Source organism: Zeus faber (genome assembly GCF_960531495.2).
Source record: "Zeus faber genome assembly, chromosome: 16".
NCBI lineage: Eukaryota > Metazoa > Chordata > Actinopteri > Zeiformes > Zeidae > Zeus > Zeus faber.
The window spans coordinates 11544299-11604880 of record NC_137202.1 but is presented as its reverse complement, the minus strand read 5'-3'; the positions used below and the strand labels follow the sequence as shown (position 1 = coordinate 11604880).

Below are 60582 nucleotides of genomic sequence, written 5' to 3'. Positions count from 1 at the left end.
GTGCCATCACAGTGCTGTGACATCCCAATCCGCTTTGTGACGTAATGCTGTGACATCAGCCAGTCGGCTTAAAACTACAGTGGTACCTCGACTTACGACTGCGTCTACTTACGACTAATCCAAGATACGAGTAGCGATAGTCGCGAAAATCGACTTGTGACCGACTGCTCCAAGATACGACCATGTAAATTTGCAGTTGGCGCGTCAGCAGCCGGTCAGCAGTCAGTCAGCAGCCAGTCAGCAGTCAGTCAGCAGCCAGTCAGCGGGCGACCTACATCATGTGTGCACGTAGTTCGTGGCTTATCGAATTTTTTTCATATTTACTGTGTTCGTGCTGTGTATTTTGTTTATTTTCACCCTTCATGATTTCATAATTTATATGGGAAAAATTGCTTGTTTTAACATACGACCGTTCTTATAAAACAAATTAGAGTTGTAAGTAGAGGTACCACTGTACTAAGGTTCGGGGAAAACAGCATTGTAGCGTCTCCTTCCAGCCGCCTCGTTATTGCCTTGAGGGAGCAGAATCTGTGAGTATATAAGAGTTTGTAAGAGTTATGACAACTTAGAAACAAGTTATTTGCATTGACATAGATTGATTGTTAATCTGCATACCTTTGTGCTGCTTTACGCTCAAACTCTCTCTTGCCTTAGACTCAGGCTCTCTTGACTTAAGACTCAGACTCTCTGTTGCTTGGATTCTGACGCTCTCTTGCCTTGGGCTCTGGGCTGTGGAGCCAGCTCTGCCCTGTATTTAAGAACCTGAAAGCAACCTGGAATACCAGGGAGGCTTTGATTCAGGTCCTGCAGACTTCAAAGTAAACACAACTGGGTTAGATTCCATGCCAAGATTCATACATACATAATATACGCTGTATGATCGTCTTTGTTGCTTGAGACTTTCTCTGCTGCGACGCTAGATCGCATGATCATGACATCACCACCAAACAATTGTTCCATTGTTTCAGCACAAGTCAGAAAAATGCATTTAAATCAGCTTGGCAATTGTGGGGATAGATGGATAGATAGATAGATATAGATAGATAGATAGATCGAGAGATAGATAGATAGATAGAGAAGACACTCACACACATACATATATACATACATACATACATACATACATACATACATACATACATACATACATACATACATATTGTGACATATACAGAATGTTTATTGCATATTAGTATGTTATTTTTATTTTTATAACTATTATTTGACTTATCATACATTTCCTTTTTCCTACTTTTATTACTATGATCTATATCTACTTATTTAAATATCTCAATATATTTATCCATCCATCTATTTATTTAAATATATCTTTATCTCTCTTAACTGTCTCATAGTATTGACAGTCATTGGATCTCCAGCCCTTGATGTTTTTTCATGATCTCATAATTGTAAGCGTTGGTAGATTATTATTCAAACGTTGATTAGAATTGAACATTTCGAAGAAGGTGCAGCTGTCACGGGAATTTGCCAGCGCGAATTTATTTGTTGCCACATACTTCCACCCTGCGGCGAAAAACCGGCCTGCGCCGGAGAGAAGTCATTTGTGTGCAGAGGTGTACTGCGTTCCTCTCAAGCACCCGCGCACATGCACACTAGGTTGATTCTGCCGTTGCGCGCATGCGAGGATCTTTTGGAAAGAGATGGCGATCGATGGCGATCACTGTGTAATCATTCTGCTGTGTCTTTGCGTGTCCCATGAACGAACACGTCGTTTCGCGAAAGAAAAAAAAATATATATATATAAAATCAACAGTCATTGTATTTGAAATTCTACCGACAAAAAGTGTACGGAATGCTTATATTTGTTATACGCTCTGCTTCTATTATTTTTTTTTTTACATATTTAAAGGAAGGAAGGCCTTTGGAACACGGTGTGTGCGTGTGTGTGTGTGTGTGTGTATAAACGTGTGGCCGTTGGTTCGGGGAGTCGCGCCTGGAAAAAAGCTCAAGCGGCGACAGGACAAAGCCGACGCCTCGTCTTCGGCGGCGATCAACGGCGTCCTTTTAAATCGCCTTCCGGTTTGATGCTGCGTTCGCGTCAAACTCCGACAATCGGCAATTCCGACTCTCGTGCGCCCCACCTCCCGAGCTGAACGTGTTCAACTGGCTCTACCCGGTGAAGCGCGGAGGCCCGCGCTGCGAGAGTGGCAGCCACGGAGGAAAACCTCTGTTCGTGCGACGCTGACTTGTGTGCCCGTCATGCGGTTGTGGCGCCGTATCTGTTGACGGGGGGGCATCGCGTCGGGAAGGATCTTGCCGAAATTCCGACATGGAATTCCGACTTCCTTTGCGCTTTCCCAAATAGGAGAACGGGTTTTCCCGACTGACGACGTTGCAGGAATGCGTCGTAGAGTCTTTCTGGCAGTTCGCGGGAAATCTTGGGGAGGATGTTCGAAACACATCGGCGCCTGGGTGTCCCGCGCGATTTCGTCGTGGCCGAGCCTTTACTCCCGTTCGTTTAAAGCACTCCCTGCGCGCATATCATACTATAAATACCGTTTAAAATAATACGTCTCTATTTCTCCGCGAGTCAATCCCCACTGCTTACCGAGTCTCGACGTGCAATTGTTGGATACGCCCCTATTTCTATGCGAATGGTTTCTTCCAAACGCCGCGCGAAACTGTGACCCTCCCACCCGCGCTGTGTGTGTTGCACTGCGAGCCGGGAAGCCGCAGCTTCATGTCGCTCGGGCTGCTTTTGTCGGCAATATTTCCATTTTACAGACCTAATAAACATTAATAGCAATAGTTTAATTCATAAAAGTTTGCTAGCTCCAATACGCTGTACGGGTTTTTTTTTTTCAAATGCTAAGTGAGGGGTGCTGAATTAGCCTTTGTCGCTTACTAGTTTTGTATTTTTCCTGAAGAGAACTGTACAACGGCCTAGTGCCCGAAGAGAATCTCCTTCAAGTGTTGATCTGGTTGACTGACTGTACACGCCAACATAGAAGATGAGCAGGTACTTTCGTTAGCCTCTATTTTCGTTGTATTTTTGCAATATCTCTTGCCATGTGTTTTGCTTATGTTCTTTGCTTTACATTTTGCTTATGTTTTGCGTTTTATTTTGCTTATAGTTTTGCTATGGTTAGCTTATCTTTTCTCCATTGTTGCACTAACCTAGTCATCAAGACGTGCCAAGCGAATTGTCTGATCTGTTTCCATCTAACTTGGATGATTGTGGCTTAATAAAAAAACAAAACCGTGTGTGTGTGTGTGTGTGTGTGTGTGTGTGTGTGTGTGTTTTAATTTTAGCATGAAAGAAGCCTCTCGCAGTGCCTCCCCTCACTGCCCCAAACCAGATGAGCCAGAGCAGCCTCTGGGAACCAGCATGGAGACGGAGAACGCCTCCACCAGCGGTCTGTACTCAGCAACATCTGGAACTGTTACTCAACTTGGTTACTTTCCAGCATATCTATCGACCAAGTACAAGTACTTGGTTATTCTACTTGAGGATATTTTTTTGAGTACTTAATGCAACACTCATGAAACTTTAATTTTTTTTTACCTTAAAAAAAACAGCCTCAGAATCATTTTGATGGTACGCTGCTTGTAATATGAATGGCACCTCTTTCATTTCCACCCACCCCCCTGAACGCCTGTTATTGCACTATGTGGCTTCTCTGTTCGGGGTCGAAACCACAGGAAGAGTGTTAGGCTCAGGGTTTCCGTTAGCCGGTTATTACTGTTTTTCTGCCTGTCAAAATTTATATAGAAAAATCCAATAAATTATGAATTTGCAGGTCAAAATGTCCGGTAATAATGCTCATGCAAAACATAGCTGTTCCTCTTCCACGACAGCGTGGTTGAGACGAGCCAGTGGTGCACCCTTCACTCACTTTCATTGCGCCACGGGGTTTGTTTCATGAGTCGCACGTGCGAGCCGATCTGCCAGGCCGAGCACATCTGGTACCTACACTGGTAGAGGGGGCTCCATCCCTTCCTGCGTGCTCTCACCGCGGCTCCCCCAGAGCAACAAACGCTCAGTCCACGGCCCCGGGAAGCGGCGAGGTCCGTGCAAGTGGCGATGTTACCAAGCTGTAAATTATATAATTGTGTTTATAACATAGACTGTAATTGAAACGTGAGTGATAAAGTTCAGATTTGTTTGCTGAAATAAATTATTTTTGGACCCCGGACCGAGTTTTATGACAGTGGCGGGAGAGTGCAATTGCACTCAGAAACTGTGGGGGCCTCAAATACCAAAAGTTACATAGTGCTACTTTAAGTCTCGTTATTTGCTGAACTGAAGTACATTTAAGTGCAAGTACTTGTATACTTTTACCTATGTGGCACTTATTTGTGCTTTACTCAAGTAAAAGCTCTTGAGTACTTCTTCCACTTCTTATTTTACTGCACCAATTAGGAAAAAACATGTGAAATTGGTATAGGTCACACGTTGATGGTATAAATGCTGAAGTTTTGCTGTTATTTCTATTACAATGGATGTATTTTACTTATGCTGTAAAGTATTATTACATTGCATATAGTTTAATGTTATTATGGTACTGATCATTAACTAGCGTTGATCGTTGTTATATCACTGTTGCAGGTGGTGTTGGAGTCATCATCACAAAAGAAATGGAGGAAGAGGAGATGCAACTGATGGAGGAAGGGGAGAAAAAAGAAAAGGAGATGATAGAGAAGGTTGGTTATTGGTTTGTTTTTTTTATATTTTGGGACATATTTTCCACAGGTCCTTAAAGAAACACTATAACTTTTTTACCTTTTTAAAATAACATTTTCAAAATCATTTTGATGGTACACTGACTTGTAATATGAAGAATGGCACCTCTTTCATTCCCACTGAACGCCTTTTCTTGCACTATGTAACTTCTGTCTTCGGGCCAATCTTCCAGGCCAAGCACATCTGGTGCATACACCGGTAGCAGGGGGGCTGATTTCCGCGCCCTCTCTTCCCGTGGCTCCCCCGGAGCCACGGGCTGAGCATTGGGCCCACGGCTCCTGGAATCGGCGAGATCCGTGCAAGGGTGCTGTAACCTAGGCGTACATTATATTTGCGGTTCTAACATAGACTCTTATTGAAACTCGAAAGATAAGGTTCAAATTCGTCCGGTAAAAACAATTATTTTCAGACACCGGACCGAATTTTACGACCGTGGTGTAAAAGTGCAATTGCACTCAAACTGTAGGGGCGGCAAGTACCAAAAGTAAGATAGTGCTGCTTGATTGTCTTTAAACTCAATGAAAAAAAACATTAAGCCTTAAAAGTAATGAAATAGTATTACATTTACATTTCTGATGTCATCTTTTCAACATTTTTGTAAAGTTTTATTCATCCATATGTTTGTCCAAAAAACAGTGTTTAAAACTGTCCCTGAAAAGTATTAATTTTAACTACGATACTCTTATTTGGGATTCTCATTTAATTTCACTCACTCACTTCACTCACGCTGTATGATATAATCATGTCAACGCTGTTATACATTTCTATTTGCTATTAACATTTTGGGATGATCCCCGTCCAGGCCCGGGAGTCTCTGGACAGGGATTCCCATGAGATGCGCTTCAAGAGGCTGCAGCACCTGCTGGATAAAAGCAACATCTACTCCAAGTTCCTGCTTACCAAGATGGAGCAGCAGCAACTCGAGGTCTGGGACATTTACACTTAATAATTATAATAACTCTGTTAGATAGAGTATAAAATGTGTTATCTGCTCCCATTAAATCATCATCCCATTAAATCCTCCCTGGAGGGAAATGTAGGTGTCACAGCAGCGCACGTCAAAATAATAATAATAATAATAATAATAATAATAATAATAATAATAAAGAAATAAGAATTAAAAACAGAAACAAATTGGCAATATGCAGTAAACCTAAAAATAAGAATATAAAAATATCCAATAAATCAAAAAATTTACCTTTACCCTAGAAATAGACATTTAAACTAAAAATTAACGAAATAAAAAATAAAATAGGGAAAAAATGACTATACAATAAATCAAAAATTCCACAATTTAAAAAATGTAGTTGAAATAGAAAATATACCTTAAAATTGACATTGAAAAATGATAAACCTGAATCATATCAACATATTGTTAAAAAAATGTGTTCTGATTCCTTACAGCTATCTTGCTCTTATATCTGGTTGTATTTAGAAACAGAAGCTCATGCACTTAAATGTGAGGTTGCTCCAATGGTCGACGTATGCTTAGATTGTTTCTAGCCTCGCTTTGGACAAAAGTGTCAGCTCAATGAATAAATTAAAAAAACAAGAAACCTGAAGAAATACTGAAAATGAGAATTGCAATACACAATGAACCCGAAATAGATAAAAATGCCAATACATCCAAAAAATTGCTATTTAAAATAAATAAATAAAAGCTGGGAGGTCATCAATTGTTACTGCCTCAGAAAAGAAACTCCAAAAAGTAATTAGCGTTTATATTAACAAATTCAATTCCAGGCAAGGTGTGTGTATATTCCTCCTGGCAGCCTTTAAGTTCTTTAAAAATATTAAGTAGACACGGTTGTTTTTCCTTTTGTTGACTCTTAAGTATTTTTACATTGTATAATATTTGTTTTACTTTGCACTTGGTTGATTTCTCCTGTTGAAGCTTCTTTCTGCTCTCACATCAAAGCTCTTCCAGCAGAGGATTAGGATCGTGAATGACGGGCACGTGAATTGGAATTAACTCAAGAATTTAAAGTCCTTGACCTTTTGAGCACGTGGGTCAGATGATAATTGGGCAGTCATTTCTTCCGTCCCCTCATGGTGTCTCCGGTTTCACGCTCAAAAAGATATGGAGGGAATCACAACCGCACATTTAATTGTGTCGTTTAACTTCTTATCGCATTTATTTGTATTTCAGGAGAAAGTCAGGAAGGAGAAACTTCAAAAGAAGGCTGGGAAGGTGTGTGTCTCTCTCTCTCTCTCTCTCTCTCTCTCTCTCTGTGTCTCTCTGTGTGTGTGTGTGTGTGTGTGTGTGTGTGTGTGTGTGTGTGTCTCTCTGTGACTATACATTGTTATTTCTTTCTTAGACGTCGAAGACTGATGACTCACCTGTTGACAAAGGTGAGAATGGCTGGTTTTTAATTGTTCAGACTTTTTAATGTCAATCTTCTAATTTCTAGAATTGAATTGCTAAGACTACATTGGTTTCAACATCTGGTTACAGATTACATACCCAATAATCTGGCATTTAACTGGCGTTATAAAGGAACATTTACAGCTATTCCATTAATATTTTTTCAATTTTGAAAAATTTGTTAATTGGGAATAACAATCTGTGTTTTATTTATTTTTTTAAGCGGCGGGATCGGGCAAAAGGAAGCGAAGAAGGGAGGACGATTACAAAATTGCAGATGTCATGTCTAAAGAGGTGCCCTCTCCCTAAAAGCTTTGCAAAATGTACCATATCTGAAAATACAATTTTATTGATGTACTTACTTGTTTTTTTTATTGTTTTTTTTTTTTTTTGTTTTTTTTTTAAGGAAATCATGTCAAAGGTCAAGAAAGTTAAAGTGGAGGAAGAGGTGGGTTTTCATGTTGAAAATATTCATGCCTTACAGAATGTTATACGGTACCGTATGTAATTAAATCAGGCACACCTTTATTTGCTTTTATCATTTTGTATACCTGTACCTTAAGATGTATTTTATACATTCTACATTGCAAGGGGATATTGATTGGAAATGGTTTTATAACTGGTATACATGATTAAAGAGCTTCACCTAAGGAAGATGATTCACAACAATGTAGCTACATCTGCCACATGGTAGCGGCCTTGGACATATCCACATGAATCTTTCCAGGTCTTAGATTGTAGTTTCTACGTAGTGCCACAAGATGGCACCACAAGTGAGTATTAGCATTAGCATTAGCATGTAGAGGGAGTGATACGAGTAACCTAAAATCAGACCATAACCGTATTGAGTAATAATCCACAAGCGCTGCTTTTGCGGTTTAAAGGTGCAGTGTGTAGAATTTACGGAACGGACTTGGCAAAAATTGAATATTTAATGAAAAAATATTTTAAAAATGGATAAGTGTTTTAATTAGTGTATAATCCCATGAAAATAAGAGTCGTCCTGTTTTTGTTACCTTTAGAATGAGATGTTTTAATCTACATGGGCACGGATACGCTTCACGGAGGCTGCCATGTTGCCCTGCCTCACCCCTAGATGCCACACGGTTCTATACACCTGTAAAAGAGACCTATTGTGAGATGAAGTTCATTTATTCTTCTTCTTCTTCTTCAAAAAAAAAACAATTCCAGGAGCAGGGTCCTGCCCACAGAAAGCTGGAGGCAGAGGACATCGAGAAGATCAGCGACTCCAACACGGACATCAAGGGCCGGCTGTCGGAGGCGGTGCGGGACAGCGCCAAGCAGCTGCTGGACCCCGATCGCACGGTGGAGGGCCAGGCCGTGCCCGCCCAGCAGCCCAGCCTCTTCACTGGGGGCGTCATGAGGTGGTACCAGATAGAGGGCATCGAGTGGCTCCGGGTGAGGATCCTAAGGATTATTTTTGAGAGTTCTCTGTGTACGACCTTTTATTATGGGTAATTTTATTAAAATATTTTTTTAATACAACCTTTTATTGAGTAATTATTTTTGATTAGTAATTTCATACATATTTTTCCAAAGTGCAACAATTTATAGACAGTAATTATTATATTTGTGGGTCATTTTATTAAATGTTCTTAAAATATATTTTTCAAGTGTAGCCATTGATTTCAGGAAATCATTTTTTTATAGGCTCAAGGTTTTAGGTGCACTTTTTATTGTGATAATCTTTTTTGTTTTTAGGTACGTTTCATTGCGGATTTATTAATATTTTCAGGTTTTGTTTTTTTTAAGTAAGCTTTTAAGTATAGCTTCTTGAAAAAGATGAGTGGCTTATGTCCCCAAGCATTGTCAGTATTGCATCTTCTGTACAAAGTGTATTGACGGTGCTACACTAAGGAAATGAACTATGAAAATAGAAAAGAACAGTATTTTTGTCTCTTGTTCTAAATGAATATTTTTGCTGTGATCTTGTCCCTTTGCTGTCTCACCAGCTGCTAGATGTCAATTCCTTTTTGTTTTTTTCTTTGCGCCTCCAGATGCTGTGGGAGAACGGCATCAACGGCATCCTGGCAGATGAGATGGGTTTGGGGAAGACAATCCAGTGCATCGCCCACATTGCCATGATGATCGAGCGCAAGGTGAAGGGCCCCTTCCTGGTGGTGGCCCCGCTCTCCACACTGCCCAACTGGATCAACGAATTCAGGCGCTTCGCTCCACAGGTACCAGAGTATTAATATTATTGTGAGGGGTCCATCCTGCATTGTTATTGTTGTTTGGATTTTTAATATTATTATTCTCCTTGGCATTTTTTCGCGCTAAAAGTGTCTCAAAACACAACAACCGCTGGACTGGGTTGTGGTCTCGTAAGAACCGGGAGGCCTTAGACATCCATATCGATATACATTCTGAGCAGGTATCAATGGAAAGACTGATGAAAGAATTATGAAATTTGACCGAAGTAGCCCAACGTTCATGCATCGCCGACACCCCAAGGTTCTCTGTGAGGTCTGGTGGGGGTGGGAGATGAGTTTGAGTCGGACGCTTTGTGGCATCATCATCCAATTTGTTATATATGTGCAGGTTTCGGCTCCCAATGTCCATTTGCGTCGTGCGTATTGTCTCCATCACTCTGTACTGGTTACAAGCCGCTGTGTGTGTTTTTCCATTGATATTTTATCTCTTTTGCTCTTTTTGTAAATGAGGGCGTTCTGTTTTCATCTAACCCCGTGTTAGATGCGGCGTTGTGTCCCACCTTACTTTGCGGGATTCAGCAAAGTTGTAAGATGAAAACTGTTGGAGTCCATTCAGTCAGCATTCCGTCACTATGTCATCACTGCCTGACACTAGGGCTGAATGATTCACATGACAATCTAACCAATAGGGCTGACCAGGGCCGGCTCTTCCTTAAGGCAAGACAGGCGACTGCCCTAGCCTGCCATCCCAGGAGGGGTAGTTAATTTTTTGTCTCCTAATGGAATGAAACCGTGCGTACTGGGGACGCTGCCCCTCCGCCTATAGCAATTGTTTTAACCCTCTGCGCTGCCCCCTCCCCGGTGAGACCCGAGGCCAGGGTGCGCTGTGCACGGCATGTGCTGCTTGCAGAGCTCGGAACATCTGTAGAGTCCGGACGGAGCCTCTTCCAGAATAATGCGTCCTTTTTGTTGCTCATTTTAATGAGTTGCAGTTAAAGCTGTCCCTGAGCACACATTTGGCCCTCCGTGTATGTGGACTGTGCCTGCAAAACTTTTATTAAATATCTGCTGAAACACTGAATATTTTTCGAATGTTCATTTTCAGATTTGAACAATTACAAGGCTTGAAGTTAAATCAACAAGTCGCTATTCTACTGTGATAGGTTTTTCTTTTTACAATTCAAAAGTTAAGTAAAGATATGTTATTCATATCAATTCATGCATCAACTTATCCCATTTCATTATAACAAGTAGGCCTGGCCTACAGGAAATAACAGTTTATATGTTGACTGTATCCAATGTTGTGTTGGTCATACTAGAGAAAGATTTATTGATTGTGTCTGGTGAATAATGCAGAAGATAGGGAACTTAAAAAAAAAAAAATTATATCCATTTTCACAGACAACACAGTGATTATAACAATGAGAAGTTTTGGTTTACAGACAAACATGGACGGTTGTTTTAAAGACATGAGGGTTGTGCTGTGTATACCGCATAGTGGTTGCTCCACGAGACTAGCAACCAGGAGACAACAGACCGGGGGAGCCCATGCTGCGTTCAATGTAAACTCTGAAAATTGTGCTGCGTTTGAGAGAACCTGGGAAACTGTAAAACATACCAATCCTAACTAAACTGGACCCGTCTATTGCTGCCTACAACTGTATTTGTTATTATTGTTTTTATTTCATTCTTTATATCCTGATAATGTCTTTGTGTATGTAGTCCACCTTGAGTCAAAAACACTGGCAACCAGTGATAAATGCAACTAAATTAATAAGTGGTGGTTTTGGATAATTGTAAACAACTTTTTCCATGTACTGTTTTTAACGATGTATTATAGCAGGGAGTGCCATTGACTTACATTAAAGAACCCAATAATTCAGTAAAATGAGTCCAATTTATTTTTGTTTTTTTAATTTCACATAAATTATTTAAAAAATATTAATAACAGTAATATTTTTATTATTTTCATTCATGATATTAATATTACACTATTACAATTATTTGAGAAACAATGAGTTCACATAATCAAAAACACTTTTATTAAGAAATTCCTGGTATTTTATATGAATATTTCTGTTGCAGTGAAAAATAAAACAAGAAAACAACTATCTGGGCCATTTTCGACCCATCATATACATTCTAAGTTTAAAAAGTTACCCAAAGAGCCTGTTGACTGACTTTTTTCCCCCCATTTTTTCAGGTGACTGTTCAGCTGTACCACGGGCCCAAGCCGGAGAGGGCCAAAGTGCTGAAGACCATTAAGAGGCCCCAGGGCCCACTCAGCATGTGTCCAGTCATCGTCACCTCCTTCGAGATCGCCATGATTGATAGGAAAGCCCTGCAGGTAGGAGAGAAGCTTTTTTTTTTTTTAATCCATCCATATTCGTATTCTGCATCCATATGTATATTATCTATCTATATTTATGCTTTATACCCACAGCCATATTTTCAACCATACTCACTTCCTTTTCATTTAATTCATCCTGAGCATGGAATTGCATTTTTAAAAATTCTTTATGTATTTTGCGATTTGCGTCCTTTTTTATGAAGTACGCGCCAGATTCCTTGTATATGAAAATGTACTTGGCGGAATAAACTGAATAAAATATTCATGTATTTAAGAAGGCTTTAAAAAAAGACTGTGTGTGTGTGTGTGTGTGTGTGTGTGTGTGTGTGTGTGTGTGTGTGTGTGTGTGTGTGTGTGTGTGTGTGTGTGTGTGTGTGTGTGTGTGTGTGTGTGTGTGTGTGTGTGTGTGTGTGTGTGTGTGTGTGGTTTCTGTAAAACAAGTTTAATTAAAAGGAATTTTTCAATGAATAGAAAAATAAAAAGTCTGTCCCTCCAGCGGTTCCAGTGGCGGTATCTCATCGTGGACGAGGGCCACAGGATAAAGAACTTGAACTGCCGCCTGGTACGGGAGCTCAAGGTGCTTCCCACCGACAACAAGCTGCTGCTGACGGGGACGCCGCTGCAGAACAACCTGGCGGAGCTGTGGTCACTGCTCAACTTTCTGCTGCCCGAGGTCTTTGATGACCTCAAGAGGTATGTCGGGGACTAACATGGATTTTTAAAAATATGTTCGTATTAAAAATGTGTGTTTCCCAACCTTTCCCATGGCACCACCACTAAGCTGTTAACCATTTAAGTGTCACAAAAATGTATACCTGTCTTCTTTTTTTTTTTTTTTCCCCTCCTCCTTCAAGGGCCCGTAGGACCCTATTTTTTTAATTTTATTTTTTTTGTGCTAAAGGTATCTGAAACATGACAACCGCAGGACGCACAGACATGGTTGAGGTCTCGTTAGAACAGGGATGATTCAGACGTCTATATATATATATGTAAACGTATTTTATGTGGAACTTGGACGATTTTCACGTGCTGCAGCGGTTGAAAATCGCTGAATATTTTTATTTAATCCTAATGTGTTCTCACGATTTCCGCCAAACAGCTTTGAGTCGTGGTTTGACGTGGACACGATTCACTCCGAGGGCGAAAATGTCGTGGCCAATGAGCGAGAGCAGAACGTCCTGAGCATGCTGCACCAGGTAGGTCCAAAGTGCTTTATTATTATTTTACATTTACATTACATTTAGTCATTTAGCAGACGCTTTTATCCAAAGCGACTTACAATTGTTCAAACACCGACGGACGCAGCCATCAGGAGCAATTAGGGGTTAAGTGTCTTGCTCAAGGACACTACAGCATGCTAGCAGGAGGAGCCTGGGATCGAACCAGCAACCTTTAGATCACTAGACCACCAGCTCTACCGCCTGAGCTACCATCCCCATTTTAATATATTATTAAATATCCAACTATAATGTAACATTTTATACCCAGTCTATACTGTCACTTACCGTACACACACACACCAGAATCCGATTTCATCACTTGCGATCGCTCAATCCCTAAAGAGCTGTCACTCTACACTCACATCAGAAGAGATCGCTGTCGCTTGTGAGCGTTCCTGTTCAACTCGTGGCTGAGTAGTTGCCATAGCAGCGTATGAACAGATTAATGTGCACATAGCTGCAATCATTTATTTAGATGTTGTTTGCAAATGTTTTTATTTTTAAGTGATCGTTGTTTGCGGTTATTTTTACATTTATTTTAAAAATAAATATTACATGTAATATATTAATATATAAAACATTACTCCACAAATCAAGTGCCTTCCCACCCCATTATGCACCACTCCTGCTCCTCTCTTTTTTTTTTCTCTTCTGTATGTGTCCCTCAGGCTTTTCCATTTTCTCTTACCGTCTTCAACTAATGATGAACCTTCTGTCTTTGCATATGTTAATGCCCATGTATTACTTTTTTTTTTTTTTCTGTTTTGTTTTTAAGATTCTGACTCCGTTCTTGCTGAGGAGGCTGAAGACTGATGTGTTGCTAGAGGTTCCTCCCAAAAAGGAGATTGTGGTCTACGCTCCGTTGACGGCCAAGCAGGAGATGTTATACACGGCGGTGGTCAACAAGACCATCGCCAAAGTGCTGGGCCAGGAAAAGGTAGCGCCTCGTTTGGGATGTTTTTAGGAGAAATTTTAACTTTATACAAGTTGATAACATTAATACTTGTGTGGTGAGATCATGGAAGGATGGCGATGCACTTGACCTCTTTTAACCTATACGCTGATGACTAGCTATTTCACATAGAGAAGACAATGGTGGGACATGGATTAACAAACAACAAATGAATGGTTAATGTAACGATTTACAAGCTTTCCTATTTTAAATGTACTTTGTGTTCTTTATCTATTTATTTATTTTCAGGCAGAGCCTCCAGTGGATCTGACGGCGAGCGGGAGGCCGGTCCGTCACAGGAAGGTGGTGAACTACAAAGAGACTGACCTGGAGAACCTGGAGAAATACCTGGAGATGGTCAGCAAGGAGCAGGAACAGGGGTCAGCAATACTTATATATACAACAGAGTATTTGTATGCCATTGCATCTAGGACAGAGTTCATCTGCAAGTGGAGTTCAACTTCTTAACCTGCAATGGAACTCTTTAGTCTTGAATCATCAAGAACTGCTGTAAAAACTGTCCTGTGGACGACCTGTAGGATGACAAGAGCACAGCTTTTTGTTGTACAGAACCACCACCAGCCCCCCTCTTGGGAGAATGATCTTACCATGTTTTGGTCTATAAACAACTAATCACTACTCCAAGAGGGGGAGAATCACCACGGGTGAGACGTGGAGAGAAATAAACAGTGAACCAAACAACATGTACATGGAAAAACATAAACATAGAAACATCAGAGAACAACATGTATCAAAAAACCTGAGTTAATTAAGTCCAGGAAAACTGCAACAGCAACTCGGCACGTGGCCTCTTCCTGTCATAGTTATGGCAGTAAATGAGGGAGAAAAGGAGAGTGATGTAACCAGGAGGGTGTTTGGGGTATGTTCAAAGCAGGAGCTGGTGGTCTGTGTCTGTGCCTGTGATGAGCGCCACGACACAGCCCTGACTTAGGAAGACTCAAGTAGTCACTGCATATATATATGACCAAATATATGTGACAAATAATCTTAAGTAGTATTAATGGATGGAGTTATGTCGGTGATAAAAGTAGCCCATATTTCATTAAATGAATCAACCTTGTTTTTGGATATTGCCAATAGTTTTTCCATGGAGATTTATTCTATCAATCAATGTAACCATTGGGATGTAGTGAGATTATCTCTGTTTTTTCCAATTGAGTAATATTATTTTCTTGGCAATTGTGAAGGCGATCAAAATGGGTTGGTGGTGTTTGAGTGGTTAGTCAACCAAGGAGAGGTTACCAAGGAGACATACAGACGCTGAGACTGGAATGCTGGGACCCAGAAGGGTTGATAGCGTCTTGATGATTGTTGGTCCAGAATGTTTGGATAGGTGGGCAGAGCCAGATGGCATGAAAGTAGTCATCTCTGGTATTAAGGGAACACTGAGCGCAAACGTCTTGTTTTGGGTGATATGAGCTCTGTGCAGAATCTTATATTGGATGTGTTGCATTATGGAATTGCGGGTCTTAGAAAAGGTGTTGTTGCAAATAAGTTTCCAAAGGTTGATATCTGTGGAAACGGCAAGCTTTCTTTCCCATTCCATGGTAGGTAAAGATTAAGTGTCATCTGTTTTTAATAAAAGTTTGTATATTTTGGAAAAGGGATTTTTTTTTATTTTTTTTTTTATTTTTTTAAATGACCTGGATGGGTATGATATTCAATCATTGGAGGTGGTTGTGGGATGTTGTTTGTTTAATTTAATTTAGATCAATATATTAAATATATAAAAATATTCCTATTATATTCATCAGTTTTACCTATTTAGTGTGAAAATTAGTATAGTGTGAAAATAACGAGTTATGGTCAAAATGCCATCAAATACATTTGACAATGTTTATTTTGTCTTTATTTTCTCAATAATCAAATCATAGTATGAACATAACTATGCACTGCTTTTTAAATAAAAAAGGCTGTTTTTGGGACCATATTTGAGTACATTTGAAAATGATGATTAACTGCACCAATATCATGTGATTAATCGCGATTTGTTTGCAAACTGAATACAAAATATACCTTTTCAAATGCCAAAAAAAACAATCTTTGGATTTGGTATATCTACCACAGGTCTGTTGCTCCAGTGGTGGATTTCCACAGCCCACTGGACGTGCAGATCAACCTCAAGATGCAGAACATCCTCATGCTGCTCAAGAGGTGCTGCAACCACCCCTACCTGGTGGAGTACCCCCTGGACCCTGCCACGCAGGAGTTCAAGGTAACCAGCAGGGCCGATGAACTGGACATTTGACATTAAAAAATAAGTGTGGGGGTCAAATCTGGACAAAGACACCAAAATAACTCATCCTATTACTTTTTGTATATTCTCAATATTTTTGTATAGTTTTTTTATTTCGCTATTTCTTTGTGTATTTGGATTTCTTTGTATAGTTGGCTTTATATCAGACTGTTTCGCTTTTTCTTTTTCTTTATTTTTTTTTTTATTCTTTTTTTTTTTTCCAAGTTTTTTTTTTTATTTTTAGCTAATTGTTTTGCTATTTTAGCAATCCCCACCCTGACAAATCGCTGGTATATGTAAATGCGCTTGGCAGAATAAGCAGATTATGATCATTTCCTCCGTGCAGATTGACGAGCAGCTGGTGCAGAGCTCGGGGAAGTTCTTGATCCTCGACCGGCTGCTGCCCGCGCTCAAGGAGAAGGGCCACAAGGTAAAACGGGCTCAAATGTTCGTAGTGTGATGCTCAGATTGTGAATTTGTTTATGTAGAAGTGTATATTTACAGTCAAACCTTTGGTTTATTGGCTTATTGCCAACATTTGGTTTACTGTTTACGAGTTATATTTGATGTCAGGTTTATTGTACATCACCATTTTTATCTTAAGTTCATCTTCCTTTGTCTCTGTTTATTTATAGATACCGTAGGTAGGTAGGTAGGTAGGTAGGTAGGTAGGTAGGTAGGTAGGTAGGTAGGTAGGTAGGTAGATATGGATTATGCATAAAGGGCAGTCTGATGTTGTTTTATTTATTTTTGTCCAGGTCCTGATCTTCAGCCAGATGACGTCCATCCTGGACATCCTGATGGATTACTGCTTCCTGCGTGGCTTCCTGTTCAGCCGCCTGGATGGCACCATGTCTTATGCCGACAGGGACGACAATGTGAGTTTGATGGGATGTCGAAAGCGTCTAGCTTGGCCATCGCATACACAAGTCGTGCTCTCAGAATAATAATAAGAATTTACATAAATTGACCCTCCCTACAAGTGTACGAGGCTGACACTCGTGTCCACTTGGAACATATTTACCTTTAGATTCACTTGAGTGAGAGTCAGCAATGTGTCAGGACAAATGGAGAACACTGACCTTATATTTCATGATTAATTTGATTTAGTGATCATTTTACCTCTGCATATGGGACGCTTGCATTTCAGTGCCTGATTAAAATGGAAGGTGAATATAGAGAAATGTATTGCAATTTAAGGTTTTTTTCTCAATGTGAATGAGTGTATTTTTATTCATACAGTATATCATCTATATTTATATTTTGTACAGCCTTTTATACTTGTATTTATATTTATTCTGCCACTCAGCCCCAGATATTACATTACATTACATTTAGTCATTTAGCAGACGCTTTTATCCAAAGCGACTTACAATTGTTCAAACACCGACGGACGCAGCCATCAGGAGCAATTAGGGGTTAATTGTCTTGCTCAAGGACACTACAGCATGCTTGCAGGAGGAGCCTGGGATCAAACCAGCAACCTTTAGATCACTAGACCACCAGCTCTACCTCCTGAGCTACCATCCCCATTTTAATATATTATTAAATATCCAACAGATATTGCATTTGAACTTCATTTGTTTTATTTTAATTCGCTATTTTCCCACTTTTTCAGTGGGATTAATAATGAGCCCTGAGTGAATTACACATTCCTTTCCTTTTCTCCTCCCAGATGACCAAATTCTCCAACGATCCGGAAGTGTTCTTGTTCCTCCTGAGCACCCGAGCAGGAGGCCTGGGCATCAACCTGACGGCCGCCGACACCGTCATAATTTTCGACAGTGACTGGGTATGACAACAATAAGAAACATTATGAAATTATTTTGATTTATTTTAAGATTCATTTATTCTGTAAACAAAATGATTCTCACACATTTGATCCCACATATAACACTATTATGGCGTTAAGAAAAGAGGGGGGGGGGGGGGTAACAAATTATAATGAAAAAAAAAATCATAACAATTTAAAAAAATGAAGAAAAACATATCCCAAATTCTTTGAAGAAAGAAATGTGTACATTTTATTTTTTGTAGGCCTGTACATGATGTATCTATCTGAAAAGGAGCAGGGATGAACACATCTTTTTCCTGTTCCTTATACTCTTAATCTATCTATTAACCTAAATCACATGGATTCAGTCTACAAGAGATCCACAAAATGTATTTTTCAAACCACCTGTCTGAAACCTTTCTTGACTTTAAACTCAAGATGGATGCTATAGAGTTCAGAGGTTTTACAATAAAATCCACTGAATCCACTTCTTCTGACTGCGTTTCCCTGGTTCCAGAATCCGCAAGCGGACCTCCAGGCCCAGGACCGCTGCCACCGCATCGGTCAGACCAAACCGGTGGTGGTGTACCGCCTGGTGACGGCCAACACCATCGACCAGAAGATCCTGGAGAGGGCGTCGGCCAAGAGGAAGCTGGAGATGATGGTCATCCACAAGAGTGGGTGGAGGGGTTTTCTTTGTTTTTATTTTACTTTTCTAAAATTTCCCTCGGGAGATGAATAAAGTATCTTGTTTATCTAGTCACAACGTTGTGTCTTAGTTGAACTTTTTTTTTTTTTTGTTTTTTCATTGAGTAAATAACAATTTACTTACCAAGCCATTTTTTGGTTTGTTTGTTTTTAGATAAATTCAAAGGAGCGCAGGCGGAACTGAACCAGAGTAAGAGCTGTGTGGATCTGGAAGAGCTGATGGAGCTGCTGAAATCCAGAGACACAGAGAAGTAAGAAACCATCCGGCAGCACTTTTGTTGGTGAATGCAGGGGAATCTTTTTATTCTGTTTATTTTATTTTTCCTCTGTAACATACCATCTTGTGTGTCCGCTGTGGTAGGCAGGTGAAGGGCTCCAAGGGAAAGGTGATCAGTGACAAGGACCTGGAAACCCTGCTGGACCGCAGTGACCTGCTGGGGGGTGGGTGTACATTTACACCGCAGAAAATACACAATGGAACACTGACCTTCTTTACACAAAATATGACATATCCCATCAACCAATATCCCATAAAAATGTATTTGGGGCGGGACCCCTACATACCCCCTATTGTTTTTGTTCTGATTTTTAGGGGTCCAGTCCAAAGGGCGGGAACCCTATTGTTGGTGTTTTTTTTTTTTTTTTTTTTTTTTTTTTTTTTGTTTGTTTTTTGGATTATTGTTATTCACTAGCCGTTCTCTAGCCGAAAGTGCCTGGCGTAATGGTAATCATAATTCAATACATTTTATAAAAATGTGCAATTAATTTACATATTTAAATAATAAAATAAATTCCAGTTAAACTAGAGGGCGGGCGAGATAGCATTAGGTTTGGCGTGGGTTTCTTGTTGTACGCTACGAGCTAGAACTAACCAAGGTAGCAATGGAGCCGGGGAACAAGTTACGGAACAGGAAAACAACTTTGCCGCGCCATAAACCCACACTTCGCGGCGGAGGCCCACACATCCCCACAGTGTACTGTGAGTGAGAGGAGGCGGGGCTACGTGGGCGCTGCGGCGGGGGTGTGTCAACTGGCTGTTGGATAGAAGAGAGAACGCAGCTGGTACCGGCATATCAATAGTGCGTAAAATTAGTATTGAAACCATTTCAGAAATGGTTAGAAATTAGAAATATTCAGAATCGATATGTATAGAGAAATAAATATTAACACTAACCCTGCTTTAGATCTGTGTGGGCTCTACCGGTCAGCATGGTATAGTCAAATCCATACTGTAAGGCAAATTCATACCGGTGTTCTTTCTATTACTTTCTCTTGCCTACACTTCAACTGTCAAGAAAGTGCTGCCAAGTTTTATTGGGTCGAGACGAGAGACAGCAGGAAGTGATGCTGCCTTCCATGGGAACTCGGAAAACTCTGATTTGTGTTGGTAGGAAGTGACACCACGGGAACTTGGAAAACTGTGTCGATATTCCCAGGTCTGATTTTCTGGGTAAATATTTTAGACTTCTCAAAAAAATTCCCGCCCACCTTCTCATGGCTTGGTGGTTGGAAATCTCTGTGATAGGGTACATAAAACTTGGGCTGGGGGGAGCAGAAAATACAACTGAGGGGGCAAAGCCACCACACCAGCCCTCGTGGTGCCAGGCCTTTTTTAGCCGCAATACTTGATTGAATAAGAGCAGGGTGGTTTTTAAAATGTATTACATTTGACTCTTGAGGCTCTGAATAAAATGAGCTATCAATGATGCTTTCACACCACTTTCACCTTATTCAACCGTAGGCTAACAAGTGCTTTTATTCAATTATTTTGTTTTATCTTTTGTTTTATTTTAGACAAGGGGAAGAGGAGCTCCAAGCAGGAGAAGGTGGGAGTTTTCAGAGTCATCGAAGCCGAAGAGTCATCTGAGATCAGCCTGGCCTGAGGCGGAGTGTTTGAGGATCACATAGCTGCTGTTTCTACTGGGAGTCCAAAATCTGACTTGTTTTGTTTCCAGAAACTACTGAGTTGTTGTTGTTTTTTTTGTTTGTTTGTTCGTTTTTAAGGAGAACTAAAAACTCTTGTGCCTGTAAACAGCCTTTATTTGTCATTGTTTGTTTCAACCTTTTGGGCTGAAACCACTAGGAGGTGCTGGAGTTCAAACTTAAAAGTATTCTGCGTTCCATGTTAGCCTACATCGTCCTCCTTTGGGGTTTTTTTGTTTTGTTTTGTTTTTATTGTTATTGGAGGAATTCCCCCTCCAGAAGCCCAGAAAATCAGAAAAAGAGACAAAAAAAAAAAGTAACTTATGACTTCCAAGAGTCTGAATATTTCCATTGATCAAAGCACTTTCACACGAGAAAAGCAGAGTTGAAACAGATGTTTTGCCCTTTTCTTTTTTTTTTTTTTTTTTTTAAATCAATAAACCTTATAACCTGATGACTTGTGGTTTATCGGTTGGGTGTGTTCCTTGATCAATGTGATAAAAAGCCCTGGATGTGTATTGAATCTTTCCTCAACCTAATTTTACCAAGTTGCGTAACACGCCCTTCTTTCTCTTCAAAAGCCCTTCCTGTGAGCTGCCTGGGCTCAGCCTAAGTGCTGGATCAGGGTGTGTCTAATGCTGCCTGCCTCTCCCGATACAACACAAAGTGCATTTATATTTGTTTGGAAAAGTACTGGTCGCGCAACTGGATTTGACAAGTATTTTGGATTACTTCCATTTTGTGGTAGGGAGTACATTTGCAATTAATAACCACTTTACATTTTTCTACATAGATGTGTCAATCACAATGTTTATTGGGCCAAGTGTATTTTCATGTAAAATACATTTTGCTTGGTGATGTGCATTGTAGTGCATAAAAATGGACAGTATCATAGAAAAAAGTGTGTGTGTGTGTGTGTATATATATATATATATATATATATATATATATATATATATATATATATATGTGTGTGTATATATATGTGTGTATATATATATATATATGTGTGTATATATACATACACACACAGTGTACAAAATGCACTATATACCAGATAATAAAAAAAACAACCCAAAATATCTATTGGGGGCTCAGTGGCACTAAGAATGCAAGTACTGACAGTGTAAATATGCTTGGATATTTATGTAAATAATAAAATATGTACACAACAGTATAGACATTCAATAACCAGTACATACACTACTCACAAAAAGTTAGGGATATTCGGCTTTCGGGTGAAGTTTCGGGATGAACCTAAAATGCACTATAATATTTACAGGTGAACCTAATTTCACCTTCTCTAAACTGTTAAATGTTTCAGTACTTTTTGCACAACTTGCTGTTCTCTAACAAGGAGCTGAACGGCAAAATTCACCACAGGTGTTTGATCCATGAATCGACCAATACATTTCCTGGTTCAATTAGAATTGGTATTTAAACAGTCCTCTTCATCATGCTGTTCACATTTTGACATGAGACCGAGACGACACCTAACAATTGATCAACTGTACCTCGCCTTTGTGATGCTTCAAACAGGATGTTCTCAGAGGGAAGTGACCACTGAGGTTAGAGTGTCACAGAGTGTCATCAGCAGGTTGCAACAGAGATACAGAGAGACTGGAAGAGTCACAGAAAGGCATAGAAGTGGACGTCCTTTGGCCACATCCCACACTGATGAGCGCTTCATTGTGAACAGTGCCCTGCGGAGCCGGATGATGAATGCCACTCAACTCCAGGCACATTTAAGGGAGGTGAGAGGCACCCAAGTGTCACGTCAGACCATTCGAAACCATTGACATCAGCGTGGTCTGCGTGCGAGACGACCTGCAAGGGTACCTGACCACACCACCAGGCACAGGCATCATCGTCTTGCATGGGCCAGGGAGCATTTACGCTGGACGAGGGACCAGTGGCCTCAGTGCTGTTCTCTGATGAAAGTCGATTCACGTTAAGCAGAAACGATGGCCGCCAACGATGTTGGAGACGTCAAGGAGAGCGCTATGCATCAGCCACTGTTGTCACCGGATGAGCCTTTGGTGGTGGTGGTGGTGTTACAGTGTGGGCAGGTGTGTCTAGTCAATACAGAACTGCCCTAGACTATGTGAATGGTACAGTGGCAAGCCCATACTACCCGAATAACATTAATTCAGTCATTGTGCCCCTGCGTGAACAACACAGGCCTCATTTCATCTTCATGGACGACAATGCTCCAGCTCATGGAGGTGGCATCATTAGGGAACGGCTGCTGGAGACTGGGGCACCTCAAATGGAGTTGCCTGCACTTTCTCCAGACCTGAATCCCATAGAAAACCTATGGGATCAGCTGAGTCGCCGTATAGAGGCTCGCCCCAGAACCTCAATGACCTGAGAGCCGCCATTCATAGAAGAGTGGGGTGCCATGCCTCAGCAGACAAAAAGTCGACTTGTAAAGGGCATGAGACGTCGTTGTCAAGCTGTAAATGCTCAAGGGCACATGACAAGTTATTGAGACATTGACATTTTTTGTTGTGGTAAACCCACCACTGTTGTTGGCTTTTGTGCTTCTACTTAAATGCTCTACTTTCATGATAAAATATCACTGTAGCATGAACTTTTTACATTTTCCATAAATTTCACCCGAAAGTCAAATATCCCTAACTTTTTGTGAGTAGTGTATAAGCAGTACACAGGATGTGGGCAATACACTTCAAAAATTGACGGGAAACATACCTCCGAACCAATAAATTGACATTCTGGAAGATGTGCAATTTGTGGAAAAACGAAGTATTTTTTGTACGTGATACATTCGCACCCCCAGCAGCTCCACAATCTGAGCTATGGAGCGCCTGAAGCTGGTGCTGCAGTACTTCCAGTCCAACTCCCAGTCCATCTCCAATGGGATCTGCATCGCGCTGGCTCTGGTCAGCGTCAAGCTCTACACCAGCTTCGACTTCACCTGCCCCTGCCTGCCGCAGTACAACCAGCTGTACTCGCTGGGAGTCATGGTGGTGCCCCCCATCATCCTCTTCCTCCTGGGCGTGCTGGTCAACAGGCACACGGGCGTCATGATGGACGAGTGGATGAGGCCCGTCGGCAGGAGGTCCAAGAACCCTGATGTGGTCAAGTAGGTCCTCTCCAAACACGCCTCTCTCTCTTTTAATAATAATAACAATAGCCAAAAATGAACCCCGGTCCTTACTTATAGGTACCTCTTCTCCGCCATGGTCCAGAGGGCCCTGTTGGCACCGCTGGTGTGGATCTTGGTCACTTTGCTGGACGGAAAGATCTTCATTTGTTTCTTCAGTATGAGCGTAGATCCCAAACGTTTCTCAGGTACCTGGAAACACACTCCTGGACATGCACACACACACTGATGGACTTATATATATATATACACACCAAAGAACCCCCCCCCAAAAAAAAAAAAAAAAAAAAGGTATTTTCCTTTCTCCAGGAATGCCCATCAACACAGGCATGGATGTGGTGAAGCTCATGGCCAAGGTGCCCTGCAAGGGAGACGTTATCTTCAGGAACACATCTTTCCAGAAAGCAGTGTCCCGCTACGTGCGCTGCTATTCCCAGGTAGGCGCAATAAAACCCCAACACACACAAATCATCTTGCATATTATACGATTTTAGGAGCTATGAGTTCAGTCTGCTTTGCCTGAGTTCAATGTTAAAGATGCAGTCCTGCTCGTCAGCTTCGTAAGTCGCTCTTGCTCCCAAAGTCGTCTCGTGAACTTGTGCGTGTTAAGGACAATCGGCTCAGTGACGGATTCCCTCTTCAAAGGCCTTTGACTCGGTCAGTGGGCTGGTACATGAGGCTTTGTGTAAATAGGGCTTGGCAATAAAGAAGGGTTTACACCATCACAATAAAATTCCCATTTTGAACAATCTTTCATGTATTCATCACATTCAATCGACAGCAACTTTATAAATGCGGTAATTATATTTTCTTTCGAATAATAGTCACTCTTATTCTGGACTTAAGGTAATCATTTAGACAAAAAAAAATTCCAGAATTATACAATGACATTTAAAAGGATAGGTTTTGCCAGTTTTTCAATCCAGGCCTTAATATAAGGTTTCCATCATATAACTGTTATAGCAACAATCTCTCTGAACCGTTTATCAGTAAGAAACTTACTATTAAATGCTGCAGCTTCTCACTGTGCTTAAATGCAGTTCAGTGGGGCAAAGGTTTAAGCCTTGGAAAAAAACCCAAAACATTTAATCTAATCTAAGCAAGTTTTTATTGTTTTATTGGGCTCTTTTGGCTACATCCATGCTATGGTAGAGACTAGAAACAGGAAGTCGCTTCCTACGACCAACCTTTTGTAGCCAACATTGTGCTCAAAGTAGTTTTAAATCAAATTGGATATTATTTTTATTCATGTTCAAATAATATGCTACAGTAAGGCAAGTGGTGTGACTCGTAAGTGTGAGTTTCCTGTTTTTGAAAAGTAGATGTAATGATTTTTTTAAGGCTTAAACATTTTGCCCCATTGGACTGCATTGAATCTGCAGCAGAGTGGTAAGTGTTCAGCGAGAGATTGTGCTGTGAACAATTGTAAAAGATGAACGATATTGTTGAATTATCCCCCCGACCCCTGACCTCCAGGCCATGGGCTGGTCCATCCTGCTCCTCCTGATCCTGCTGGGGGCGCTGGGACGCCTCATCAAGCCGTGCTTGGACGACCACGCCACCTCCCTGCAGACGCGCTACTGGAGCAACTACCTGGACGTGGAGCAGAAGCTGTTCGACGAGACCTGCGTGCTGCACGCCCGTGACTTCGCCCGCCGCTGCGTTGTGCAGTTTTTCGAGGGCGTGCGGGACGACGAGGTGATCCACCTGCCCCACCCGCCCTACGCCCGCCACTGCCGGCGGGAGGGCGGCGAGGACAGAGAGGAGGAGGAGGAGGAGGAAGAGAGGCTGCACGGGATCACCAGGCAGGAGCAGGTGGACCAGCTGCTCGACAAGTGGTTCCACTGCAAGCCCGAGCTGGACGTCACCCGGACGGCACACAAGCCCAGGGTGTTCTTCACCTGGGAGGATCACCACGGGAAGACCCTCTACTCCGACGTCTAGTGGGGTTCAGGGGATCGGGGGCGTCGGGGGGCCTCACACACAGCCCACTTTGAAAGAAACACACCCAGTCCGCTCAAAGCCGACCAAAAATTGTGGACCAGGACCCAGATCCCTTCCTGGTTCCTTCTTGGTTCACTTCCCACTCACACCCGTTCCGTTCGGACTGAAGACCACTGCTTTGTTTTGTGGAGCAAAGATGGCTCCACCTTCTACGAAACTTGTGAATTTCCGATTGAATATCCTTATAGAGAAGAGTGAGGGGTGGGGTGGGGGGATATATAGAACAAAGAAAAAACGTAGATAACTTTTTTAATTCTATTTGTTCACACCTGGCTCTAATCCCGGAGAAAGACATTGAGCCGGTGTTTGCAACATTTACGAAAGTGATTTGAGATCTAAAGTCTATGGGTGGAAACCTTTAGGATACACCGTAGTGTGTGTTGTCGGGGAAATGTCCCAAATTTCAAAGACCCCTATAGACAGATGGAAGAGTCTTCATGTGACTTGTTTAAAGGATTACAGTAAATATAAGAATAAGGTCCTGCATTCTTCATTATCTCAGACAGACAAAATCATGACTGTGATTTCCCCGGCAAACAATATATTATATTTTGACCTGTCGGAGGTAATATCAACAAAGATTATTGAAGAGTTTGCATTAAAAAAAGATATTAGTAAAAAAAAAAAAATAGCTTTAAAGAAAATGACTCATAACTCTAGCATCAAAGATCGCAGATTCAATTCATTTGTGTTGTATTTTAAACATGTTTAAATTTCAACAAGTTGGGGGAGGACAATACATTTCTGCAATTTCTCAAGATCCGCAATTTGCCTATGGGGATGAATAAGTCAAATATAAAAGAATATTCTATGAGTATTCCATCGATATCAATAAAATTTCAGCATTCATTTAAAGTTGACTCTATTCGAGCTGCCCCTGTTCATGGAGGCCCTGCTGTGTTGTTGTAAACATATGGAAATATGAGCAAATGAGGCGGCTATTTGTTTTTGCCACGGCACAGTTCCCGACTCCACCCCCGCGCCGCGCTTTACATTTACATGCAGCTGGAAGAGAGCTGTGCTGCCTACATCGGAGGAGCACGACTCGTTCATTGTTCCTCAGTTCAATCCACTCTGAGCTGACTCCACGGCGCTGTGGACGCCCCAGCTCCAATGTCAAGCACATGTTTCCATTTAAAGGTTTTTTTTTTGTTTTTTTCCCCACAGCAGAGGGAAACCAGGGGGCAGTTCCTAAATATGACTCACTGTTACCCAGACACAGAACACCACACACACACACACACTCACACATAAAGGAAGAGCTCGCGCTTTCAAACTCTCTCTTTTTTTTTTTTTACTATATTCTTGTGGAAACGTGACTTTAAAAGTCCTTCTTGGATCTTCATGTTTTCTTTGGGGTTTTTTTGAGAATCACTCCCGGCTCATTCACATTCCAGCTCCAAACTCAGCTAAGTTTGCATGCATTTTGAATGACTTCACTTTTTTCTGCAGTGATTCCCCTTCTTTCTCTTTGGACGGCATGTTTTCATTTCGAAGGACATTTTGAAACAAACATCTTTGAACATCGAATGCTTTCTCTTCTGTTTGGAGCTTCCCTAACAGTAAAGTGCACCTTATGTTCTGCTGGTTTCACTGAATGCCTCCATTCATAAGGCAACCGTTCACCACCGGTGCGGCAGCAACAAGGCAAATATTATCTTTCTTCCTTTTCATTTCCTCACTGATTTAAGGAATTTTGGGACATCATCCCCCGCCTTCAGCCCTTCTCTGTTGCCCGAATTCTCCCCCCGGTGGCTTCTGAAATTTGACATTTTCCTCTTAAAGTGGAGTGATCCCTTGAGGTATAAAGATCCAAGATGGCTGCCAGCGCCCTGGTCACGGAGAACTTTAAGTTCGTCTCGTTGTTTTTCAAGAGCAAGGACGTGATGATCTTCAATGGGCTGATCGCACTGGGCACCGTGGCCAGCCAGACCATGTACAACGTGTTCGCCTTCCACTGCCCCTGCTCCCCAGGCAGGAACTACCGCTACGGCCTGGCGGCCATCGGGGTCCCGGCTCTGGCTTTCTTCCTGGTGGGCGTGGCAATGAACCGGGGCACCTGGGACCTGGTTTCGGAGTGCCGTCTCCGACGGTGCCGCAAGCTGTCCAGCCCAGCGGCCTTCACGCTGGTGGGGTCCGTGGTGGGCCGGGCGACGGTGGCCCCGGCCACCTGGGTTATCATCTCGCTGCTGCGGGGCCAGGCCTACACCTGTGCCCTCAGCGAGTTCGTCACACCGGAGTCCCTGGACGGGTTCCCGTCGGGTCACGGATCAAAGCTCATGGCCAAGTTCCCCTGCACAGACAGCGTTCCCCTGGAGCTCCGGGGATTCTGGGAGCCGATAGAGAACAGGCTGCAGTACGAGTCACAGGTACAGTGAAGGGATTTGGATCGAAAACTGCACACATTTTTATGTAAATTGCTATATTTATCTATCTCCCTCTCTATCCATCCCTCTCTCTCAGCTACTAGGCTGGCTGCTGGTGGCAGGGATGGTCCTGACCGTCTTCCTGATGATGTGCGCCCATCGCTGCTTCTCCCCACTGGGCTACCGCCAGGAGAGCTACTGGTCCCAGTTCGGCACCAGTGAAAAGGAGCTGTTCCAGCGCACGGCGATGGCCCACGCCCGCCTCCAGGCCGCCCGCAACGTCAAGAGCTTCTTCGGCTTCGTTGCCTTGGAGGAGGAGGAGGAGGAGCAGCAGCGGCGGTGGCTGGCGGCGGCGGAGAATCCCAGCGCCCCAGCTTTGATCTCCAGCACCGACTGGAACAGGGTGACCGGCATCTACCTCTACCGGGAGAACCAAGGCCTGCCGCTGTACAGCAGGCTGCAGAAGTGGGCCCAGTACAACACGGAGAACAACATGGACGACATGGAGAAGGAGATGGACATGCTCAGCTGACTGAGGCTGAGGGGACCTGGGGTTGGGTCAATGTCGTTTGAATCTGTCTGTTCTTGACTTCTATGACCATGGAGTCCTCAATAGCAGAGGACTGAACTACACTGTTCTGTTGTACTTCCATGCAGCAGCCAGCAGGCGCACGGCAGCTCAGTGTTTCACACCCTGTGGCTGTTCCTGCCCATTAAGGGTTACAAATTGTACTGACAGCAGGGCCAATTGATGACCTATGTCTCAATAAAATACTTGAACAGACATGTCATTTAGTCATGTTTATTTATAGATGCCAAGATTTTGTTACTCTTCAAAAATAAAAAGGTACAGCTTTGGACTTTAGGGGTGCAATGGCTTGTCACAGTGGTTGCCAAATTTACCAAATTTGTCACTGTGGCAAAGGTACAAAATTACAAACAAGTACCAATGCCAAGGGTTCAAAGTATCTTGAAGGTACTGTCGGTGTGAAAAAGCCGTTGTACGTCACAAGCCATTAGCTATGACTACCTTCACGTCATCTGTCATCCTCCATAACTGTCTTTGTTCATTCGTTCGTTATAGGGACACTTCATATCTGAGGACAGAGAAACAAAATACTATAAATACTGCAATTTGGGAACACTTTTTTTGGAGTCTCAAAAGGAAGGTTTTTCTCGTGGAAGACCAGCAGGGGGCCACACCTTCACTCTGACTGGTCGTTGCTGCACAACATCCCTGTTTATTTGTATCAATTTACATGGGGTGGAGCTGTGCTCCAATCACTTTCTGCAGCTGCTCCTCATGCAGAATGACACTCAATTCCTATTTCCATACTTTGCTTGGGCCATGTGAAGGTCAAGCAAATAGCTCCATGTCATACCAAACCAAGTGCTCTTGAAATAATATTACCTTCTGTCACTCTTCTTTTTAGCATGCAACCGAGTTTGATCAATGCGTTTTCTTCCGACCTGTTATTATTGTTAGGCATTACTATTGGAAACGTATGCATCAGATAATCTGACCCGATCTCTGGTGACCCCCCCCCCCCCCCCCCCAACCATTCCAAGCTGTATGTATTTGTTGCTCTTTACTGTCTGATAAATAAAGACTTAATTTCCTGACATTTTCATACACTAACCCAGCGATTCTCAGCCTTTCCAAGTCAAGGAGCCTTCATTTGATATGCGTTCGACCAACGACCACATCGGACCAGTCATGGCACCCGATCGGAGAAGTTGTTGTTTTTTGTTTTTTTATTAGATATAGTTTTGGTCCAAACCCCCAAACCTGTCTATACTCCGGTTAGGGAGAGAACGCTTTCATTCACGTCGTCCTGCCTTTCTGCATGACGTCATATGTCGTGCAGCCAACTCATAAGGGGGTGTAAGCAGAGCTGTGGTGCAGACAGCGACTCACACGAGCAGGGATCTGACCCAGACACATAAAACCCAGAGAGCTAGCGCAGTACCTTTAGCCGGGAGAGAGCGCTCGCCTCCCCGTGTTGTTGTTGTTGTTGTTGTTGTTGTTTTGGGGGCAGAGCAGACGATGGGGAGGGCGGCCGGAGGAGAGGAGGACGGACGACAGCGGTGAGGAGGAGGTGAGGAGAAGAAGACCCGAGCCTGGTCGACTGCACCGCTGGAGGGGTGAGAGAGAGAGGGGGGGGTCCACCCGTGTCTTCCGTCTGTTGTCTCCCGGCAGAAGAGAAGGACTACGGGATAACGGGAGGAAAGAGGGGGGGAGTGCGAGCGCCATGACCGTGTTTTGAAGAGGGACAGAGCCGCGAGGGACGAGTTCGTGGACATCCCACCCGCAGCGCTGGACCTGGGACCCGCGGGAACCTCCACGTTTTGAGACTGTCTGGACCACGATGAGCCGAGGCCAGACCGAGGAGGGGACACGTTAGACCGACCGAAACATGATCCCAAAGTCACAACAGCATCATCTGGATAAGTCGGCCATGATGGAACAGTCAACCGAACGAGAGAGAAGGTGAAGGTTTCAAACGGGGGGAAAAAAACCCCAAAACAAAACATCCGGACTGTGTCGGGCTACGGGAAGGTAAACTGCAGCGACGGTTTTCCAGAGAAAGGAACCGCCAAGAGATTGGGCTGCACCAGGTTTCCTGACATCAGAGCTCACCACCGCTACTGGTCCGTCACCAGGTCCGTCACCTGGTCCTTTCTGCCAGCTGAGTTTGATGACCAAGTGGCGCAACGGTAAAGGCGCGCGCACACACACACACACACACACACACACACACACACACACACACTTACACTACATGTAAGTGTGTGTGTGTGTGTGTACATGTAATTAAATTCATATTTTATCTACATTTTGCAGTAGCTTGCTGGTAGATCAACTACATTCATATTTGCATAGTGATTCAAGTTGTTAAATTATTATTATTATTATTATTATTATTATTTTGCAATTTTTTTTGTGTAGTTAACTACTAAAACTTCAAACCCATTTGGACCATTAAAGGAAAGGAATGACTTTATTTTTATTTTTATTAATTTTTTTTTTTGTATTTCACCATTGCTTCTCCCCTTTGACCAGCCCCGCCCCCCTTTTTCTTCCCTCCCGACCGTGTGAAGGCCGGGGCAGTGCCTTCGTCGGGCGGCCGCCACCGCACTCTTGACCGCGTGTGCGAAAGGGCGGGCGTCGCTCGGCGCCCAACACATGGAATCCCCCGAGTCTCAGCCCGCATCCCCATCCCCATCCCCATCCCCATCCCCATCCCCACCCCCATCCCCATCCCCATTCCCATGGCCATGCAAGACACTGACGCTCCACCGACACGATTTGACTTTGTGAGCTATGCAAGCCGATCATAAACACACTCTCTACTGCAAAGACGTCAAACACAAATCTAAGAACACAGACTGTATAATGATACAGCCAAGTGATTCAATTCAGTGAACCTTAACCTTCGGGTTAGGGCACTTTTTTGCATTAAACTCAATCGAGTGTCTTTTTTTTGCTGGCATGTGACTTTTTTTTCTATTATATTTTGCTATAATTTCGTATGACATGTACATTGTCGATTTGATCTTTTTATTATTTTTTTTTATTTTATTTTAATTTTATTTTTTTAACAAAGTAGTTTGAACTTTTTATTTCTAAGTAACTTAAGTCGAGCAAACTGGATCTCTAAATGGTGGCTTTGCTGTAGTTTGACTTCTTTCAGTGTGAAGGAATTGGTCGCTTGCAACGCTTGGTTTTCAAAGTAGCTTCCCCAACACTGCTTATGCGCGAAAAGACACACACACACACACACACACACACAAACACACACTGCCATAACCCCTTTGCTGAGGGTTTGCGAATTTGACCTTTGAAACGAAAGTAGTTCACCAAACAGAAATATGTGAGTGGTGGCACTTGATCTCAGAGAGAACGGGTTTGATGTTTGACATTCCGACGCATTTACTTGTTTTTCACCTAAGTACTGACACTTGGAATGAAAATGGCTCCTTTCAGGGAAAAAAATAAAACCCAGATGGCTTAAACAGTTTGGCTCCAAGAAGCACAACCTTTGGCAGGCTGTGGGGCCGGGGCCTTGGGGCCACTGCAGCAAACTCCTGGATGGTTGTAAAAGTTCATATGAAAGTCTTTAAAAAATGTGAGAGTGGGGTCCCTATTCTTACTTGTGGCAAATGTGAAAGTCGATCAAAATAAGTTGAAATACTTATATACTGGTTGAGGAATACTTAGTCGACTGAGTAATACTTAGGGGTTAGGTGTGCTAGGGAGGGAGAATGTGGCAAAAGAGGGGATTCATCGTCCTCCGACTCTTTCTTCTACACACTAACCCGCCGAGAAACTCTCAGAGCGACGCACATTTTGTCCTACTTTTAGGCGGAGGAGCGGAAGCGATTCAGCAACCGTCCCAACCCGGGAGACTTTTCCTATGTCCACAACCAGGGGGAGGTTATGCTGTTCCCGACAGCGTCTAGAAAAAAAAGAATGCCAGCCAGGTTACCGTGGCAACGAGATCAATCAAAAAGATTCTAACATTCCAGACTATCTCTTACTCCTTCCCCTTGATCAATGTACCGGTTTAACAATGTACAATAAGAGTTGATTCCACAGTACTTTTACTCTATAGCTTCTACAGTACTTCCTAATCTGTGTAATGCTAGTTGTCCACAGCTTTGAAAACACACATCGACACCGGCCCGTCCCCTTTGATTTTCACACGCAGCGAGTTGCAAAGCCAAAGTATTTGGATTGAATGTCATTTTATTTGATGTTATTGCGATCCGCAATCTTCCTGACCCCCGGCGTCCTCTCTCCCTCTGCTTTTGCAGAACCCTTACACTCGCTGCGCAATGACGTCCGAGAAGATCTACCACCTGCCCCTCAACATCTACGTCATGATTCTGGGCATCGGCCTCTTCGTCTTCATCCTGAGCCTGCTCTTCTGCTGCTACCTGTTCAGGTAATACCACAGCTTCTAACTCCCTCTGGTATTTGAAATATCATTTGTGATATTAATTCAATTCATTTCCAGAGGATAAAGCCATGATGAAACTTTGTAGGCCATGTGTGTCATTACTTGATAAATACTATACCAAGTTACAAGTACAGTATTATGATATGTATTACTCAATGGGAGAGAAACTAGAGTACTCTACTATACGCAAAACTACTCACTGGTATTGGTTACTCTAAAGAAACTGATATTCCATGCCTCTATTTAATGGCATTTAAAAAAGAGACCATAGCCTAGATATTAGACACTGGATTATCAAAGGCGGACATTCAAATAAAACAAATGATCAAGGTAATCCTGAAGGATGTTATCCATAAGTTTCAGACCTTGACTTGGTCTGTGGTAGCAGATTTAGAACATGCATTGGTGTTTAATGGGGAGTGTTTTTAGTTAATCCAGCTGTTTGTTTTGGTTTAAATGCAGACTGGTACTTGAATCTTGAATCTTGAACAGAGCACCGGAATGCATTCCAGGCTTAAGGCCGACGCCTTCAGCGTGACAAGGCCTGTCCTGAAAGACCGATGCTAAAACCAAAACAATGGCATCCCAGGAAATAAACATATTTTTTTCAATGTAATAAATGTGTTTTTCTACCCCCTCCCCAGATTAAGAGGACAAGGTACAAGAGAACAATACAGCTACAACGAGGTAATATTCTTCTGCACCCTTGCCAAATTTAGAACAGCATGAAAGTTGCTTTAATCACTATCACTCCTTGTTAAGAACATTTTTCAGAATCACACGACCGCGTTTATTGCGCGTGCGTATTCTGACAGTGGCTTTTTTCGTCTCGCCAGGTCGTTTTGAAAGGAGCGGGAAAGAAACACAGTTTGCTTGGTGTAAGTGAAATATCTGACATTGACTAGAATGCCGCGTGATGTGACTACTACCTATATGTTAGCCTATAAGGGACAATTTAGATTTGGCTGCCATATTTGTCCCAGAATATTGTAAGTATTGTATGGAAAAGGTTCAATCATCCAAATTCAAGAAATGACATTGAACATGACGACGTTTCCAAAACACTTTCACAGGGTAATGGTGTCTTCCTGGGATGGAATGACTTAATATGCAAAGAGCTGGTTTGTTGTTAAGTTTGATTTGGGACTGAATTTGAGTCTAGATATATCTTAAGTATATATGAAGTGTAAGTATATTTAGATTCATATTTAATATCTGCCAGATATTGCCATTTAACTTAACTCATCCTTTGCATATAATTGCTATTTGTATATTCTGTATATTTTAATATATTAGACGATTAAATTTTTTTTATTTGGCTAATTTCTTTGGTGTTAGGCTATTTTTGCTATTTTTCAGTCTTTGTGTTTCACCGTTTCCTTCCTTTTCCCCCCTGGCAGCAAACCTGCGCCGTGTGTCTGGAGGAATTCCGCAGCCGAGATGAACTGGCCGTGTGTCCGTGCTCCCACGCCTTCCACAAGAAGTAAGAAACACCGGGAACGCAACGAGAGGTGTCCTCCTGGTGAAACACGTGTTTTTAAAGAACTACGACTCGAGTGTGACAGCCGGGTGGGGTCTGTTTGCCTTTGTGCGTTATCTAACCGTGTTTATTCAGGTCGTCAAGTAGCACTTCCTTCCTTAACTTAGAGGAATCGCACAATTTTGCAATATTTCTTTCCAAATCAAACTCTGGATATTTTTTTTTTTTGGTGTCACGTACAAAAATCTGGACTAGCCCGTTGGATCACATGGCAAAAATTCCGCTTGCTGCTTAAGCAAGGAATCTTTTTAGCCGAAACCACCTACTCCGACATAACTCTTTTTAACTCTTGCTAATTTTGGAAAATAGCGCCCCAGGGAAGTAGCAAGCAAATACTTGACAAGCCGATATGTTATAAATTTTAATGTCATCACGAGTTTCCCCTCAGCGTCCTGCTCTTCCCCTGCAGCTTGGGCGTGGGAGTTTAAAGTGGCAAAAAAAACGCCAAGTGACACTTCTCTCTGCTTCCATCATGAGTATCCGTATCCTAGACCAGCAAATTTAACGAAGAGACTAACTTTTCATTGGTACTGATAGTCCTCACTTTGAGCGTGAAACTTGTTGTCTTGGAATTAATGAAGATGCATTAGTACAGCCCTGCAATTATGAACTTGCAACACAAGAGCTCATTTCCGTTCATTGTTTGTTTAAGTGGAATTTGAATATTTCTTCCAGCGCATTAGTGTTCAGCGAAAGAAAGTTATTGTCCTAGATTCTCATAGATATCTCATATTTCCCATTGTCAGTTTCACTGTGTAAACTCAAGTTTTGTCACAAATGAAAGTCACCTACCTGTTACTGCCTCATACGGCTGTACTTCTACAGCTCCTAAAAGTCTACCTGCTCTCCTCAGGTGTCTGTCCAAGTGGTTGGAGATCCGCAGCGTCTGTCCCATGTGCAACAAACCCATCAGCCGCCAGCAGCCCGAGCCCCCGCAGGGGCCTGAGGAGCCGCCGGACTCCCTGGAGGTCTAAGATTGAGACATGTGGACCCCCCTGGAGGTCTGAGGTGAAGGTCCCCAGGAGGTCTGAGATGGAGAACCCTCACCTTAGGCTCTCCAGTTGGACCTCCAGCCAAGGGGAAGTGCACAGGGCCCTTGTTTCCGCTTGTTCTCCTCTCGGGTTCACCCCCCCCTATAAACACATAGAGCCAAAAGAGGAGGTGAAACATGGTTTGGGGTTTGGACCCATCAGCACAACTCAAAGAACCCTTTAACTTTCTATTGACACGAATGTGAAGGCAAGTATGTTTGCAGAGACTAACGCGAGAAGATGTGCAATAAGGGATGAACGGACCACATGCAATCGAAATTAAACAGGTGAATGAAAATGAAAACGTCGGAATGGTGAACGAAGGATAACGGGAGAATTGAATTATGTCATATTATGACGTGTGAATTCAATTTGATGGGCTGCAGGGTTGAGTGGCACAAAGTCTGGAAAGGAAAGGGGGGAAAAAAGAGAGACGAGTCACGTGTCACTCCCTCGGTCGCCATCACACCTCTGCACAAGGCGATTTAGCCAAAAACCAAGGATCCTGGGTAGACAAAATACACAAATATAATAAAATACAGTGTAACCACATAGCGTTTAAGTTATTTCTACAATCTTTTTTTTGTATCATAACTGGCTTTCCAATAAAGTTAAAGTGTTTTGGTGATGCGGGTACAGCTTGGACTATCATTTGATCCTAACTACCTACTAACCTAGTTTGACTGTACTGATCTGATGCTTTTTTTTGTAACTGGGGTGGATGATAATGCCACGTTTCCTGTGAATACTGTGAACATTGAAAGTATAAAACTTTTGGGGTAATAGTGATGAGGTCATTTAGTTCTTAGACCTAATTTATCTCCAAATTACCTTGAAACGTCGCCAAGATGTCGGCTTGAGAGATTATAGTCCTACAGGGTGAACAGTAAGTAAAAATAAACAAAAAAACAATTTTGCTTTGTTATGTCTTCTTAATTTCACTATCAGCGGCAGTGGTATGTTTTTTTTGTTTTTTGTCAAACGGGAACAACACACTTTTCTTTAAATAGAATTTGATAAAGTGCGTGATTGAACTCTCGGTAATATCAAGGGTCTAAGTGTAAACGTCTAAGGACTGTGGCACTCTTCCTTTATAAATCTAATTTAAGGATTTGGATTCTTCACATTCATTTCCATGTCTTAAACTGGACATGGATGTCAACAGTCGTCTCGTGGCATACATGCTGGACTTTGGTTATAAAATGACGACTCAACATCTCTCACCTACACAAACCTAATTCACATGAGGTAATTCTGTGATTTATAACATGGTTAGCGCTGTGTGAATCATAAATAGGTATCTGTTGAGGTGGGAATGCCTGCGCTGCTCAGGCATGCTGCTGCGATGAGTTGTAATGGGATCTCCTGACCGCAGCAGACATGTCCCAGCAACATGCAACACCCAATCTGGCGTTTTAAATCTCCTGTACGCCTCACATGTCACCAAAAGTAAACAAGGGGGAATTTTTCCATGATAGGATGATAGGATTTTGCCTTATTTTTGAGTTAAGGTCATGGTGTGTTCCAAAGAATATCCTCCATCTCTAGATATTTAACCAACAGTTTATCCAACCAACTGTATCTGTAGATATGTGTTTTGTCTGCAGGATGTGGGATGTCTGCTGCACATAACTGGAATGGTTAAAGTTAAAGAGGATAGGTTTCTGTGTTAACTGCTCTATTGTGCTCCCTGTAGATTATAATAAGAAGCCTATATTGCATTTTAAACACCATTTCTGATTTATGAAACCTTTGTTAAATTATTATTTTACTGGGTTTTTCCACACTGACCACATAAGACCAGGTATATTTCAAAAACTACTGTACTTATAGTTGTCGAACCTGGACGAGATTATAATAAGAAGCCTATATTGCATTTCAAACACCATTTCTGATTTGTGAAACCCTTATTTTATCTGTGAAAACAGGAAAAGGTGGTTTTCACAATTCTCTCTCCACATTGACCATTTAAGTGTGTACATGTACAAATACAATGAAGAAATGCAGAGAAAAGTACTTTCATTTTTAGTACTTTAAGTATTTTTATTTTCAAAAGTAAGTTTTATCCCCCCGTAACCCATGCATGGCAGTAGGCCTTGTAACCTTGTCCATAATTTATTCACAGAAAGTGTTTGATATGCTTCCTGCTCACCTTCTTCCACTATATACAGTAGGAAGGTCAGATGACCACAGACACAGATGTTTTTCTCGAGCTGCAGCCACCACTCCTTGCGCCATGGTTATAATTTCAGCTCGAAATCAAATACCTGTGGATTTTTTTTAACACTCTCACTCGCCAGTTTAAATTAACCAGGGTGAAGGAGTCCGGAGGGATTCAAATATATGTGAAGATGATTGAAAATTGTGCACATTTGAGAATTTAAAATGCAATTTTCATTCAAACCTGTGCTCCTCATCCTGTGATGCAAATGAAATGAAATGCAATGTCTGGCTGTGTGTGAGCGTGCCCTGTGCCGAGTGTACTTGGTTGCATGGGTGCATGCTCGGTGCTTGTAGCTGGATGGGGCATCCATCAGTTGCAGAATGGTTGGCCTCACGTTTGCTTGGGGTGTGGGTGGCAATGGGGGTCCTGCCCACTTGCCTGCTGGGCGGGCGGTTCTTGCATGGCCCGTGGATTGTGCTTAGCACCTGTAGCCATGTAGGTGCGTCTTATGCCTGTGCATGGGGGTGGATTGTATGTGTGTGCTTCAGGGGTGTAGGGTCATTTTGTGGTTTTTGGGGTTGGATTGTGCACCTCGGCGTCGGTGCTGCTCCGTGGGTTCCCAGCTTCTCTGCAGGTTCAAGGTACTTCTATGGCTGCAGTGCATTGGGCTCGGAGTGTTCTTGCATCGTGCGGTGTCTTTGCTGCTCATGGGTGACTGCAAAGCTTTCTGCTGCTTGGAGGTACTACAATATATTTCTGACCTAATATACCAGAACTAAAACATAGTAATATTGTTCTCCAAAGAGGTGGATTGGTGCCAGTCATAAATGTAGAAACAGAAATGCTGTGCTTTTGTCATCCCACAGGTCATCCAAAGGACGGAGTTGTTGTAAGCAGTACTTGCATTGCAGGTTGAGAATTTGAACTGCAATTGCAGATTAACTCTGTCTTGGATGCAATGGCATACAGTATAAATACTTTATATTGTATGCCCAACCTGCTGACAGCACAGGTAAAAAAAAGAAAAGAGAAAGGGAATCCCTCATCCTGGCTCCATAGGTATTTAATTTGCCGGTCGTGGCTTCCTGAAATCTTGGGGGAAGTGGCTGCAGCTCTAGAGAAATATATGTGGTCATCTGGCCCTCCTGTTTAGTGGAGGCAGATGTGCAGGAAGCATGCCTGATTCCATTCAAGTTCATTAAAAATGTAAAAGATATGAATACTTTCTGTGAAGAAATAATGGACAGACAGTGTTAAAAGGCCTACTGTCATGCAATGGTCTGTGCTCAGCACACCAAGGCAAACATGGACAGCTATTTTAAAGACAGGAGGGCTACTCTGTGGGGTAAGTTAAGGTAAGTTTCATTTAGGAGGATTTAAATGTATTTTTAATACAACACAGACAATTCATTATATTATATAATTATGGAACCCAGAATCGCGATTCTGACACCACCCCTCGATTACGCACATTTTGGTTATTTAGCATTTTTAGAGCTTATAGAGAGTAATTACCGGGTGTCGTGACATTTCACTGCATATATGTATGACCGTATGTGTACAGGTACATCTCATAAAATTTGATTATCATGAAAAAGTTCAATATTTTTTGTCACTCATTTCAGAAAGTGAAACTCATAATTATATAGATTCATTACACGTAGAGTGAAATATTTCAAACCTTTATTTCTTGAAATTTTTACGATTGTGGCTATAGATAATGAAAACCCAAAATTCAGTATCTCAGAAAATTAGAATATTGTGAAAAAGTACAATATTGGAAAGTCATGGTGTCACACCCTAATCAGCCAACGAACTCAAAACTGAGCCTTGAAATGGTCTCTTAGTCTGAGCCAGTAGGCTACACAATCATGGGGAAGCCTGCTGACTTGACAGATGTCCAGAAGACAGTCATTGACACTCTCCACAAGGAGGGAGGAAGAAGCCACAAAGGTAATTGCTAAAGAAGCTTGGTTGTTCACAGAGTGCTGTATCCAAGCATGTTCATAGAAAGTTGAGTGGAAGGAAACAGTGTGGTAGGAAAAGGTGCACCAGCGAAAGGGATAACCGCAGCCTTGAGAGGATGGTCAAGCAAAATCCATTCAAGAATTTTGGGGGAGCTTCACAAGGAGCGGACTGAGGCTGAAGTCAGCGCATCAAGAGCCACTACGCACAGACGAATCCTACGCACGGGCTACAAATGTGGCATTCCTCGTGTCAAGCCACTCCTGAACCAGAGACAACGTCAGAAGCGTCTTACCCGGGCTGTGGAGGAAAAGAACTGGACTGTTGCTCAGTGGTCCAAAGTCCTCTTTTCAGATGAAAGTAAATTTTGCATGTCATTTGGAAATCAAGGTCCCAGAGTCTGGGGGAAAAGTGGAGAGGCACAGAATCCACATTGCTTGAAGTCCAGTGTGACGTTTCCACAGTCGGAGATGATTTGGGCTGCCATGTCATCTGCTGGTGTTGGTCCACTGTGTTTTCTGAAGTCCACAGTCAACACAGCCATCTACCAGGAAATTTCAGAGCACTTCATGCTTCCTTCTGCTGACAAGCTTTATGGAGATGCTGATTTCATTTTCCAGCAGGACTTGGCACCTGCCCACACTGCCAAAGGTACCAAAAGCTGGTTCAAGAGACACCAGACCCAGCAATGCAGATGACCTGAAGGCTGCTATCAAAGCAACCTGGGCTTCCATTACACCCGAGCAGTGCCACAGGCTGATCGCCTCCATGCCACACCGAATTGATGCAGTGATTCATGCAAAAGGAGGCCCAACCAAGTAGTGCATAGAAATGAACATACTTTTTAGAAGCCTGACATTTCTGTTTAAAATATCCTTTTTTTTTTTTTTTTAATTGATCTTATGTAAAATTCAAATTTTCTGAGACACTGAATTTGGGGTTTTCACTATCTATAGCCACAATCATCGAAAACAAGGCTTGAAATATTTCACTGTGTAATGAATCTATATAATATATGGGTTTCACTTTCTGAAAAGAGTGACAATAAATATTGAACTTTTTCATGATATTCTAATTTTTATGGGATGTACCTGTATGCATGCGACAAATCACTTGAACTTGGAGGGGGAAAAAAATGGTGAAAACCACCTTTTCTCTGTTTTCACAAATATGATAAAAGCCTCACAAATCATAAATGGCATTTGAAAAGCGATATAGGCTTTTATTACAATCGAGTCCAGGTTTGACAACTATAAGTACAGTAGTTTTTGGGGTGTTTTTTTTTATACACAGCTGGTTTTAAGTGGTCAGTATGTAATAAAATGTCGAGGAATATGAACGCACCATGAAAAAAAAGACGCTGCCTTTAGCCTCGTGGATTTCGGGGTAGATCGCCTGCCGTACACTCGCCCATTTTAATTCACAAGTTCACACTGTTTCCGATGTGTTCGAACGACTCGCGAGCCTGACAAGCAAACGAACGCAACGTTTACTGCGGGCGTCCACGTTCTCCCGGGGCGATGCGATGGAACGTGTCTATCGGCGGTGCCCGACCCGGACGTCGGAATTATTTATCCCGGAGTTCCGACTTGAACGCAGCACGACTCTCACGGTCCGTCGAGGGCAGGGCGGCTCCGGCGCGTGACAGCCGCCATCTCATTGGTCGACTGGTTGCCGCAAATAATGACGTTACGCATCCCGGAAGTTACCAGGGCAACTCGTGGAGAGGAGGCTCCCGCGAAGTTGGAAGTAAACAAAGTAAAAAGTAGTGGACATTGAGTTGCTTTTTTTTTTTGTTGCCCGCATGCTATCGCTGCTGCACACTGGGTCCGGGAATGTCCTCGTCCACACACAATGGCTCTCCGAACAAGTCTGATACCGACTCGGAGGACGAGGTATATATATGTCTATATACACACACACACACACACACACACACACACACACACACACACACACACACACACATTACTACAGCTGGTCATTGTGTTGCCTTTGTGTCAGTTATCGTTTCATTTTCATGTTTTCGTTGGTCGTATTTTATACAGAGTATTAAGATTCACGACACGTGTCTTTTCCGTGAAAACGTTAACGCTTGTGGCTGGAAGTCGACTACAAAGTGGGCGAAACCATTAAACCAAAGATGGGGTCCGCGGGCCGGATTAGGCCCGAGAGGCGGTCGAATCCGGCCCGCGGGATGATTAAAAGAAGAATGAATCCATCGATAATGTTCTCGCTGAAATACGCACATTAATTGATTATCTACATGTGTGCAGTTACTATAAATGTAGGTGAATAAATTGCAGTTTAGTTGTGGGTTCTAAGACAGTGTTGCTCATATAGGGGTACTCGTACCTTTAGGGGTACTGCAGAGGCTACTCCGAAAACTAAAAAGAAGTGGGTTAAAAAATATTGGTTATATATCATGTTTAAAAAAGCACATACAACGATTCTCTCCCAGAGCCAGTGAAGGGGGTACTAAGCTGAAAAAAGCTCTTAGAGCATATATATAGTTATGAGTAGGGTGTATATATATATATATATTAAGTTATGAGATGGATATAAGATATTATTGCTTGATTCCTACTTTATCACTCCATCTAAGTGGGCTGTGTGGGCCATGCACATTTGCACACACAGCCCTCACATCTCGTTGTGAGAAAAAGCAATCTGTCCCGCATGAAATCACATTTTGACCACTTCGTCCCATGAGTGCTGAGTTTGAATCCCCACACACTAACCGCAGTCTTAACTCTGATTGTTCTCTTTTCGTCCCACAGCCCAAACTGCCGCTCAATCAGTTCTACCCGTACATCCGCTGTGCCCTCTGCTGCGGGTTCCTCATCGAAGCCACCACCATCACAGAGTGTCTGCACACATGTGAGTTAAGCCAAACAAGTCTAATGCCAAATCTACAACCTCTACCTGAGGGTTTTTTAATCTATTATGACACCCAGAATGCACAAAATAAAACAATAATATAAAATAAACCCATGAGCTCAATTTTCTTACCTCCATCGTCTTAATTCCTTATGACTGTTTCATTCTTATCCACTTCGCCTAGACACACATATGTATAAACATTCCAGTTTAACCGCGATTCTCTCTATTCTATGCTAGGTTTGGGGCATCGTGCAAAATTTCAATCGCGGATCGCTTGGAGGCAGCGATCATAATTATACTGTTTTATCGGGGGGCGGGGGTCATTTATGTGGCAAATGCGGTCTCACCATTCCAGAAGTGCAGGATTTATTATTTACAAGTTAAGTTTTTACCCAAAAACATCCAGTTGGTACTAAATTAAGTCCCATAGTAACGGGGAGACGTGCATCCTCACTGTCCCGATGATGTGGACACACAGATTTTTTTGGAACGGGACAGAACGGGACGGTCCCTTTACTCAGTTGTGTTTAAAAAATAAATAAATAAATAAATAAAAAATATAAATGTTTCACACACGTAGGAAACAAACTAAAATAAATAGACCTAAAATACAAACACAGTTACGAGAACCGACTCACACGCCTGGTGCACGGCTGTCTGGAGAAGAGATTAAAAAAAAAAAAAAAAAACTCCACTCCAATTATGAGTTAGGTTTACGTTTTTCATTTTCCATACAAGTAAGAAACTAAGGAAATAAAATAAATCTAAATCTTTCTCTATGACATTATGCAGGGAAGGGGGGTTGCAGCGGGTGGCTGAGCACCTGCCCCATTTAATCAGCCGCGATTTTTCCCATCTGTTATCAATGTCAATCGCGATCGATGGTGTAGATCGCCGATATACGATTTAATTGTTAATCTGCCCAAGCCTACTCTACGTGTTTCTTTGCCGCGCCACTGTTGCCAAGTGTCCCCTGGTGCTGACAGATAATTACCAACTATTTTAAACAAGTTTCTCTTGACCGATGTGTTCCATGAGCTACTCTACGCGGCACGTAGGTGGCGATATTTCTGTCTCAGGGCACGATATTTGGCTTTTCCAATGATCCACATGATCGATAATAAAAGATATTGCCATTTTCAATTGCGAAAATGGATTTCGGGCTCGGGTGCACCACCCCCTCCCTAGGTCCGTCGGTCGTATATTTCAAATTAATATTCACATTTATTTATTTATTAATTGCCTCGTTTATTTACTTCATAAACATATTTATCTTTATTTGCAGTGATGACGGTAATGAGCTCAATACCGTGGTGATGTCATGCAACTGCGGTATCAGAGTCACTTTAAATCAGTGCGCTCACCGTTTCTGTGGCCAGTGTGAACTGTCAGTGTCATTTCTCCACCATGAACAGGGTACCAGGCTATAACTCGCACAACTCGTGATTGCTTTTCATAGCAATTTATCTTTAAATTTTAGAATTTACTATATAAAGACAAATCTTCACTTTTGGTAGGTGAAAACAGGCCTCAGAAACAGGCTGCAGGGAGAGCACTTGAGAACCTGCATGAAGAAAGGTCATTAGTTACACAGCTTACTTTTTCCAATTAATGCAGCTTATTGTGTAATCCTCTCCTTGTGATCGCTTTGCTTCAAGTCTTGAATATACTGAGCGAACAAAAATTTGAATACAAATTTAAGTTGCAGACCGCCTGCCAGGCCATCTGGCCAAAATCTGACCGCGCCAATATGCTGGCCCGCGCGCCTCGTCTGTTGAGAGCTTTTTCGCTGCGTACCACAATGCCTGAAAAATATTTGTGGAGAAACACTGAAAGCTAACTTTGAAGCGTTAATAACAGGGCCTGAAACTGATTTTGATTGATAAAGAATACATACTAGGGATGCAACGGTACACAGTATGTTATCCAACCGTTGGGTAAGCCCCCAATGGTTCAATAAGCTGACGTGAACTGCGGTATTACGATATCACGATAGAAGTCCACTGGACGCGTTGGCGCAGTGTACAGGCAGGGCGTGGCATGCAGTAAGTGCTGTTTCCTATTGAATCGACTGTTGCTGCTCCACCGGCCACGTCAGCCGTGGGGGGTCCGCATGGAGCCGTGTAGCATTTCTCTACTTTTGTGCGATTTTTTTTTTTTTCAACTGCGCGCAGCCTTCTTAACAGTTACATGAGATAACAATACATAGAAATCTTTTTTGTAAAGAGTGCAATCAATGAAGGTGTCCAGTCGGAAAATAACTCCCTGGCATGGCCGTGTCCCTCTTGATTACAAACTTCGCTTGAAAGATTCTTTTGAACGGCTCTTTTGTAGGAGTGAAGGGAGCCGACTCTCGCTGGGTGTTGAGCCGTTATTTTTTTCTGTCAAGTTTTACAGTTTTATGTTGTGTTTGTTTAAGTTGCCGTCTCCTGCCACCGGCTTTCCCTTCATGTAAGGGATGGCCTTCGATCGCCAGTGTCACAAAGTGAAGGCTTACACAGCACTGGACTGACTGTGAGCTTTTATTTCAATAAGTAATTTTACTATTATTATTATTTATGTGTGTGTTATGTACACAAAAATAACTAAATTCTGTACTTTTTTTATTTATTTTTAACTGCGAAACGTTTTTAAAATATATATATAAATAAATACATAATTAACAGAGATTTAATATTTTAATTATCCACTATCCTGGACACTTCCCCTCTAATCAGATGAACTTATGCAAATTATAACTGCCCACCAATTAACTTGTATTCCCCCTTCCCCCCCACAGTCATACACAGAGCTTTACAATAGTTATTTGTGGCAGACTAGCATAAACAAAACATTTTTTACACCTTTTCACCTTTTTTTTTTTTTTTTTTTTTCTTAACTATAAAGATACTGAAACCATACTGTTACCATGGCCCCAAAACCAGTGACATACCGAACTGTGATTCCACTGTATTCGTTGCGTCCCTAATACATATAAATTTTGATAAGTTAGCAGAGCAAATAGAGTACATCTTTTTTGGACTGTTGCTCATCAAAACAGGAATGGGGAGGGCTCCGTGCACTGACGCAGCGTCTGTCAGTTTTGATAGTGGGCTAGCAGTGTGTGACCCAAGGACATAGGGTCCCGGCTTGGTATTTAAGAAGTTGCAGATGCCATCTCTACAGCAGCAGGGACCATGAACACATTAGTTATGTGTTCAGTTATGTGTTCTGCTATACTGTCGGCAGCCGGTGGTGATGAACACAGAGGAGAAGGACATTGTGGTGGTGTCTTCCTCAGTGAATGCGGGGGGCAGGATGAAAGGGAATAGTGGAATCCCGATATGTTTGGACGAGGGCTACCGAGTAACTCCAGATGATCGCCAGTGGGAGAAAGTTGGGGGGGGGAATGGCAAAAAAAAAGGGGGAAGGATGGAGTACTGGAGTACTGGAAAGAATGGGGCTGATTGTTGTTATCCAAAGGTGGGTCACGTGGGATATCCTGCCTCTGAGAGTGACTCTGGTCTGTTTGTTGTGGATAAACTGGAGACAAGTTGGAGTAGGTGGCCTTGAGGAGCTGATACTGGGACGGAGCAGACTGCAGTACATTAGGGCAGGGGGCAGATGGGTGATGAAGGGAATTGTGGAAATTCACCCCGGATCTGTTTGGACAAAGGCCATCAGGTCTGAAGAGGTTTTTGCGTCCCCAGAACAGATTCAAGTTATGAATAAAACTCAGCACTTTTGAAATGCAGGTCGTCGAAGTTCAGCCCAGGAGTCTGCTGAACTTCTCTGTTCCTCTGTCCACTGATGGTAGAGGACCCACAGATAAATGACTGAATCTTCAGTTGCGCTAGGCTGTCAAGTAATTTAACAAACTCCTGTTTTATCAGTTCTGTCTTATTACTTCTGATATCATCAGAATCAGTTGAACCTATGGGGTCCACTGTTTAGTCCTTTGACCCGATGAGCTTTTTTGTTTTACATTTCTCCCTCTGGGTGGGCCGTCATCCGTCCTCTTTCTCTCTTTTGTTTGTCTAGTCAGCGGTGCTGTGTTTTCAATTCATGCAGATATTGTAGCGGTTAGAATCCGGTTTTGCAGTCGCAAGGTTGGTCTACCGGTGCCCGGCGTTGAATGAGGTGACGTTAGCGGTGTTCTATGCTGGAGCTACAGCTCTGCTTTCATCCCTAGGCCACGAGTTGATATGTTATGATTGAATCAATTTTTTACGATTTATAAAAAAAAAAAAAAATTATATTCATGAAAAGAAAATGCTGTTGCACTGGCGTGGGCACTTTCAGAGCATTTAATCAGTCTTCCTCTTTTCTGTTTTGTGTCTGGGAAAAGCTAAAAAGCCGACTTTATGCCCACTTTGTTTGTTCTTCTAGTTTGCAAAAGCTGCATCGTAAAGCACTTCTTCTACAGCAACCGCTGTCCCACATGCAGTGTGGTGGTCCACCAGACGCAGCCACTCTACAACATCAGGTAGGTATGGACCCCAACACAGCATGAGGGCTGGGATTCCCTTTTCCTTCAATCATTCAGGGTTTTTTTTTTTTTCCCCGATCTATGACATCTAGATCAGTTCCAAATGTCTTTTTCGGATATGTGATTGGTCCATCCAGGGGTGTGGGTTTGTTTCTGCTGAAGCCCAGCATGTGCTCAAAATTATTACTTCACATTCTGAGTTGATACTTTTTTCAGGGATACCTTTTTTACCTCACTGCATTGTCCCATTTATTTGAGAATCTATGGGATTTCAATGGATGTCCTCAGTATAAGTTTTTGTGCGTTTGTATGTTATCTTGTTGTTTTTTATATTTTTTTCATCATTCTGTTATTTCATTTAATTCCCAGAAACTCGTCTCTTTCATCCCAGTCCCCAAAGTGATCTCTGCCAGGAACGCTACAAGCTCCAGTGATGCAAATAAAAGCTTGTTCCTCTGTGTAATTGGTGCTGTTTTGCAGTTTGAGCACAGGGAAAAGGTTTCAGGTCCAAACAATTGTTGCCTGATGGTTTATTGCACAAAATAATTTCAACCCTAAAAAGTCACATTGGCCGTCCCTATTCTTCCAGGTTTTATAACGATTAAAATAGATGTGATTGTATTATAACTCTCTCGGGTATCACATATCGGTATTAAACTGTAAATTCTAACAGTTAAAAGGACAAAAGGAGGTTTAAAGATTGAATTCTGAGGCTATTTACATTACAGGAAGCTTTTTTTGTAATTGTTTGCTGTTATGGTCTGGAATTCAATTTTTTCCAAATTGATAAATATTTGAGCATGAGTTGCATTTCTACAACATGAGGATACTTTGTCATGAGTTGAGCTGTTTTGATTAAATCCAACTTTTCAGATTTGAAAAAGGATTGTTATATTCATATAAAAAAAATGCTGCTGCACTGCCGTTGGCATTGTAAAGCATTAAATCGGTGTTCCTCTTTTCTGTTGTTGTTGCAGGCCTGACCGGCAACTGCAGGACATTGTTTACAAAATGATTCCTTTTCTGGAGGAACGTAAGTACATGCATGAATTGTCATTACTTTTATCTGTTTCAGACAAAATGAATTTGAAATTTCTTTATCAAAATGTAATGAGTATTTTATTTTAATTGAAAGTTCTTCCAGGTGGATTTGGTCATTCTAATGTGAAATCTTTGTCGTCTCTTGCAGTGGAGAGAGAACAGATGTGTAGCTTCTACAGAGAGCGAGGCCTTGAGGTTCCAAAGCCTGGTGAGATGTTGAGTCTGAGGGAAACCCTGATCTGTGCTGGCAGGATGGACTTCTATTTGTTTTGCTCCTGGCTTTTGACTCTAATGTTAAATATCTATATCTAAATATAATATAACTAACTAAATATCTAACTTTTAAGTGTTGGCATGTCTTCACATTTTCTTCCCCTTTCCTTTCTTTCTCAACATATTGCATATTGAAAGCATTTTATTTGAACTTGATTCAAATATAAGCGAAAACTGGCAAATATAATTACAATATTTATTTTTCCCCCTTTTATAATTGAGTTAAGATACTTTTAACATGTATTCTATTATGACACATTCTTCAGTCTACATTAATTTGCCAATGTAAATATAATTTCAAGGCAATGATGAGAGAAAAAAGCCTTACATGGATAACAATATTATTTATACATGATAATTCAGATATTAAAATATTTATTTTTAGCACAATTTCACTGCTCATCATAGGTTGCAAGTGTAGGATTTTTGGTTACTTTGTTTAGATAAGAATACATTTAGCATAGCATCCTGAATTTCCACCCCGAATTGATAAAGTGTAATCTGATCTTATATTTCATACTGTGTGGGGTTGATCTCATCTTTACATAGTCAGATAAGATAGCACTTTATTCATCCACGGAAGAAAATTCAGGTGTTATAGGCTACATCAGCAAATACAGTGCAAGCCATGAAAGAGAGAGCAAATAAAGAGAAAAGTCCTTCTGTTTCCCTTGCAGTGCTGGTTTCCTCTTCAGCACCCGTTGTCCTGAAGAGGCAGAAGAAGGACGTGGTTCCTCAGTCGGTGTTCACCATGCCGCCCGAGCTGGACGTGTCCCTGCTGCTGGAGTTCGTAGGGTGAGGGTTGCCACTCTTTCGCCCGGCGCTGGCGCAGGACGCTCCTGGTGGCGATGAATATTCAGACAGTACCATCCAGCCCCATAGATTCGAGCCAAGGTCTCGCCGCCTTTTCCCCACTGCCACATGAGGGCGCCAGACATTGCAATAAGTGCTTTCTTTACATTTGACACTGTGGGGTTCAGCTCCTCTCTAGATTGGCTTATACAATAAGGCATATGGCCTTGAGCGATTTGAGGCTTATGATTCTTCATTGTTAAATATTGGTTAAAAAAAATCCATGTGAATGTTACTTCAAATATAAATTGGAACAAAATCCATGATTATGTTCTAATGTATTGTATGGCCTTAAAGCAGTGCTCTCTCTCTACCATGAAAACAACCATTTTGGACGAAATCGGCAGCTGACCGCTAATAAATGCCTGCAACAAAACACTCATACAAACCCTAAATTCTTAGTCACCCAACATTTTATGTTGTCATTTGTCTCTAAATAGAAAGTACCACAAAGCAACTAGGCAGAATAAAAACAGGATTGTTATAAGTGCAAATTGTGTAATGGTTGAACTAATGTCCAAATTTTACGTCAATCCGTCTGTCTCACATTCACGTTTTTCTTCACAGAAATCATTTTGGAGTAATAACGGTTGTTTTGTTTACAGGGCTGAAGGGTGCATCAACAACTACAAGGTACAAATTCACACACAATGATATTTCATTTACATTTAGTCATTTATCAGACGCTTTTATCCAAAGCGACTTACAATTATTCAAACACCGACGGACGCAGCCATCAGGAGCAATTAGGGGTTAAGTGTCTTGCTCAAGGACACTACAGCATGCTAGCAGGAGGAGCCTGGGATCGAACCAGCGACCTTTGGATTACTAGACGACCAGCTCTACCTCCTGAGCTACCATCCCCGTATATTTACATTGACATTGACTTCTATTAGTTGGGAGGGATGGTGGAGAGGCAGGGATCTTTTCTTTCTTCCTTGTGTTCAGCTGACAATGTTTTTGCAGTACGAAGTTGTGAGCGAGTTGTGATTAACATTTTATTCACAGCTTGTGTATGATAGAAAGAAAACAAAAAAAACCATACAATTCTTAATCCAAATCCCAGTAAAATTTTTGGTGGTATGTTGACTGGAATTTGGGAGTAATTCTCCCATAGGGACAGAATTAAAGAATCCAGCATCAGTCTTAAGAACGGTGGTTTCCAGACCCTCTTGTTCTTGAGCCTGCATGACTGATTCCTTTGGAAGCTTTGGAACAGTTTTCTCACCTGTCGTCCGCTGCGTGCTCATCCAGCCACTGGAGCGGCGCTACGTGCGCGTGTCGGGCGAGGCCACCATCCACCATGTGGAGCTGTTTATCAGGAGGAAGATGGAGCTGGGCCCCGCCTGCCAGGTCAGTCTGTCGCACCGGGATGCTGATTAGGACGGAAAGGTTCCACACACACACACACACACACACACACACACCTGATCCCTATTTGGCTCCTTGTGCTTATAGTCAACAGTGTCCAGAAAATAAATGCTCTTAACACAGTTGGAAGTCAATGTATGTCCAGGCATGCTGTATATAACTGTGGAACCGGTGCTAAGCAGGTACCGGCCGGTCTGACCGGTTGGTCAGACCGAAATACCCATAAGCTCCTTAATAAACTCTTCCACTGGTCAAATGGAACCTTGATGAGTGGACGTTTCCAAATGACCAAGTGTGAGGTGCACTTTCAAAGCCAGTCCTTGTATGATGACACGCCGATGAAGTTTAATGCTCAATATGGGGTTACTACTACTACTACTACAACTACTACTACTACTACTATTACTACTACTACTACTACTGTTGCTACCGCTACTATCCAGTTTATTCAATAAAACTGTTGCGTATAACCTCATGAAACAGAAATGCCTGAAATTGAAGCAGTTTGCGTTCGATGGAACGGGTTTGGGTTGCTTTGTTTTTGTTTACGTCCTCACCAAAATACCCTCATAGAATACCTTTTGGAACTGCTCATGAGCCACTGTGGCAGCCGGGAGCCTCCTCTCTGTGTGTGGTTCTAACCAGGACACCTTCAGTCTATTTAGCATCAATGCCACGTGGAGGCAGATTAAGAGCTTAGGCTTCTTGCTCCTCCACTCCGCTGGTCTGGACGAGGTGGAGGACACTGAGAGGGTGATTTAGGGGCCTGCTAGTAATTACTGCACTCCAGACAGTAACTTATCCACTTTGACAATCGTCCACGTGCTTCGTGCTCTGAGGCCTGCTGTCTCTTCCAGGTGGACGTGGTCTGTGGAGACTACCTCCTGGACAGGAACCAGTCCCTCAGGGACATCCAGAGCACCCTGGGGGTGGAGGCCCTGCAGGTGGGTACCCTTCACACCTCAAATCATTCTAATCAGTCTTGGGGCGTGTGGCATTTACTTAAAATATTGGAGTTTAATAATCTCAAGCCATTCTTGAGATTTTTGACAAGCTTTGACAAAAGCCATACAGTAAGAAATACCAAGGGCAGCCTATTTACAGTATATTCATGCTCCTTAAACATGTTTTTGTTTGTTTTTGTTTTGTTATGGGGTTTTTTAAAAGGGGAATGTGAGTCTCTGCCAACAGGTAGGGTTTTAGGGAGGGAGACGGAGTCTTGGCGAGAGTTTTTATTGGACAGAGGAACAAAAGGCTTGCTGGCCAGGAGTATAAATAATAATGATGATGATTGTGATGATAATAAGAATTTCGGGTGCAGGAGGAATGGGGTTCAGCTCTGTCTCCTGGTCGGCTGACGAGCCTGTGCAGCGATCCCTTATGCAAGGCAGACAACCATTAAGAAAGCTCCCTGCCTCGAGTCGGACTAATCAGCTGCGCGGGCGATGATTCGGCCGATTCGAGGCAGCTGTTTTTTATTTTCCAGGAATTTTAGTCTTTAAAAAAAACAAAACTGTCGGCTACGCCACCTTTTTGTGTTGTTTTTTTTTATTTTTATTTTTTTTTAGTTTTTTTATGTATTTATCGTAACAACAAAAGGGACACTTTATCATCAGTCTCTTATTATAATAATAATATTATTATGATATTTTTAATTTTTTTTCAAGTTTGTGTAGATGTGTGTGTGTGTGTGTGTGTGTGTGTGTGTGTGTGTGTGTGTGTGTGTGTGTGTGTGTGTGTGTGTGTGTGTGTGTGTGTGTGTGTGTGTGTGTGTGTGTGTGTGTGTGTGTGTGTGTATATATATATACATATACATACACACACACACAGGCTTTTTTTTTTTTTTTTTTTTTTTTTTTTTTTTTTTTCTTTGTCAGCCAGGGAGCCACTGATGTGAGGCTACATGAGGGGAAAAAACATTGTTGAGGGCGTGAGAAATTATATATATATATATATATATATATTTTGGGGATACTGATACCTGTTCCCCCTCTCTCTCTAGGACGGTCTCCTGGTGCTCCACTTTGGCCTGGTCCTGCCCTCCCAGTCTTGAGTGCAGAAGAAACAGAAAACATAGCGACGCACCGACCTTCAGGATTTAAATCTAATTTCCTCTGCTCCATTCACTTCAGAGTCTTACGGAAAGAGCTTGGGGTCCATTGGTTTAAGTTGCATGCAAATCCACTTGCGTAGTTCCAGAAATGTTTTGTATCTCTGGCAGACGCAAATGCAGATGATCTAAAAGAGAAATTAGGTGTTTACTTGGGGAAAAAAGTCACTGGCATAAGAAAGGAACAAACCAGTAATTCTTAGATGCAGGTGTCTGCAGGGACGTCCTGTTCAGTAATGTGTATTTAAGAATGTAGCTTTTGATTGAAGGGCTTGAAACTACGTGACCTCTGCAGCTTCTACAGGCTGGATATTTATTTACACTTTAGACGTACACTGTACCGTTCACATCCAATGTTTCCTCCTTGATTTACACACTGAATTGAACATCTATTAACTTCTGCCTTCCTGTATATATCAAATACCTAATTGTCTTGATGAATTCTGTTTTTTAATTTAAAATGATTTATAAGAATATTTTGATAAGGTTTGTATCTGAATACTTTTCTTACATCCACTCAATAAACATGGGAGTATGCAATAACAGTTATCCTTCTCCTCGATTTGATATCAGAACAGAATGCAGAAATCTATTATATATCATACGTATGTATTTTTATTATAGGTTAAACTATAAACAAACCGTATCGCTGCCGCGATTGTTCACTGCACATTGCAGTTTCACTATAACGCTTAAAAAGCAGACTGACTCATGCACTCAAAGTCTTTCCTGACTTTAAGTAATTTTATTGGTTATTAGAATTTAGGCAGCCTCTTTAAAGATAATTGCAGTGTGGGTTTTTTTCTGCTCTGGAATACTTGACATGCGTACAGAGAGCTCCTTGGTCAATTTTACTGACATTTATTAGTCAAGTCATATTGTCAACTAAAATAAAAAACAAACTTTTCATCATATCACATCACTTTATATCAGTGGCCTGATATAACCTTTTAAATGTCCTATTGGAAATATAAGAGCTATTTACGGCTATTTTATATTCATGAAATAAACATTTATTATATATTTTATTTTATTCATACTTTATTTGTGTTAACCCGTGACATGCCATTCTACCAAACGCTACCACCAGTTCCACCAAAACACTGCACTTCATCACTGGTATCATGTTTTACCTTTATTCACGCTGCTGTTCACCTGCACAGTGAGGGCGATACAAATGGAACAGGATGGACAAGTAGTTTTTGACATAGATGGAAACTGAACATCGTAGTCCATTGTGTGTCTTTAAATATTTTTTGGGAGCTGTGAAAAATTAACCTTTCAGCTCTCACATTGTCTTATTTTAAGTTCTTAAGTACTCATGTTTACACATTTAAGTGCAATATCCCACTGTACTGCTACATCATGCATGTAAATCCTACCTTTATTATCTTTCTAACAATTTTGATCTATTGTTTAATTTGAATTAACTTTGATTACTGTTTTTATAACTATGCAGTGTTTTTAATGCAGCTTTTCCAACTGTGTTTTCTGTTGCCGCAACACCTTAAATGACCCACTACATTCACATTTTGGGTTCAAACCACAGAAATATACACATCTAATCTGTAAAGTGGCTAAACTAAAACTTCCGGCTGGTCAGTGCACAGAATAGTTTGGTCAAATGTTCAGATCATGCTATGATAGTTGCAATACATTTTGTAAAAACATATATATATATTTTTTTTGCTTTTTCTCCATTGTCTCTGGCAACATACAGTACATTCACTGTGTTTTTTTCTTTTGGGCGATCTGTGAAGCAGTAAGCCCAAAAAAGATCAACTTTAGATACATCATTCTAAGGAACCGAGCTCTCTAGCTGTTGGAGTTGATGTCGGCCTGGTCCTTCTCCCCTGCTGCCTCGCCGCTGCTGCCGCTGTTTTTGGAGGCCTCCTTCTTCTTGGCCTCCTTGTCCTTGCGGCCGCTCCGGGGAGGGCTGGGGGAGACGGGGGAGACGTGGGGGACAGGGGGCTGAAAACTGCTGTAGCTAATGCTGTGGTTGGACACCCCTAGCGACATCCCCGAGCTGAAGTGGGTCTCCTCTCCCTCCAGCAGCTTCCTGTGGAACAGAAAAAGAAGATTTATATCAGGAAACTACGGATCGACAATACTGAAATATCTACAGATCAAACAATAATTCCACTGTCATTTAGGCAAATTTTGCTAGTGGTCTTTTTTGTGTCATTGAAATACCACGATGCATATAATGCATATAATACTGTAATATTATATCATACTACCTACTTTAACTGTGATAGTTAAAGTAGTGATAGAGTAAAGTAAAGATAGTGATAGATATGCTGACATTTGAAACATTGGCTTATTTTCATAATTCAAACGGCTTATTAAACTCACTCTTCTCCAAAGCATTTTTAGTCTTTCCATCAACACGGTTAATATAAAATACATACTCAGTTATCACCCAATAATCCCTGTTCAGCAAGAAATTACTGTTCTTTATAGCGCTTTGCAATTGTTAATTAAACAAGAGTGTTATAAATATATTATTACTACTCATGATCTTCTACCGTCAGCGTCGACTCACAGCCAAGCTTCTCTACCACAACGACGACTTTATGCGTCACTTTATGATCAGGTAAAATAAGATTGTACTTTATTAATTGTCGGGGCGGGGATTGATGACCTCAATGCCCTACACATGATGTGAAAACACATGTGTTATTTCAAAACCAAGACGTAGGTTTATGATATGACCTGTTCAGCTTATTGGTATTGTTGGCGAACAGAATCTATGTGAAACAGAATCCGTTCGCCCGTTGGACTCCGTTCTTCGTCCCATTCCCATGTGTCAGTTCGAGCGATTATTGTGCTTTTTGCTCCGATTTTTGTGAATCGGATGCTTTCGGAACACTTTTGTGTTTCGGGTCTCGGCACCTGTAGGCGGCTATCTCTATGTCCAGGGCCATCTTGACGTTGAGCAGGTCCTGGTACTCCCTCAGGTGCTGGGCCATCTCGCTCTTGATGCTCCTCAGCTCGTTGTCCAAGTGGCCGATGGTGTCCTTCAGGAAAGAGAGAGAGAGAGAGAGAGAGAGAGAGAGGGCGGGAGAAGAGAAGAGTCAAACCCCGGAACAACCCTTCCCTAAGGAGGATCAACGTCAGCGTTCCTTAAAGCCCAGTCAAAGCCTGTTCCCTTCCGATCCAATTTGGGGCGAGTTTAATTTTGATCTGCACGCAGAGGGGAAGGGGTGAGTTGTCACACAATCGGTTTCGCATGACTTCAAATTTGAGGCTCGTTGAACAGACTTTGACCCACTTACCGGAAACCGCCACGTCTTGTTTGAGTCTATTTTAAACATTCCTTAAGCCCCCACACTAAACGATTGGAAAAATTTCAAGAAACCTCAACCTGAATGAGGTTTATCCTATTATTTTAATTTGTGCAGATGGTATTTGAAGCCCCAGGCAGCGGGTGGCAAAATGTCAGCACCATGGATAGCGTTCCTATACCAGTTTGGTATAGGAAGTTTGCAAAGTTAAGGTTGAGTTAAAATCTCTAGGTAGCTTGGCAAGGTATATTAGGGCTTTAAAGGGTTGGTTTGTCGATTGGATTTTGAACGGACGTTCGTAGTCCAAAATTGTCCTTTTCAAGGATCCTCAACTGGATACGCATCAGGCCAAGGACCCCATTTGATAAGATTTTGTTTTTAGGACCCCAATCAGAGAAGTTTTTTATTATATGATTTAGTGTTTGTACTTTAGTTAGAGAGATAGCAGTGAAACTAGGATCAAAACAGTCATAGTGTATATACCCTGCGGGTGCTGATGTCTTGAAATACGAAATCATGAAATAACAGTGAAGTTAAACACAATTATTTTGCTGGGAACGCTCTGGAACCTCTTGAAGGACCCCAGGGGGCCCCAGGCCCCTATATTTGCGCTGCAGGCATTTCGGCACCGTAGACAGCGTCACTTGGTCCCTTAATCTGTTTGGTTTGAACTAATTTAGGAAGTTTGACAAATCAAGGCACACTTCAACAGATAAAAATAATCTTAATATTTCAAGTTAATACAATCTCCAGATAGCTTTAAAGGCCAAAATACGCCTTAAAGATGCATTTTTGGTTTGTGATTTGGATTTTTTTTTCTGGTTAAAATCTCAACTTGAAGTGAAAATATGTGTTTCTGGCTTTACAATATACCCATGTTTTATTCATAGTCCATCAAATCAAAATGACATGTGATGTGGTCTTGCCTGCATGGCTGCAGTTTCGGAGTTGTGTCCGTCCTCCATCTCCCTGATCTGCCGCTCCAGAGACTCGTTGGTGCCCCTCAGCGTCTCCATCTCGATGGTCTTGGACTGCAGCTGCCTCCTGAACTCGTTGATCTCCTCCCGGCTCGCCCGCATCGCCTCATTGCTCCTGATCGCTTGTTCGTTCAGACTCACAAACTTGGTCTTGTACCACTCCTCGGCGGACTGCAGGTTCTTGGAGGCGATGGACTCGTACTGGTGTCGGATCTCCTTCAGGGCGGAGGTCAGGTCCGGCTTTGAGAGCTCCAGATCCACGGACACCTGAGCGACTTGCATCATGCCGCTGAGCTCCTGGATCTCTTCGTCGTGCACCTTCCTCAGGAAGGAGATCTCCTCCAGCAGGGACTCCACCCGGCGCTCCAGGTCCAGACGGGCCACCGTGGCATCGTCCACGTCCTTCCTGAAGGCCTTGAGGGTCTGCTCGGCCTCCTCCCGGGCCCTCGCCTCCTCCTCGTATCTGCCGCGGAGCTTCTGGAGCTCTTCCTCCATGCTTTCCCTGTCCATCAGCAGGTGGTTCTTCTCGCTGCTCAGCTCGTCCAGCTGAGCCCGGAGCTCCCTCATCTCCTGCTGGTACAGACCGGCCATCCTGGAGGGTTCCTGCTGCTTCTGCCGCAGCGTCACCAGCTCGCTCTCCAGAACTTTGTTCTGCTGCTCCAAGTGCCGGACTTTGTCTATGAACACAGCGAAGCGGTCGTTCAGACCCTGCAGCTGCTCTTTCTCACTGGTTCTTATGGCTTTAAACTCATTATTCACAGCACAGGTCTGGGTTAGATCCAGGCAGTCGCTCGACAGGGGTGACAGGATCGAGGACCTGGTCCTCCTGTAGGATCCAAAGCTGGATGCTCCACTGCGTGACGACGACGACACCAGGGAGCGAAAAGGCCGAACCTCCATGGAGCCCCGGGTGGAAACGCTGTTCATGCGGGTGGCGGAGAAGCGAGGAGCGTCCCCGAAAATCTTCCGGTAGGACGAGGAAGAGTAGTGCTCTCCGTAGTTCATCTTCGCTGCCGGTCAGACAGACAGACTGAACGGCTTAAGGGCTTAGCTGGAGCTTATAAGCAGCGGTGCGAACCATCAAGTCAGTGACATTAGTCAGGGTTTGACTTTGTTCCTTTGAGTAAATTACTAAATAATAAACAGTTGGATAGAAACTAATTTAATAACGTGGCGGCATTAAACAAGTGGCGGCATGGACAGTAAGTTCAGAATCCATCCACTTCTTGCACTAATTTTACATGATAAAACAGTGGCACCGTCCACTCGCCCCCTCTACAGACTTCTCTTTCTTCCTGCGTCAGTTGCCTCCGGTCATTCACCTTCAGCGGCATTCTGTTCTTCGCTCCTTCAACCTAAATGTAGAAAGAAAAAGATGCCTTCTCTCATGTCCTCTCACATCCAGCATCCAAGTCCAGGTTCGCTCGCCCCGTCCTGTTTTTCACCCTCTGTGAACTGAACTAGTCGGTTCAGATGTTCTCCTTTGGGTGCATTTGACATTTGCCACCCATCACCTCTGCGATTACTTCACAGGTATGAAGGTATAATGATATTACCTCTCACGTAAATAAAATCCAGACAAACAGAAATACTGATCTTTAACAGGCTTTAATGGTTGACACTGCTACAAGAGATAGGAGATAAGATAAGAAATATACTTAGGAATCTGTGGTTTCATTACAAGACGGATGTAGGGTTTAAAGAGTTTAGAGAAATTTAAAAGTAGAGACTTGGAAGAATGTGTTAGGGTATCACTGTGGATCAGGAGGATTGACGTGCGTTCACTAAGGACGAACACCTGGGACCGGGTACTTCTGAAAAAGAGGGTAGACTGTTTTTAGTTGAATTGCGTTTTTTAAGTTAAAATTGAATCGCTTTGGAGTGCAGAGAGAGCACACCGCACCTATGCTGGCTGCAGTGGCCAGGAGAGGAGGCAGCTTTTCAGTGGGCGGCCCCACTCCCTGATTTGCCAGAGGGGTGGGCAGCGGTCGGCGGACCTTGGACCACTTCCTGTGGTGAGCGTTGCGGGGGTCCTTCAGCCAGACGTCATGAAGCTGCTCAGGGAGAATGGGTGAGGGGATCCAGGTCAAGGGATAAACGTACGCAAGTTATTTAATTACATCTATGACAAAAATAATGTTTTTAGAATTACCATGCTATGCTTTGGATTTCAATAGATATAGATTTCAATGTAATGTATGTATAGATTTCAATATCTGTCTAAGACACTCGGTCATGGACTAATCTGTCCAGTACCTACAACAGGTTCACTCTTATAGGTTCACATCATTTAATCAGCTACACTCACTATTAAAACTGTATTTGGAAAGAAGGTTTCCTCGAGCAAATATGCTTCTGCCAAGGTGATGCACTGTTTAAAAAGTGGGGGGAAAGGATATTTGCAGTGACAGGAAGGTAGAGAATATCAATTTCTGTGGTGATGGTGATGTTCTCGGAGATACAATTCTTGGGCTCTTGCCCTCCATTGTGGACGACGGCCATCGCAAACAGCTCCACTTTTAACTCGGCCTTCAGACCGGCAGCCACCTAGCAGACACACATACACATACATACATTTCATTTATGCAGGGAGGTGTCTCGGGGTGGGCCTGGGTGGGCGTTGCCCACTTAGAGATAAGCCTTGCCCACCCTGAAGAATAATTTGCCCATACAATGAAAACTCTGAAAAAATCACAGTTACGTACTGTCAACCCTCCGTTTTTTTCCCAGGATTCTCACGTATTTTAGCCTTCTCTCCCGCTGTGCAAAAGCCCTGTGCATAACAGGAAGACTTTCTCAGTCACTCTCTTACCCCCTCCCACCCAACCCCCTGTTCTCAAAATTAAACTATGCCATTGTTTACATACCCTCATACATATTTTTTCATGTAATCCAAATGTCCACTCAAAGATGACATCCTAATAACACCTCTGAATTTATGTCTAGATTTTGGTGAATATTTTATGAAAAAGAAATCCAGGCCTTCATCCCCTAACAAATACATGCACCTAGCGGTAAAAAAAACAAAAAACTCAAAATAATTTGACATTTAATTATATTTAACAACATTAAATTAAATTAAATTTGATTTTAATGACATTTAACTTGACATTGGTGAAATTGTAAACCTCTACTGGCCCAATAAGTTTACGTTGTTGCTATGACGACTGGATTTCTGAAAAAAGTTGGCACAAAAAGTGGAATATTTCATCAACTCCCAGCTGAAAGCTCCACAAAGTTACAGCACACCTGTTAATCTCAAGACGATTGTTCTGATGTATGTTGTGTGTATGTGGCTCAAAGTTTGTGGGAGGACTAGCACAGCGAACTTTAACTATAATAATTAAAAAATAATAATAATAATAAAATAACGCACCCTGGCAACGCACACATAGAACACAACGCAGGGAATTCGCAGGATCTGCGCTGATCTGTGTGGAGGTATAAGGTATAATGCGATGTGGATCAAACTTGGACCACAGCATGTGTGGACAGCCCCAAATACAAATGTCATTAATTCGTGTCAGTGCCAGACATTTATCACATCACATGACATAGACACGTGATAATGGCTAGGAGAATAAGAATGGACCCCTAATAATAAGATGTGCAGTAATAGTGTGCGGCGCTGCCAGTACGCTTAACAAAACAAATTCAATCAGGTTTGAAAAAAAACATTTAAATATACACACATTTACATGCACACACTATCACATCACTAACACACACAG

General features: G+C 42.3%; 7 protein-coding genes across 7 annotated transcripts in view; 5 read left to right on the top strand and 2 right to left on the bottom strand.

Annotated features, from left to right (window-relative positions):
* Window positions 1–3285: 3285 nt before the first annotated feature.
* Window positions 3286–20795, top strand: hells (helicase, lymphoid specific). Its single transcript, XM_080016547.1, has 22 exons — window positions 3286–3377; window positions 4571–4665; window positions 5508–5630; window positions 6855–6896; window positions 7024–7057; window positions 7294–7364; window positions 7477–7518; window positions 8262–8489; window positions 9089–9271; window positions 11448–11591; window positions 12091–12287; window positions 12694–12790; window positions 13590–13751; window positions 14016–14146; window positions 15855–16002; window positions 16370–16453; window positions 16782–16901; window positions 17699–17815; window positions 18315–18474; window positions 18660–18756; window positions 18867–18946; window positions 20300–20795. The coding sequence occupies exons 1-22, from the start codon at window positions 3350–3352 to the stop codon at window positions 20386–20388; spliced, it is 2472 nt and encodes an 823-aa protein (XP_079872673.1). The 5' UTR covers window positions 3286–3349; the 3' UTR covers window positions 20389–20795.
* A 2452-nt stretch (window positions 20796–23247) lies between these two features.
* calhm3 (calcium homeostasis modulator 3) lies at window positions 23248–25499 on the top strand (the record flags this gene model as incomplete). The annotated part of the gene is made up of 4 exons (XM_080016561.1): window positions 23248–23534; window positions 23616–23743; window positions 23865–23992; window positions 25032–25499. 4 exons carry the CDS (start codon window positions 23248–23250, stop codon window positions 25497–25499), a joined length of 1011 nt encoding a protein of 336 aa, XP_079872687.1.
* A 1865-nt stretch (window positions 25500–27364) lies between these two features.
* Window positions 27365–28499, top strand: LOC307242206 (calcium homeostasis modulator protein 2-like). The gene is made up of 2 exons (XM_080016560.1): window positions 27365–27928; window positions 28023–28499. Exons 1-2 carry the CDS (start codon window positions 27377–27379, stop codon window positions 28455–28457), a joined length of 987 nt encoding a protein of 328 aa, XP_079872686.1. The 5' UTR covers window positions 27365–27376; the 3' UTR covers window positions 28458–28499.
* A 1601-nt stretch (window positions 28500–30100) lies between these two features.
* Window positions 30101–36086, top strand: LOC307242209 (RING finger protein 122-like). Its single transcript, XM_080016563.1, has 6 exons — window positions 30101–30643; window positions 32744–32874; window positions 33534–33576; window positions 33726–33767; window positions 34290–34372; window positions 35283–36086. Exons 2-6 carry the CDS (start codon window positions 32765–32767, stop codon window positions 35401–35403), a joined length of 399 nt encoding a protein of 132 aa, XP_079872689.1. The 5' UTR covers window positions 30101–30643; window positions 32744–32764; the 3' UTR covers window positions 35404–36086.
* A 5230-nt stretch (window positions 36087–41316) lies between these two features.
* pcgf6 (polycomb group ring finger 6) lies at window positions 41317–53132 on the top strand. Its single transcript, XM_080016562.1, has 10 exons — window positions 41317–41484; window positions 42370–42469; window positions 46841–46937; window positions 47918–47973; window positions 48130–48189; window positions 48932–49049; window positions 49712–49739; window positions 50361–50459; window positions 51335–51421; window positions 52480–53132. Exons 1-10 carry the CDS (start codon window positions 41425–41427, stop codon window positions 52528–52530), a joined length of 756 nt encoding a protein of 251 aa, XP_079872688.1. The 5' UTR covers window positions 41317–41424; the 3' UTR covers window positions 52531–53132.
* Window positions 53133–54402: 1270 nt separating this feature from the next.
* On the bottom strand, window positions 54403–57856 carry inaa (internexin neuronal intermediate filament protein, alpha a; the record flags this gene model as incomplete). Its single annotated transcript, XM_080016365.1, has 3 exons — window positions 54403–54646; window positions 55483–55607; window positions 56801–57856. 3 exons carry the CDS (start codon window positions 57854–57856, stop codon window positions 54403–54405), a joined length of 1425 nt encoding a protein of 474 aa, XP_079872491.1.
* A 593-nt stretch (window positions 57857–58449) lies between these two features.
* spag17 (sperm associated antigen 17) overlaps window positions 58450–60582 on the bottom strand; it is a gene marked incomplete at both ends in the record, with an annotated part of 37127 nt that continues 34994 nt past the window's right edge. Inside the window, 3 exons of the mRNA XM_080017072.1 lie at window positions 58450–58475; window positions 58755–58905; window positions 59261–59398. Of these exons, the coding sequence (XP_079873198.1) occupies window positions 58450–58475; window positions 58755–58905; window positions 59261–59398 (315 nt within the window). The remainder of the gene's footprint in view (window positions 58476–58754; window positions 58906–59260; window positions 59399–60582) is intronic.

Coding starts and splice junctions, on each gene's coding strand:
- hells (XM_080016547.1), top strand. CDS start 3,350: ATGGAGACGGAGAACGCCTCCACCAGCG. Junction 8,490..9,088: donor AGGGCATCGAGTGGCTCCGG/GTGAGGATCCTA, acceptor TTGCGCCTCCAG/ATGCTGTGGGAGAACGGCAT. Junction 12,288..12,693: donor GTCTTTGATGACCTCAAGAG/GTATGTCGGGGA, acceptor TCCGCCAAACAG/CTTTGAGTCGTGGTTTGACG.
- LOC307242206 (XM_080016560.1), top strand. CDS start 27,377: ATGGCTGCCAGCGCCCTGGTCACGGAGAACTTTAAGTTCGTCTCGTTG. Junction 27,929..28,022: donor GGCTGCAGTACGAGTCACAG/GTACAGTGAAGG, acceptor CCTCTCTCTCAG/CTACTAGGCTGGCTGCTGGT.
- LOC307242209 (XM_080016563.1), top strand. CDS start 32,765: ATGACGTCCGAGAAGATCTACCACCTGCCCCTCAACATCTACGTCATG. Junction 32,875..33,533: donor TTCTGCTGCTACCTGTTCAG/GTAATACCACAG, acceptor CCCCCTCCCCAG/ATTAAGAGGACAAGGTACAA. Junction 34,373..35,282: donor TCCCACGCCTTCCACAAGAA/GTAAGAAACACC, acceptor TGCTCTCCTCAG/GTGTCTGTCCAAGTGGTTGG.
- pcgf6 (XM_080016562.1), top strand. CDS start 41,425: ATGTCCTCGTCCACACACAATGGCTCTCCGAACAAGTCTGATACCGAC. Junction 46,938..47,917: donor CAGCCACTCTACAACATCAG/GTAGGTATGGAC, acceptor TTGTTGTTGCAG/GCCTGACCGGCAACTGCAGG. Junction 49,740..50,360: donor GGTGCATCAACAACTACAAG/GTACAAATTCAC, acceptor GTGCTCATCCAG/CCACTGGAGCGGCGCTACGT.